General features: G+C 45.4%; 2 protein-coding genes across 2 annotated transcripts; both read right to left on the reverse strand.

Annotated features, from left to right (window-relative positions):
- Positions 1-20,711: 20,711 nt before the first annotated feature.
- On the reverse strand, positions 20,712-30,371 carry LOC129383179 (glutathione S-transferase 1-1-like). The gene is made up of 4 exons (XM_072286898.1): positions 30,231-30,371; positions 29,290-29,348; positions 26,408-26,549; positions 20,712-20,849 (listed from the first exon to the last, which is right to left on the reverse strand). Exons 1-4 carry the CDS (start codon positions 30,369-30,371, stop codon positions 20,712-20,714), a joined length of 480 nt encoding a protein of 159 aa, XP_072142999.1.
- Positions 30,372-34,866: 4,495 nt separating this feature from the next.
- Positions 34,867-49,935, reverse strand: LOC126525238 (glutathione S-transferase 1-1-like). Its single transcript, XM_050173272.3, has 5 exons — positions 49,578-49,935; positions 47,211-47,269; positions 45,151-45,292; positions 41,904-42,074; positions 34,867-35,216 (listed from the first exon to the last, which is right to left on the reverse strand). The coding sequence occupies exons 1-5, from the start codon at positions 49,908-49,910 to the stop codon at positions 35,079-35,081; spliced, it is 843 nt and encodes a 280-aa protein (XP_050029229.3). The 5' UTR covers positions 49,911-49,935; the 3' UTR covers positions 34,867-35,078.
- Between the last annotated feature and the right edge of the window lie 22,154 nt (positions 49,936-72,089).

The following is a 72,089-nucleotide window of genomic DNA, read 5'->3' on the forward strand; positions in this document are numbered from 1 at the left end:
ACCTGTCCCTTTCCTTTATATTTTTAAAGCTAAAGCTTCACTGGCCGCGAACTTGCGATTTCGCCTTGGCGGTGCTCCGAGGAGGCACATGACGTCACAACGCGCTCCTCGCCACGAATATTTCTCTCTCTCTCTCTCTGGCTCCCTAGTCATTACTGCGCTTGCGCCACTAGTAGCACAGAGCGACAGGTATTCCATCGATGCGCGGCGCCACGCCTTTCCGCCACCGCCGCCGTTTGGTATAACGTCACACCGCGTTCCTCGTCGTTGCACCTCCGCTCGCTTCGCCAGCTCCATTGCATGTCTGATAACATGTCGGAGGATTGAAAAGGGCAGCTCGCGTGCGCCGCAACCACAATGAAGGCGGCAGTATGGATGGCGACAATTCTGATAAGCAGGAGGAGGCCTGGAATCGACATCGGAACGAAATGAAGAGGAAACGAATCGCCCAGGAAACAGACAAACACGCGCCGAACGACTGGCTAAACGCAGCCAGATAGCTAGACAAGCAGACTAACCTGGATTTGCAATCAAGATTAACCAAGGCTAACCATGCTATGCCTTATCTTTCACTACGTATATCCAGGCATAGCCGAGCTAAGCCACTGCCAATTTTTAATATGTTAATATCTGCGTAAAAAAACAGAAAGCTACGCAATACTTCCAGACAATACCCAAGCGAACGCTACATGATTCTTTCAATGCGCTGCTCGCTTTTTTTTTTCAGTGTAGAGCTGCGTGAATGTTCTTCTTTTGTTTCCTAATTTTTGCGAACTCGAATGAACCGCTTGAGCAATCTCTCAACACGTGCAAGTCTTTTATATTTCGCTCCGGAACAGAACCCGTACAGAATCGAAAATCATGCTCCCGAACTTGTAGCCAACCCCCAAAAATTCGGTTCGACAGCCTCGCCCTAACCCGAGGCCGACACAGCAGCTCACAACTTCCCGTGAAAAAAAATGGCCAAATAAAGGTTTTTGGCGTTGCTAGTGCTTCCGACCAAGCGGTTTCTACTGCCCTTACCTGGTACTGACTTCATATCGTCCCAACCTACCCACAACTACGAGCCCCTCACGCCCCCGTCTCCATTCCACGAGCTGCAGGCCATATATGACACGCGGACAACGTACAATTCAAAAACCACAAGAAACAGAAACTAGCTGCAGACGCTGATTGGGCACACCCTACGAAAGGCTTTTCGAAGGCATTCAATGGGTTGGTTTTCATACAACTAATGCATACCGAAGTGTCGACATTACCGTGCACAGTGCTAATTCTTTGGATATCCAATTTGTCTTCTGTAGACCGGCTCCACACGGGCATATTCAGCCACAAACGTCTAGTAAAATAGCCAGTAGCACTCTTCCCCCCACACGATCGCTCACGTAGCTATCGAAACGAAAATATTTCGCCCCTGCACACATGTGTCGGGATTCACATGCGCTGTGCGAACTGTACCTCCCGCTCGACCTCACCCACAGCATTCAGGTTGGGTTAAATTAAATTAAATTATGGGGTTTTACGTGCCAAAACCACTTTCTGATTATGAGGCACGCCGTAGTGGAGGACTCCGGAAATTTCGACCACCTGGCGTTCTTTAACGTGCACCTAAATCTAAGTACACGGGTGTTTTCGCATTTCGCCCCCATCGAAATGCGGCCGGCGTGGCCGGGATTCGATCCCGCGACCTCGTGCTCAGCAGCCTAACACCATAGCCACTGAGCAACCACGGCGGGTTCAGGATGGGTTGAGCAGAATCCCAGGGGCACTGCCACTTGCTGGAACCTGTCGGTGCAGTCCGAGGCGTCGGTCAGCCTTCAGCTCATCCTTTCCGTCGTCACCCAGCTGCCCTCGCCAAGACATATTTATTTATTTATGTATTTATTTATTTATTTATTTATTTATTTATTTATTTATTTATTTATTTATTTATTTAATCGACCCCTTATATCGATTAGCTCGCTGGGCTTTGCGGTTGCAAGATTTCAACGTGCCCGTTGTCTACAGGTCTGGCTGCCGCCACACCGATGCCGACGTGCTTTCCCGTTCGCCCGTGTCAACCGACAGCGATGACTGCCTCTCTGGCGTTGACCAAGTACTTTCGTTCCCAGCAGGCTGCGACATGGTTTCGGAGCAACGCAAGGATGCCTGGATTAGTACTCTTATCCGCTTCCTTTCAGGCCCGTCGACTGTTCCTTCACCTTCTCGAGGTTTGCGCCGTCAAGCATCTCCCTTAGAAATTCGGGATGGACTTCTCTATCGCTGGAATTACGTGTCTGACGTCCACAAGCGGTTGCTGGGCATACCTCGACGTCTTCGTGGTGAAATATGTTCTGCCTTCCATACTGACCTACAGTGTGCAGATGCGGGTGTCTTCAAGATGTACACCCGGCTTCGTTCCAGGTTTTATTGGCCTGGCATGTACACCTTTGTGTGCAAGTACACTCGGTCGGGCCCTCAGTGCCAACACCGCAAGGTTCCTGCTCAGCATGTCTCTGATCCACTCCAACCAATCCCGTGTCCTGCCAGGCCTTTCGATCGCATTGGCATTGACCTGTATCGATCCCTTCCGAGCACGGCTTCCGGGAACCGCTGGATAGTTGTCACCATCGACCATTTGACTCGATACGCAGAAACAGCCGCTCTGCCTGCTGCCACCGCTCGAGATATAGCATCCTTCCTCCTGAAAAACTTTATTCGCCGTCACGGTGCACCTCGCGAACTTTTGAGTGACAGAGGACGTGTCTTTCTCTCCGAAGTTGTAAACGCGCTCCTTGCTGAATGTCGCATCGTTCATCGCACCACGACCGCCTACCATCCTCACACTAATGGTCTGACAGAAAGATTTAACCGCACCCTTGACGACATGCTCTCAAATACGTCGCCTCTGATCACACTGATTGGGACCTCATTTTGCCATTCATCACGTTCGCCTACAACACTGCACCACAGGCGACCACGAACTTCTCCCCATTCTTCCTCTTGTATGGCCGCGAAACTTCGACCACCCTCGACACCATTCTTCTGTACAAACCCGACTCATACGAATGTATGCCCGTCTCTGACGCTGCCCGCCACGCAGAGGAATGCCGTCAGCTCACCTGTTCCTTTACAGCCGTCGACCAATGGCAACAAAAGTATCGACGTGACGATGATCACCCGCACTGTCACTTTCTTCCGGACTCCCTTGTGTGGCTTTCGGTTTCCGCCGTTCCTGCTGGACTCTCATCCAAGCTTGTATCCAAATATCAAGCACTCTACCGTGTTGTAGCACAGCCATCGCCTCTGACCTATATTGTGGAGCCTGTCAAGCCAGCTACGGACCAACGCTGTCGTGGTCGTGAAACCGCCCACGCACAACGCCTGAAGCCGTATTACGACCCCATGATTCTGTGTTCAGCATGAGTCGCCAGGATGGCTCCTTTTCCTACGGGGGGCGATTGCTGTGAAGAGGAATTCCCAGCGCTGCAGACACATCACCAGTTGTCCGGGAGGCGCGAGCTCGAGATTGCCTGAGCTACTGTGGTTAAGACACGCTGCCTGCTGCTCTCTTGGACCGTATTCATATTAGAGTTTGTTTGTTTGTTATACATACTTTCAATACCTGAAGGCGCTACAGAAAGGAGTGGTAACAAAGCAAAATAATATGCAGACAATTATATAAAAAAGTAATGCTAGGCGATAGCGTGGTAGACTGTTGTTTTTTTATGAAGATTTGAATGATGGAAGGAAGTGCGTTGTTCCAGTCGACACTTGTGTGGGTTAAAAAATAATCATGGTACTTGTTCGTTCATAAGGATGGGACGGCCAACTGACAGCAGTGGTAAGATCGGAATGAAACGAAGAAAAGTTGATTGATAAGTTTACTCTTCATCACGTGGCTGGAGTGATAAACTTTGTGGAATTGGCAAAGGCGGGCCCATTTGTGGCGTGATAGAAGGTAAGGCGGATTCGTTGTCTTTTTCATGCATGTTTCACTGAAATGGCGGGAATAGTAAGATAAAATAAAGGGAGCCGGTTGATTTTGAATCGCTTCAAAGGTGAGGCTGAGTGATGCTTGATTCTTATACCGTATGGCAGGTGCGTATTCTAGTTTGAGCGAAGTAAGTTTTTATAGAGTGTCAGTTTTACAGAAGTAGGACGAGAGAGAAATTGCGGCGAAGACGCAATTTCTGACTCAAAAGACGCGATTAGCATTACCACTAATATAATGAGCATACATATCCTATGATAGATCATTACTTATATAAAGGCCAAGTTTTTATGAGTGTTAACTGGTGCAAGCAAAGTGTCGTTTAGTACATATCTACACTGATTTCCAGTGCTGACTACGTGTGAGATGCGCATCCACTTACACTCGCTAGTGTTAAGTTTAACAAAGCAATTTGTTAGGCCACAGTGTGATATTCTAGAGATTCCCTTGCAGCTTACATGACTCATCAGGGTTAGTGATCTCCAGGTATATTACACAATAATCTGCGATCAGGTATGAAGTTAGAGCGGAGTTGTGCCAGAAAGCGCTTACCAAAACCATTCAAGAGAATGAACAGACTGCAGATAACATACTATATACTAGGTGCCGATCTAACTAGGGCCCCAGTATGACTGTCGTTAGTAGCCTTGGGCATCCGGGCCGCATGTTCATTGTGTGTAATCAGCGCTGAAACTTCGTGAGGCAACAGGCGCGCCATCACGTAGAGCCTGGCGAGGAGAAAAAAGCAATTTTCCGTACACAAGCGCCTATTTTCCTCTGGCAAATTTAACGTTGATGTCGATACACAAATACTCAGCTTTTAACCTGACTTGGCACCAATGTGGTAGAATGCGGCAGCACATGGGCACCACGGCCTGCATATGTCCATGCATTGGGCCTGGTTGGCACTACTATTTCTAGTGTTATCGTGTAATATACTTGACGAATTTAGATTGACGCTTCCTTGTCCCGCCTTCCCGGAGCTCGGAGTTTCTTCGTTGTATGCGTATCCCAGCAAGGTAAGCGATTGCGTAGATTATGTTAGCATAAACGAGGACGATAAGGGAGACTTTGTAACAGAATGTGGTGATATTGCAGGATAATCCTCGTGCTAGCGCATGAAAGGTTTTATTGTAAAGGTTTATTCTGATTTATAATGTGGCACAATCCTGTAAGCTGTGCAATAAAATGTGTGTGTGGGCGAGTCTTCATAATACAGTCGCATTGCACCCACTCGGCCGTAGGTTAAGGGCGTACGTTCTTCGCCAGTTCTTGAGTTGGCGTCAGTGTCTTTTTCTAATTAGGAGTGGCGGCTATATATAGCCATGGTTCGGAGAAACAAAGCACGATTAATAGCTGCAACTTTAGTGTGGACAGGTTTCGATCGAAAGTATTTATTCCACAAGGGCACCGCTGCATACGTCGCAGATTTGAATTATTGAGCAACTCTCCCCAAAAGTGCTGAGCTATCTTTAGTCAGAAGAAGAAGACTACTGATAAAATATAACTCAGTGGTACGCGAATTTTCGTCAAAGAAGCCATCGCGCAACCAATCATCATACATATTCACAGAGCTTATTATCTTCCTTCAGATACAGTTCGTCAAAGCGTTGCATCCTGTACTCATGACGTTGACATCGTATCACTTCCGGGCCTTGTTTGGATGCTCCTTGACCTGAACACTGAAGCCCCAGCTGGTCCCGATGGCTTTCGAGACCGTTACTTCGTCGCTATGCTTAAATCCCTGCTCTATTCCATGCCTTCTTTTTTTCGAGCATCCACATTTGCAGATCTACCGACTGACGGGAGAGGTCCACGCGTTGTGCCTGTGCAATAGAAATGAGATACTCTAAACCATGCCCAATATTCCCTGATATCTCTTACCTCTTCTTGCTGTCAGGTAATTTAGAGTTTTGTTGCTAACTACGTAACCATTGTTTGTTCGGGGACAGATATGCTTTTTCCATTTTTCCGCATAATTTATGGAAAGGCTTTGCTGCTGTCACGCCACTAACCACCATGATGCCTAGTTTTCCAAGCGTTCTCGATAAATCGACAAACTTATGTAACCTCCTCGGATTTTAAAAAAGCTTCAGGTCTTGTTTGGCACTGTAAATTATTATGTAAACTAAAGTAGATTGGTTTGCCATTCTTTCATAACTAACTGTACTTCCGCGTATTCAGAAAACGGACTAGAATTAGCTTCCAATAATGCTGACTGCACGTGTAATGTGCCGGTTACTTTCAGGCTACGACATCGTAATGTGCTGAAACATTTCATGTTTTGCTTTACATTATTGATATCGTTATTTTATCGAAGGGATAGTAACAACCCGATTATTAGTGAATGACTAGCTTTTTGATCAAGTTGTGCGTCGATAGGATGTTAACCTTAGCTACGACTACTTGTGGTATAAGATGTAGGACACGAGGCCTAATAAAAAAATAAAAATAAGTTCCCATGCAGATTACCAAGAAATAAGCAGATTTTGTTTTGTCTCTCTACTCATCCTCTTTTCGAATACCTTAAAAATATGTATTTGGGCTAACAAATATGTATCTAGGTTAACAACCTAAGCTGGAACTCTCATACGAAGAACATATGCGATGCCAGATTTTGAAAGCTTTGTATTCTTCAACACAAACTAAATTGTGTTATTATGTGTGTACGTGCGTGGATATTGTCTAGGTGGAAATGTAAGTCTTGTCATCGTTACATCGGGACAGACCTATCAAGCAAATACTTGCGCTTAATAGGGAATTCATCCTGCGATACAATTTCCAACAAAGTGTACTGCAATAGCGTATAAGAAAAAAAAAGTACATGCATTCGCTGAAAGCGACGTTGCGTGCAAAGCAAGATAGCAAATTACATTTCTTGCCGCAAATGTGTTAACGTTTTCATATACGGGGGACTCATCTTAAACAGAACTTGACGACAAAGGAAGAAATGCTTGAATTGAAGGGCGCCAATTCTTTTTATTTCTGCGTTTGAAAAACTAGTACCGTATCCTGCTCCACTTTGAATATTGCATCGCCTCGTTTTAAAAGAGTACGTGTTCATGTGCGACAAGTTTCGTTAGAATTTTGTGCAGCGCTCACTTTACATTTATCGCTGCCAAATTTCAACGGCATGTCCTCCTGCTGTTCCGAAACAGTAAATCACACTGAAGCGGCAATTTACATGCACTGTCAGCAGCTTTATGGTCTTAAAAAGCGATGTCTGCAATAGTATTGTCGATACTCTTGTTTCAGGGTATCTGCTAAAATCTCGTATTTACGGGGCGTTTAGGAAGGAGTAGCGGCAATCTGACTGTAACGTTCTTCCTTCTCGATAGCGCTGTATTCCTTTTCAGTGGTACTTCTTGCCTAGCGAAGCCCTAATGGTGGCAACACTGTTGGAACTTCTACGCCTTCATTCACGTCTACTCGCATAAAACTACTTGGCGGATTAAGTTTTCTTGACTATTGAGCTTCACCATTCAAAATGGTTGAACTTCCCAAAAGGACGCTTTCCTTTGAACCGCACTTTGAAATGCGGTGCCTATGAGAGCCAAGCAAACCTGATGCCCTCATTCTGTATATCTGACAGTTTCGTTTAAGCGATATTTGCTTTCCCAGAGTGCTCTGTACTTCTTATAAGTTCGTGCTTTCTGGCATGCGAGAAATAAGTCCTAAGGATAAGCGTTAGGGAGCAACATGATTGTTTAAGCCGAAATTAACCACTTTTTTGCAAAAGATAACTGAAGGCTAAATTTTTCGTGTCAATGCTTTGCCTAAGCAGTTGTTCATAGTACGAGAGTAAGGAGCTTTTATTGGAAGATAGATAAATCTCTATGAATTATGCTTCCATACTACGCATTCTGACAGCGCAATCACGTTCCCCAACCCAAGATCGAACCTCTTCCCCCATCCCCCTGAATAAAATAGATTAAGTTTCATTTAACCTTGACCGTCATACACCACACATGGTGTTCGTATATTTCGTGGAAACCCTAAAGGACATTACCTGACGCCTCAATCGGGAACTACACTTGACTCTGCCTATGTAAGTTGTGCCGAAACATGAATAGAAGCCGGAGCATGAAGCGCTGATCGTCAAGCGTTACGCTTCGTACTTCTCAGTGCAAGCTGCTTCACATGAAATTCTACTTGAAGGGCGAGATCGACAGTGTCTCGGTATGGCCACTATGACCGCATTAGTAAAAAATTTACCGACTGTTACCATACTCCCTAATCCGAAATCTGAGCGCAGCTCAATACGCGTTTTCAGTTCGCGATATATTGGCTGGTTCAGATAATCTCCCTTGTGCGGCACGTTCCAAACGGAGCGAAGTGCGGCGCCTCTGCCTCGCTAATAGGGACATTACGAGAGGCACCGTGTGGGTGATGCGTGGGTGTGATTCACAACAGCTGCAGCAGACAGACCTCAGCTCATGTAGCGCTTTGTTTCTATATAGACGACGCTCGCTACTCTGACGTCATATCGCAGTCATCGTCGCCGCACAGCCCGCCTTTCGTGACACTAGGCTTTTCTTCTCCCACTTTTCTTCCACCAACGACGACAACGGCCCATCGTCGTGGAGAATTCATGCCACCAGTGTCAGAGCGCACCACACCCAAGAGAGCATCACATCAAGTCTTACTCGTAGCCGCTCGACATCGGCCGCTGAAGGAGCAGTTATCCCCGTGACACATGCTGGTACCGCGGACTGACCTCACCAGTTGACGCCGCGGTCAGGCGTAGACCTCCTCAGCTCAAGGGCCTATACAGCCCCCCTCTACCCCCCTTTACGAACCGCCGATGAGATCGCCCACGCTTCTGCGGATGCCTAGGCCGCCGCAAACTCTGCGCGTACGCACCGCCTCCCCTCCGCACTTTCTCCGCTTTCCGCCTGCTAGTTACACTGCAACCTCCTCCTGCGCTATTGCGTTTCTTTCATTTCCCGCTGCACTGCGCGTTCACTTTCATTCTTCGCCGCGCTCGTTCGCTCGGTTACGGCAACGCCATCGGACAACGCCGAGTTAGTGCTGCGCTCTAATGTCATCATGTCTACAGAATAACACAGTGTGTGGGATCCACAAATATTTTGTAAAGCACATAAGAGCAGATGCTGTTCCTCATGGCCACCGCTGCTACCTCATTGGCCCCACCTGCAAGATCGGTCTTCTAGTTTTTGACGGAATAGTTGCTCTACCTAAGGAGGATTTCACCGGTTCGCTTCAGAAAGCAGCAGGCCCTAAGGAGTAGCATTTCCTCAGTACCAGACAGCTCACACATTTTTCTCCATTATAGTTCATGTACTGGAGAATATGCATGATACGGTGTAGGCACTGCCATCACTTCGGTGCGAAACCCGACCTCAAACTGCTGATGGTCAGAGCTAGGACTTTGCATACAGAGCCACTTGCGAATCCTTGGGCGAGCTTTAATAAATGTATCTTTCATTTGGTGGAATTGCTTGAGTAACCTCGAAAACTAGAAATCTGAAGCCGGAGGCGGCCCACTGCTGCGACCAGGGATGAAGAAACCAGACAGAAAGCTATAATACAGCCTCCAACGTTCATCTTTCGTGATGTGTTGCGCTAGCGCCATTCTGTCGTCTTTAGCGACACCATTGATCATGACGTAGAGGCTTGGTTGTAGTACGAAATGGTAAGCCAACACAACAAGAGGGACAACGCCACCAAGTTGCACAACTTGCTATTCTACATAACCGGCGTCGAGAACCTCTATTTCCGAGACGTCAAACACAATTTTACAACATGGATTCGATTCAAGACCAGTTTTGCGGAAGTGTTCGGCCACCCTGCTGTGCGTAAGCTTCGCGCTGAGAAACGCTTACGTGGGCACGCGCAACATCACGGTGAAGTTTTCACAAGTTACATCGAAGATGTAATTGACCTGTGTACGCGCGTGAATCAGTCAATGGCATAACACCACAAGATAAAGCACATCATGAAAGGCATTGATGAGGACACCTCTGAAATCTTGTTAGCGAAGCGTCCGCGTGCCGTTGCCGAAGTTGTAAATTTTTTGCCAGAAGTTTTCACGAGCTACGAAAACAACGCATCGTAGCTCGGCGCCCACCACCCATGGAAGGTTCTCAAACAGGATTGGTTATTGGCGAAAGGAAGACAAGTCTGCTGACGCGGTTAAAAGGATATGTGCGCGAGGAGGTCGTGCGACAAATCTCCATTTCGCCCACCATGAAAAAGCCTTCTGACTATTTGGTTCCAATGATCCGACAGATCATTCAAGGGCAAGCAACCGAGGCGCTACCATTTCAGTGTCAGCCGGTTGCCGTGGCCGCACCTCTCGCATGTGCTGAATCCACTGTACGGGCGCCTCGTCCGCCGGTGTTCCCTGCTCCGCCTTTGCCTCGGTAGCTGGTAGCTTCATATTTCGGTGCAAAGCAGCAGGGTGCAAATCGTTGGGGCACTGCTGACAACCGCCCAATATGCTGCGCCTGCGGCACCGCGAAACATGTATCGTGAAATGAAAAACATGTATCATATTGTGAAATGAAAACACGTATAGAATTGTGCTCGAATTTCACACTAGGCGGTATCGTAATCGTCAGGGAAATATTTATTTGGTAAATGATACGTTAGGTTCTTTCCGCATGCACGTCATTTACCGTGCATTACTCTTTAGGGCTATTTTTTGTACGACCTCGCGTAACTGGCCTGCTGGCGCAATGGCCAACTACATGTTCGAAGCCGCGAAGGAAACGGAGGAGGAAATCGCTGGAGATGCAAGGAATCGCACGCCATGGAAAATACGAAGGGGCGCGATTAAAGTCCCTAGATATCTTTAGCGACTATGACGTTGTGCGCTGCATTTGACTGAGTGGGATGTAGCGAATTATTGAGACTGCGCATCGCCACGTTACACTAACTAAGCTTCAATTCGCCTCATTTTACCAAGCAAGATACTTCATTTGATAGAATTTTTCATCGTACTGTTAGCGTTAGTGAAATCGACGGGAAGATAGCACGAAGGCGGCGTGGTAACTTCTAAAGATGGCGTCTCCTGCGATGGAGTATTCGACAGCGCTGGCGCAGGGTTTGTGCGGCAGCGCTGTCACTGATTCTCACTAATTGTATTCACGATATGCAATTAGTGAGAAATCTGCTTTATAAGTGAATTTTAGGTTTGATGCTGCTTGCATATAGATTAGGTGAATGTGCAAAAGCAACATCCAAAAGCCACATCCGCCGGACTGTCGGGTAAAGCACTTAAGTACGTTTATTGCGCTTTTTTACAGTGCATTCCAGTCTCAACGTCTGCTCGCTAGCCCATAATAGAACAGCGCAATGAACTTACTTAAACGCATGGCTCCGCTCGATATCCCGGCGGATGTGGCTGTCGGGCTGTAGGGAGGATGCACTGCATGCCGCCAGTTCGCCCTTGGCAGATGTATGGGGCGAAAATGTCATTCGCCGCGTCAGGCCAACTGCTGCACACAAAAAGAAAGTGTGACGTGGTATCGAACAAGTCTACCCTAGCACACCTCACTGCTGGCGTTGTGGTAAAAAGAAACTTCGGTTTGCTTCATATCAGCTCGATTCGTTCAGTCGTACGTCCAAAGTACCTGTAGAAGCCACGCACAATTTTCTTAGATGAATGAGCACAAGTAGGCTGCAGAAAGATGTCACGGGAACAAAGATTGCAGTCTGAAAGGCCAAACACAAATTTTCCAACACAGAGAGAACGTTGACGGCATCAATGGTGTAATCTGTCATTGGAGCTCGTGAGTTGCGGCCAAGAAAAATTGCGGCAATTCCACAATCCAGTGTTGCTGCGTACTAGCGTAAGAAACGAATTACTAAAATAATGTCATCAGTTACGCCTGCAAGCACAGTAATTTCCCGCCTAAATTTCTGGCCCCGTACCTTAATTGGCGCAGAATAAACCACCAGTGGGCGTAACAATTTCCCGCAAACTCCGAGAAAGGTAGCGTTCCGATCCCAAGAAATCATTTTCGTCGAAGACGATTTTTCAATGAAAAGGTACTCACATTGTTCCCCGAAACAAACTTTGTTTTTCAACATTGCTGCACAAGATGGTATTGACAGAGAAGAATGTATTGTGTCCTCACCCCCGTTGGTCGCTCCAGCTGGTGTCCTAGCAGCGGTGTTGACAACGAGTTACAACGAGCTGACGGAGAGCACTGTTGTCGTGTCCTTGGTGTGAGGCTGTGGTGGGAGACAGGGCAGTCACGGAAGGTCCAGCGGAAGGCGGCTCGAGTGAAACCCAAGCGCTAGCTGCAACACTGAGACTTCAGCGGTCTTCAAGAGCCAAGCTGCTGTAATGATGCTTGCGCTCTGGCCCCCTGAAAGAAGAAAAGCTATCCTGGTTACCGATGGTAACAGTTCAATAATGGGATGATAATTTGGTTTGGACCGGTTGACGTGCACGGTCTTGCAACCACAAAGCTGAATGTCGTAAGGTGGCGTGAGAGACTCGACCATATAGTTTACCAGAGGCTTCGTCGTCAATTTGGTAGGGCCCTTGATATTGAGCCCCAAGCTTTGGAGATGTACCAGGAGCGTGATGTGTTCTCCACCGCCAAAGAAGGAAATCAGTATAGAGCGTTGCTTTGGCCAGACCATTGTCCTGTAGATTCTCTTCGTGAGTTTGGCCTTCCATTGCCGAAGTACAAGCAAGTTGGCACTGCTGCACGTACTCGGCTACACTCCTCATATTGTCTGGCATTCGGAGGCGTGTTGCTAGTATGGAAGCACTTAGTCCGACGTGCACGAGGGTTTTCTTCCTTATAAAAGACAGTATTTCGAGAAGCCGGTGGTCAACTGCGTTGCGGTGTTATACGCATGTTACTAAAGGAGGAACCATGTCGGAGTCGGAGTGGGCGGACACGGTGTATGTGCTGAGCATTTCGATAAGAGTCCTGCTGAAGCTCTCAGTTAATCGATTAGCTTAAGGACGTTAAGCAGTTGCTTTGTGCCAGATTACGTGACACTGGGTAAGGAGGGCCTAATTCAGCCACCAGGGCGGTAATCGCACGCCCTCTCTACGAGGCTCTGCACGAGCTACGAGGCTCTGCAGAGCTTCGTACGAGGTACGAAGCTCTGCAGAATGAAGAAAGCAACCTCACCACGCAGCTGCGGCGGTGACATCGCACACGAAGCGAAGTATGTATGAGCAGAGGCCGATGAGACTACGGATGGCCTTCAGTGGTGTCAGCCAGGATGCGGTGGTCGTGCAACGCAAACCCAACCAATAGAGTCTGAGCATCACTACTGCCGCTTGGTTCTTGAAGAGAAAAGAAGCTGAATGCTCGGCGGGGCAGCAGCGATACTCAGGATTTCTTCGCTAATAAAATATTTAGTACATTACGGCGGACGCCGCTCTTCAGCTTCCAGGCGTGGAACATTGGTATGACAACAATAGTATTGCTCTTAGCAAGAACCACATACATGTTTAATAGTTGAGGGGGGTGGATTGGAAAAATTAGAGATTGATATATCTGGAATTTGATGAGAAGTTGTTAGACAAAGTCATCTTTTATGAAATTATACTATTAGCTAGGCGCTTATCTGGAATACATCTAGTGGTAGTTGGACATCGGCAGAACGCGACAGCGAGCAGTTGCCGTTGTGCCTGCTAAGTTTGATGTTTATTGGCAAACCATGACATCAAACGTTCACTACTCGTATAGAACCGCTCTTCGAGCGGGTAATCTTGCTATATAAAAGCCAGGCCGCGTTGTGGTGTTCGAATAGAAATGTGGCCGTTTTCACAGCCCCGATGCACACTGTGAGAGTTAGACGGAAAAAAAGTTATTCAGATCCCACGCATTGTGAGAATCGACGTAAGGTAAAGGTAAATGAGAGGGTAAAGAAAAGTGCAGCAGCTTGGTTGACGGACCGCCATGTGTGAGGGGTGCTGCCATTGAGATACAAATGCCTACAAAGGTTCCGTTGTTCCAACTTCACGCGGTTTTACACTTAGTCTTGTAATTTCGATTAAACAAAGAAAATGCAAACTGCAGACGAAGGTTAAGCGACATGGTTAATCGCCGAAGGCGCGTGACAAACATAATTACCAGTCAGACGAGACAAACGTTCTCGATTACTAAAACTACAGCATGCGAACGAGCAATATTCGAATAAGTATCATAAACATTTCCATTGTTACAGACGTCTGACACGTAACGATCATCTCACGATTGTACTAACATGCATCCGTCAACGTGTAAGTAAGCAGCAGTTTAACATTTCGCCGCCCAAAAGTTTTGTGATTTTGATAAACGCACATGCACAACATTGTTTGGCACAAGGAATATAGGAGCCTAAAGAAACGCATGGGAGAATTCAGCTGCGTGGCCAGCCAACCATCACGTGCAGCGATTGCTCTGATCGTGATACAAATCCCTGCAAAACTTTAGTTATCCCACCATTACGCTGTTTTACGTTTCAATCGCGGTTACGCAAACAAAGCGTAAACGGCAGACGGCGCTTAAGCACCGCATGCGGCAGCACGGTTAATCAGTGATGGACGTCGCGTGACACAAGTATAACAGTCAACTGAGACAAACGTTCCCAACTACTAAGAAATACGACAACGTGCGAACAAGCAATAGTCCAAGTAGTGTAAATATTTCGATCATTATCGAAAGCTGAGACGTAAGCTTTATCTTAGCATCATAATAGCATGCATCCAACCACGTGCGAATAGGGTGCAACCTTGCAAATCGCCCAAAGGTTTCGTTATTCCTACACACTGAACGACGCTCTTTGGCAATAACAAATACCAGCCCATAAGACACGCGTGGTTATATTCAGCAGCGCGCCCAACCATCACGTGCTGCAAGTTCTCCGATCGCGAAACAAACGCCATCAAAAGCTCTGTGATTCCAAACGTGCACAGTTTTACGATTACTTTCGTAATTTGCGGTTACCCAAACAATACGCCAGCAGCACAGGCGCGAAGTTTAAGCGCACGGCTACTATTACGAGCGCGTGGCAAAAACAGTCAACTGGGAAAAACTCACTGTTAGGTACTGAAAAAATACGACCACGTACCAACGAGCAATTAAGTCAGCGCCAGCGTTTCCAATCGTCACGTACAGCTGAGGAGTAAACTTCACTTGATATGACCACCGTACTAGCACACGATAACGTGTAAGCAAGCAAATGTCTAACATGTTGCCCCAAAGTTTCTTTATTCCAAGAAATGAGCTCGACACTCTTTGGCAAGAGCAACATACAAGACCTGAAGACAGACGTGCTAACATTCAGCAGCGCAGCCGGCCATTATGTGCAGCAAGTGTTCCGACCATAATACAAATGCATACAGAAGTCCAGTTATTCCAAACTTACACAGCTGTAAAATTGCTATCGCCAACAGGCTTAAGCAAACAAAACGCAAAAGAAGCTCAAGCGAAGCTATACCGGAAAGTGCGTGTCGGGAATTATTATTATTATTTTATTATTATTCGCCACTGTTCATGAAATACACAGCGATAACCCTCGCGTACCCATCCTGTGGGCTACGTGGTAGTGAGCGGTTATAAAGTTACGAATTCAGAATTTTTTTTCGGCGAATCTCAGCGTTGTAGAGAAACAATATTGGACAGAGTAAGCTCCAAAGTTCGCAGAAAATCAGTATGATGCGACCAAATGCAGCATTGCTACAGCACAACGGATGGTCACTCACCGATTAATGTTACCATATCCCCAAACTATGAGGACGACCATCGCCCGGCATTCGATTCCGCGGATACACGACGACACGCTAGCTGAAAAGTTGCAGGGCTGCTGATAGAAAAACACTGACTCGAGGTGCTGTCACTTACCTCTTCGTAGCCATAAGACGTACATGCGCCGCGGATATGAGCCTCCAAAGCGCAAAGCAAAAACATTTCCAAGAACAGACAAACGTTCGCGCTGGAACTGATCAGCACATGACGCAACCACCACGTTCAGAGAACACGCCCGCACTGAAGGGTGACGATATCTAAAAAAAAACGGCACAGTTAAATCATCTGACAGACTACGTGTAAATCATCGCCAAGCGTTCATGCAACAAAGAACGGCGATTCGACTGGTTAATGGCAATCATTGCTCTCTTGTACGGCAGGCGTTGCAGCCGTTGGAGTATTAGGCTTTCGCGACATCCTCAGAAAGAGTAAGACACGATTGATTCGGTTACACCTTGCGGTATGTGGTAATACGCTGCTGTTCCGGTGCCCTGCCTAGCGTTTTGTGACGTTTCCTCCCAATATGCATGTGCAGTTTCAGCCGTTCATTGCAACTTCTCCATTCATCGTCTTCAATGCAAGCTTGATCCCGAGTGTGGCAGCTTCATGTTGCTGGCTGACATGTCTCTTCTGAAAAGCGTGCGCTGAAGGCAGCCGTGGCAGAAACTTCACATTCCGCGATATGATCACATATTATATTGTGTGTGTTGATGCCACATAGCCCAGTGTGGAACATTAATTGAAAACATCCTTCAGACATCAACTAGTATTAAAGGGTTGGAATTCGTTTAGATCCCAGAAGCTCAATCCTGTGGATATATGAAGGATGTCTTAATGAAGGCCTCCCGAAATTAATGTCCTCATGTTATCTACTGAACAGCCTAACTCCGACTTTCACGTTAAGATCCAATCCAAAGGATATTTGTGGTCCAATGCGCAGCAGCGCTTCAGCGTTCCACCTCCGTGGTGCGCGCGATTGTACCGAAGGCAACGTGTCAGAATTTTTCAGCACTCAACAAAATGGCAGATTGATGTTGCTTGACATTAGCTTTCACTTCCATTCTGCGCAGTGTATGCGCCGCAGCGCTATATCCGCACAGCTGCTCACCAGGAAAGCTAACGTGCGCATAACGCTCATGCCAGCTGCAGAAGCCAGAAAAATGCTAGTTAAGGTTCAACTGATTCAACGGAGCCTGACAGTGCGTGCACTCGGCTTTGCAGCTCTCGGTAGCGAAATCTCGCTGCACGCCTAAGGAGACCTCCTACTTCTTAAAGCGTGGGCCACGCACGCGTCTCAATACCATGACAGCCCGACGGCGATGGCGCTAATGTATCTCGAGCGTACCTACAATTGCTGCCGAAATAAACGTCGGCATCCCAATTTCTTTTCAGCATCAGCAGCAATATCAGTTAGTGTTCATGAATATCAGACCAAGCCCACATCGCCCGTCTATATAGTGTGCAGACCCACCTTTAAGTATTTCTGAGTTTGATGCCTGTGATTCACAATACTGACGTTCTATACTTTATCTCACTATTTTTTGCAACACCGCGGAAGCAACAGGACATTTTGTCCAATAGGATGGCCGAACCCCCCTCAATATGCGTTCATCCGCGTCGCGTCGCCAGCTCAGCGTCACTGTACCATCCTGCATGGTTTGGTATGTGGATTGATGCTACAAACAAGTCTTGGCGTTTTAATCATAAGCTGCGTTTGCTTCAACGTGACAGGAAGCCCCGCTTCATCTTTATACTTTGCAGTTCCTTGCAGCCTCCAGAGCCAATAGCAATAGCAAACGCGAGTACAAATGCCGTAGCGTATGCTTGCCGTCTATTTGGCTTTTGCTTGCCACCGTCATTCCGTCCCATACTAGAGTGGAGTAGTGAATTCATGATGCAGCGAACAAACAGGCCTTTTTAAAGGATCGCATCGTGAAAACATCACCATGACTAATGCTGTGGCGCCATCTGCTAACTGGAAATGGAACCACTTTTACTACTTGGCATCACTTCTAGAGCAATAGTAGCGCCAAAGCAAACATCTGACCTCAATGATAACGACAAACATACCTGATGATTCGTCCCCAGCGTACAATTACACAAAGCGATGACAGATTTTACTGTTTATTTTTGCTGTTGCGGTAGAGATGCAATAACAAGCGTAAGTTTCGATCAAAGCGAGGTCGGGGCTACATGGCGCTGCGACGTTGCTATGTTATCAGGGTTAGTGTGGCTATAGCGTTTCCCAGCGGTAAACAAAACAGGTATTTCACCGTATATGACGTGCATGCGCAAAGGCCTGAACATGTTGCGTAGCGCTGTAATGTACAGTCGACCAAAAAAGTTTACGGACCAAGAGATCTTACACAAATCTGAATATCGCCTGAGTCTCAAAACACAGCCTGGTATTCCCATTTCTAGCCTTTTGTGGCATATGCGAACAACATTCTGATGCACAATTTTACTGGCTGCTTTTAAAGGCTGCTCGTATATTTTGAATTTACTGAGATGCCGTGGTCCGTAAACTTTTTGGTCGACTGTACCTTGTCCCAACAAAAAATGAAGCTCTCTAATTGCGCCAATAGTGAGACATTTACGCCCGGGACTATATTACGCTGCGCAATGATATTGCATGTGTACACTTCGTACTATTGGTAGTACTGCAATACTTGGGCGATAGAAGATAAGTCTCCTACACTGTGAATCGCCCTATTCCGGACGATTTCACACGGTGGGTTACTTCATACGTAAGAAGAGTGTAAGCCGTCGTTGTAGTAAGGCGATCTACCGATGTTCTAAAGCTAAGGATGCACGTGCTAAGGTATCAAATGATGTCTGCTGTCGATCCCAGCGTCCTACAGAAGTGCGTAACTCAGCAGTACTTATGACAGTAGTGGGAGGCTGGGTTAGAGCGCTTCGCGAAGGCACCTCCCAAGTTCCTAGCGGGACTGGAAGCTGGAGTTGTCTATACGGTAATATTGCCTAATAGGCGCTTTTGGACTTTTGTTGCGGTATGGCGAGTATCATGAAATCCATCAAGAAGCTTAACGTTCAGAGATTCCCACTGTGTGCAGTGTGCGGAAAAATATTTCCGATGCACATAAAAGCAGCTGTAACGTCCCCTGAGTAGCGTTGATTTCTCCTCAGCCACTTCAGGAAAGGCTTATTTCTAGCTTTTGGCGACATAGTGGCTGTACCTAAGAGAACTTCGCCTGTTTCCTTCAGAACGGAATCGCCTATAAGCAAGAATTCATTGGGCTGCGTTTGCATGGTTCATTTTTTTCCTCTTTTTTGCGTATGTCCGACTTTTCCCAAAACCCTACTGCATCCGGCATGGGTTTCTCGCGTTTAGTGCAAAGGCCATGACCCTTGTGTGAAAGGCTAGGCGTCGCGGAAAGGCGGGGCAACGAAGTGCAGAAGGTGCTCCGTGTAAATGTAGGAAGTGTTCGGAAACGGCTCAGCCATGGTACAAGGAGCCCCACGGCTGTGTCTTAGTAGGCTTCCTTCTGTTTATTTATTTCTCGCCAAATAAACTCAGTTCTTCCGTACCAAACAAGTCACAAATTTTCCTTTCTTATTCCGCAGTAAAATTGTTTTCGGTGCGTTTTATGTTCCTCACCATAAATAATTACCTTTTGAAAACTGCATTATACAAGAACTGGAACTTTGTTCAAGTATTGTGTTCCTTTCTGTTGTATTATTTCTGATTATCAAGTATTCACTTTCATTCAACCAAGAATAGAAACCCCTTTATATTGATTTCTAGGTGATCTAGCACAGCTCTGTGATGCTTTTCATTTAGCATAAACGTGTCATTGGGCAGGCTAAAAGCGTGCAGGGGTGTGCGAATAGTGACCTTTGCGACCGAGTCAAACCGGAATAGAATGTTATCAGACTCGAATCGAATATCGAATAGTTCTGCAATAATGAAAACCCATTATCTGAATTATTAAAAAACGGCGTTCGCATTCCAGTATTAAAGTTTCCAAGTTTCTGTCATTAAATGGTACGTTATAAAGTGTTGTTTATATTAAACCACAAATGGGGCCATAGGAGCAAAGGCGAAGTTGCTTCACAAGCACGGGGTTCTTCAAAGTGGGCGAATGATCACTGCACAGCCTGTAAAGTATGGCTACCTAAGTGATGTCCCTTGCTTCATTACGCAAGTTGTCAGGTTTTATAGCTATACAATGCCCGCAGGAGCGAAACTTTACCGCACCATTGCTGCATTGTTGCGCCTAATTCGGCGAAGTAGATGCCACCACACGATAAATTAAACAGGAATGAGGCCGTAACTTTACGCTTGCTCCAGACACACGTGTACCCTAGCCCCGCCGTCCTACATCACTGCTACCAGGGCTTATATCCAACAGATGCCTGTAAAGCTTGCGGACAGAAAGCAACGCTGCGACGCATGCTTTGGTAATGTGCCGACAACCACGGTAATGAGATCACCTCCGTTCGCGACGCGTCCGTAATCGCGGCCGTTGCCACAGTACGGGAAGCCTCGAGCTCGTTTCTTCCCGACGCCGCCGCGGCTGCGGGGGCCGCCGGGGACCCTCTCTATCGGCGTCGCCACCGCTGGGAAGCGGCTCTCAAAAGTTCAGAGTTCGCAGACCAGCTCTCGGCCGTCCGGCAAGCCGAAGATGCCGCCCAAGTCCAAGGACTTCGAGCCGCCACCTGAGGCCACCTCGACAAAACTGCCGGACCATTCATTAATAAAGTTTCTTCTCTCACTACGAATAGTGATTATTCCATTCGAAGAGCCAATCCGAGAAGACGTTATTCGGTTCATTATTCGAAAGTTCCGTATATGCGAGCACCCCCACTAAATATACCATGATAGAAATAAAAAAAGCACAGAGAAAGACAGACACACACAGATAACACATTTACACCCGTAACAGATGTAGGGACCTCTGCGGATAACTTCGAAAACATATATCTGTTATGAACAATAAAGGTACACCTCGAATATTCGTCTAGACATTTTATTACCGCTTCTAAAGCTATTTTAGGCTATCGAACAGCTGTTCGATGCTGTAGATGACTGGCTTGTAAATTTCCTCAAAGTAAGGCTGCTTGCGTTTGACTCGGTCGTAGTAGCTTGCTAGCTTGGGAAACTTGGAAGGGTCAACGAACTTGTTCTGAAATGCACATGAATCGTAAGATGGTCAACTTCTATGTTTAATTATAGTGCAGATAAATGCTTCAATTTGATTTAAGCTGCTCGTAGGCATTGGCAGCAAGATCGACTTCATGAGAACCACTGAGAGACAAAGCAAAGGTAAAGAAAGTGCAACATGAACGAGATGAAGATAGAAAACACCAAGCTGTTTCGTTTATGCTAGGCATCGCACTTAATTCAGCTGTACCCCAATTGGCCTAACAGTATTATCTGCTGAACAAGGCGACGTAGTCGTTGCGCTGGTACCTGTCGCAAGGACAACAGCATGCGCCTACTACAAGCTAGGCATAGTATGATACCGTGAAGAAGTAGGCTTATGGAATGTTCAGAAAGCGAAGGCGGGCACAACAGAATAGCTGCACCCCTTACCACCCTTGAAGTGGAAAAGCATAGGCATCGACTACCTACATATCAGCCAAACACTCGCGTAATAAGCCTACTAATGTGTCCAATAAACTTAATTTACACTTCCCGTTGAAGACATCAACTTCCTTTATGCTCACAGAAGGTCCGTGAAACAAGTTTTAGAGGATAGCATATACATATTAACGCGGTAGCGTTAAAGCCCCGTGTCGCAGTAAATCTGTCGTTGCCCTCACGCGTCTAGCGTCGACCGAATTGCGCGGTAAAAATAATTGCGGACCACGCATACCCAACCACGGCCGACCTCCGTGTAGCGCCGGGATGGTACTGAAGTAATTGGAATCCTCAAAATAAAATGCGCCAGAAAACTCGGAAAGTATGACTTACGCACACTATACAGACATGATAGCGTAATTTGAATAAATGAGAAAACATAATTTCGTTACGCTGAAATCAAACACAGACCCCGGTTTCAGAGCGTTTCTACAATTCATAGAGCGGCACGCCGGTTCCTTACAACACCATCCAGATGGCGCTCGTCGTCACGCATTCGGGGCACAAGCAAGAGGCCTAGTTTATAGCAGAAAGCACGCCTTCGTGCATAGCGCTAGTTCCCAGCGTTTCCCTGTAAACATTACGATCACATAAGCTGCAGTTGACGGGAAGCATGAGAAGCAGTCAGGTAATTTTGAACGCTATCATGTTCAACTCTAACGGCGAAGCTTAAGCATCCTCCAAATTATTCATTCGGACAAACCGCCTGCACGCGTACTTTCGGGCTAGAAACCTGGGGCGCTAAAATGTAAAATGATTCCAAACTTTTTTATTCCAATTCTGCAATCAGCCCTCCGCGATTGGTAAAAACTTTTTGGGGGCCAGCCTCACGTCACCTGTCTGTCATGCGACGTTACGAAAACCGCGATAGCTCACCATCTGATATTACGTGTACGCAATGATTATGCATAATTCGACAGAATAAATGAAAAATAATTATTTCTGATTCGGCACCTTTTCGCCATTAGCCCTCGGCTACTGGTCAAAAGTTTCGGGCTGCATCCACTTCACTGCTTGTCACGCGACGTCAAAAAACCGCAAAATACTCCCCGCGTCAAACTGACATGTACGCGTTAAAGGTGCAATAATATGCCGAACAAAACTGAATTTTCTTCTGAATTCCGAAAGAATAAAAGATGGCTGCCGCCGATCGCTGATGCACTGGCTACTTGCACCTGTCGGAGAGCATGGGTTTATTTGCGTATAATAAACCTATTTGCGTGGCCGTGTAACGTTTTCGAGTACTTTCAGAACGTTTTCGACCGCGTTCTGCCAACTCTTTGCTGAGGATTCGCTTTAGTGTCATTTTTAAGCTTCCCTTACATGCCGCCGCGATTTCCGACCAGCCACCGCCATCTGAGTATGGGAACGCGGACCAATCGCAGACGCCGGCACCGTCCTCTTCATCCGGTTATCGAGATTCAGTGCAGTGACTCCACCCCATCAAATCCCTCTCCATTTAAGCGTGCTCCTCACCTTTCTAAGCCAGTTAGATAAGACAACCTACTCAGTGTAGGCAATGTTATTCGTTTTTCAAGAAAACAAAAGTGACCTCATATGACCAAGGAGAGCAGTTGGTTGGTCTGTTCAGACAAGCCTGCAGGTGACCACACTACGCTTGCGTCGCTGGTTACGCAATTTTCACGTCAGAAGATTGGAATAAAAAGATATTGGAATAGTTTTACGGTATAGGGCCCCTTACACAGTAACACAAGGCGCAAAACAAGATATAGTCGTTGATTTTCATGCTTGACTGATAATATAGTTAGTAAATTCCTGCCATATGAAACCACAGTATACTGGAACAGATTGCGAAAGGAGAAGAGAAAAGTTTTGAACATATGCTACCATGTTAAAAAGGAAGCAATTTAGTGACCAATGCTAAAAAATAAAATAAAATCACGTTTCGGCATCTCTACGGATCTCTCATTGACAATAGAGTGTCGCAATGAATTGGAACAAGGGATCCATAGAGATTCCAAAATGTCATCTTGTTGTGACTTCTTGGCCTTGGTCAGTGACATGCTTCTTTGTAAATAATGCTTTTACCTGACTAGACAGTTCTACGTGGAACTCTTGGCTAATACTACCGTACGTGACTCTAACTCCCTAGAAAAGTACAATACCACAAGGCGGTCTGCTGTTTATGTATTGTAGGCTTCAAGTTTGGGCTTCCGTACAAACATTTCGAGAACGCTTAAGCCTCGCCATTGAGAATGGAAAGTCATAGCATTCGACGATCCCTGACTGCTTCTCACGCTTACCGGCAGCTGCATCTTATGTAGCCATAATGTTCCCTGGGAAACGCTGGCGGCGAACGCCATGCACGAAGGGCAGCCTCTTGCGTGGGTCGCGATGCGGCTGAGGAGAACGCCATCTAGAGGTGTTGCAAGGAACAGAGCGCACCGCTTTATTACCTTTGAGATTTGCACCCGCCGGCGGGCGTAATTCGTGGCCTTTCTATGAATTGTAGAAACGCTGTAAAAGGGGTTTGTGGTTTGAGTTTCCGCGCAACAGAAATATGTTTTCTCTTGCATTAAAATTACCATCCGACGCTACCATACCTGTAGGTTGTGCTCAAGTCGCACTTTAAAAGTTTTCTGACGTGTTTTACCTTGGGAACTTCAATTAATTTAGTAACTTCCTTGCGCTACGTGGTTGGGTATGCGTGGTTCAATATGATTTCTGCAGCAAGGACGGTTGTCGTTGCTGTCGCGTTAAAGTTCCCCTCGTGGACAATTCCGGGTGCGAACATGCTCGAATTACTTGTACCGAGAATGATCTCCGCAGATTTTGTTGCCTGTTGATTTTAAAGATCTACACGGAAGGTGACACCGAACTGCAACCCAAATGTCGGCAGCAACCCTAGAAATGCAAACACTCCATATTCTCAATTTTTCTGCTCTTTCTGCTGTTTTAAAGCAAAGATTTGGCTTTGGTTGTTTTCTTTCCTCAGTTTTTGTACTCGATCTGGCACATGCGTCGACTACCGCCCACTAGCTCTTTGAGCCGCGCGCGCTTGCTGTAGCGTGAGAGCTTTGTGGGCTCTGAAGTGTCGACGATATTTTAACACGACAGGCGCTAACGACGTCGTGTCGCTAAAATCTAGTGTCCAGCGTCGACAGCCACTTCGCTAAAGGTCATTCCGAACCGCGCACACCCAATCACTCTTTTATCACCAAAGCTTTTCATACATTATCTTTGATCCTTTACGAGGTTATTCCTCGGAATGTCCAGAATGACAGCCAGCAAACAGTTGCCATGAAAAAAAAAAAAAACACTGACAGCCAATATTCTTTGTTTTAGATCTTCTAAGACTTGAATATTAAAAGTGCGAAACACTAACAGGAGTTCAGCCCACGCAAGAGGCCGCGTTTGTACCAGCTCACCTTCGTGTATAGCGTTTGCGCCAGCGTTTCCCGGTAAACATTATGGTTACAAAGCTGCAGCTCCCGGGGAGCATAAGAAGCAGTGATCTTTCATGGCAATCGCGTTCCACTATTAAGGGCGTAGCTTAAGCATCCTCAAAGTTTTGTTGCCCCTTGTCCATGTCGTAAAATGCTGTTCTTTCATATGTAATAGGCACTCCAATGCCTTGTGCTGGCACAGCTATTCGGGGCTACTTTTAGAGTTTCTATACCTCTCAGCGGCCGAACGTTTGCTAGTGACGTATTCTGGTCTAAGAATCAAATATTTTTTTCTGCATTTTTCCAAGCACAAAACGGTCGAGAACATTGTCCGCTTTCATTGTCAAGAAAAAAAAAAGAAGTTGGTGGCATAGGATATCTCAATTAGGTACGGTGGAAGAATTTGTTGCGGAGAGAAGGCGAAAACGTTAACTTCAAGTTCAATTTCCCCCTTCGATACATTTGGAAAGTAGACGTGCCCAGTAGACGTAACCCTGCATGTATTCATCCATGAACTTTGTTTCACGCGTGCATGGCAGAAACGCAGCTAGAGTGCATTCGTACTTTCATTCACTGCTGTCTTTGCCAATGTTATCGGACACCACGAGTACATTTCCACTTTGCTCCCAGCATTTGACTAGCAGCTCCGTAGTATGTAGTGCCTACAATATACTTAGATTGAAATAGAAGTCCATATTTAGAGACCCTATTAGGCCAACTTCACATTGATGCTTATAGTCGTTTTCAGCTGACATATTGATTCGTCCATTATGAAGCTAAATGAATGCAAATATTCAGTTAGGTCTAGGGATGCTTGCTTGCATGCACGTTTTTTGCCGTGACCCAAAATTGGTTGCGTGGCGTAAATTTATTTAGGCAGGGTACTTGGACATCCATATTCTCACAATGAGAAAAACTCATCGCTCTGAAAATTCGCCAACACATTTCAAAGTAGAATTCGTCAACTCTTGCAAATAACCGACATGCCCGCTATGGCGTATAACTTTAAGCTACCGGCCACATATAACTGACCGATGACATCGGACGATTGCGCGCTCAATTACAGAGCCCCATGTAACGCCCTAAATACAATGAAAAATGTACTTACTATTATTCACTTAGCCCGTAATCAACATCTACACCTTAAGGTTTTGCCCACATCGTTTCCCAATTCTTTCATATTTGAGCTATGTGCGCAATTTACTTCTCAAGGACACGGCTAAAGCGTGCCCATAACGTTTTCGAGTGCCACTGGTCCTACTAGGAGATAGCGAATCTGTGAAATCAGTGCTTGACGTAAGTTACTGCCTGACATATTCAAAATGTATGCGTCCCAGGCCTTTCATTCACAATATATTCGACCTATCTTAATATCCACAGGAGGCGATCACACCCAGCACATATTGTAACCATAGAATTATCAAGAGATTGTAGGTGAAAACTGGGTAATCCACCATGCTGCCGTTGCTGCTCTGGTGTTAGGCTGCAAAGCGAGAGGGTGTGGAATCAAATCCCTGCCGCGATGGCCGCATTTCGAGGAACACGAAATGTGAAAACGGTTTTACCGCGCACTGGGTGCACTTTAAGGAACCCCTGGTAGTCAAAATTAATCCGGAGTCGCGTATTAAGGCGTGCCTCGTAATCATATCGAGGTTTCTGAATACAAAGACGGAAAAAGAGATAGTGTACTCACGACGAACACTGCAGTTTGACTGTGGATTGTAGTGACAAGTGATGAAAGAATCTGGTCGATGTGGGTGCGAGTCTTGATGCAAGCCGGGTAGAGCTCCGAATCGGGGGCGTACTTGCGGAGCAAGTAGTAGGCAATGGCGTTGCTGTGAAGGTTGTATATACAGTGTGTATGTGCCTGTTTGCATTTCGCTATTGTAGATCGCAAATTCCGTGTAGGTATTGAAATTTAGAGCTTAGGGCACATGTTGTCATGATCAAGTGGAAGAATAACAGTATAGTGAGTAGTTTCTCGTGAAGGCATTGGTCGCGAAAATGTGCTAGAAATGCATTCTTGTCAGAGTTAAGATCATCCCTTACTCCTTGGCACTTACTTTTAGGCAGCTTTTCGCTAAGATACCAATGTATGTAATAGCACACTTTCAAGGTGGATATTTCTAAAACAGTGCAACTATTTGCATTACTGTTAAGCAGACTTAGCACCACTACTCCTTCGCATCAATTCTGAAAATTCAAAATGTGTTTTATAAAGAATAAAGAAATAATTTCGCCAGAAGATATCTCACAATGAATTTCGACTGTAATGCGATTAGCATTCAAGAAGTGGAGCGACACGCTGCATTTCTGCCACCAAAATGGATCAATTATGCGGCGTGTGTGTTGATGCTCCACTCTCTCGCATCCCTCTGGACACGCTGCGCCATCTAGTGACACTGCCGAGCATTCTATCCATTACGCATATGGAGATATATATCAATGAAACCTTTTGTCTATAAAAATGACGTGCGTTTATTATCTCCCCGCGCTGGAGAAATGTTTAAGATTTATTTTACCACAGCATAGCGGCTCTTACCCAGTGACACAACCTGGCGTGTTAACATGTTGAGGCTACCCAGTCACTCGATTTGGCGAGGTTCAATGAAAGCTACCCGAGGTGGACGTAAAAACGTACATGGATTCATATCGACAAGTGCGTAACGTTTCATAAGAACAATTGCTTTATTTTCCCACACGTACAATTTCATTAGTCACGGAAGGCTGTTACAGTTGTTTCATAAGCGCACCTGTGAGGGTTCAACCCCACAATTTCTCACAGGCGACTACATAAAATTCTGCTAGAAAGGAATAGGCTAATAAAGCAAACGAAAGGGGAAATCCGGCATATGGCTGAGAAAACCAACCAGACTATGGAAACCAAAAAGATTCCTAATGACTCCTTAATCTAACGCTGCCCCTGAGTTTAATCTGTGTTCGTGCTTTGGGATCAGCGATATACGTTCTTAAACAGCTTCTTTGCTGGTGAAGAGACCTTCGATACGTATCATGGCTGGTGGAAACAGAGATATGCATCAGCTGCATTTAAAATATTGTCCGGAGAATGTTTTCCACATCCTTTTTTAGCGCGATTAGGTCAATGGAGAGGAACACGGCCACGCGGCCCTTCCAGGCTTACAAGAGTAGTCGAGAAAAAATTGAAACTGCGAATAAGGCAATGGCATTGGGTTCGTGAAGAAAAATTTACGAAGAACGAATCCATTACTCTTTTTATGTTTCAGCTGATTGCTGCACACGGCTTTCCCTGAGCAAACACTGGCATGTGTCTGAACGTCTGAAAATTAAGACGCCATGCCTTCAGGCACAAGTCCTGCAGCATCACCTTCATGTGCGAGGCAAATTTAATATATCGCTTGCGTTTTTTTGGTCTATTTTATGTTGTTTTTTGCTTTATCCTTAAATATAAAGCATCTGCTTGCAAACGCCGCCTCTTTCTTGCTCTAAATACAACAGGGGGAATTGGAGCAGTATAACAATCTCATTGCTGACAAAGAGAATCAATGTCAACCCTGTGCTTGACTTTTTCTGCTATACGGTTCTTATAGTTGTCAGAAATGACGCTTCAAATTTTGGATTGTGCACAAATAACTGTGTCCTGTGTTTAATAGCATTAAAAAGCTTTTTGCACGCCTTTGCATTGTCCTCGTCGTTTCTGACTGGTTCACACGTAGCCACAAGTATTTGCAAGCAGCAATGGCCATGCTAAACACTCTGAAGCTGATTGGGTACATCATATCACGTTCTTGGCGTTCCTCAGTTTCTTAGTTGAACTTACGCGGAGCTTTAGTGATCTGCTTGTCAGGCTTGTGCTACCTATGCGTCTGCAGCCGTTACTATCGCGCATGGTACTCCTGTGAATATCGTCTCTTTCGTTCCGTTAGGATGCCCACAGTATATTCAGTCGTAAGGGAATTGATCTCCGGACAATCATAATAAATATGACATACTATACTGTTTGCTAAGCAAGCTTTCTGGCCAAAGGAAAGATTCTGCTGCTCATTTACCAGGTTGCTTGTTGTCTTTCTTACATAAATGACGATTTCGCTCTTCTCTATTGCATTTGCATTCTGGGAAATTTGTTATTTAAAAGAATGATCGTTTTCAGAACCAAGACGGAAATTCTATTAAACACCTTCATGAGAAAACCGATTGGTGCGAGGTAGTAATTTCTCCTCTCGCAAACTGCATTCTCAGCCATTGTAACAGGCCTTCCAACAAGTATAGAGAAATACACCTGTATTATTTGGTTCTATTTCGAGTCGGCGAAATGTGTGCGCTGCCGTCTGAGCGGAGACAACAATATGCCCCCATTGCAGCTTCGGCACATAAACAATCGGCTCTGTTACTGGGAAAGTCCGCGCTGAAAATAATTTAAGGAATGAAAGGTAATAACGCATATTGTTAATGTGAATTATGCCACGTTTCTGGAGAACGAGGACATAGACGCTCAAACATTTCATACATGTCTAATTCTATAGTTGTGTTACAGTTCTTTGGCCTCTGAATCAAGAACAATTTAGCGTTGCCTCAAAATATTGTCTGAAGGCTTACCTTTCGTAGAGAACGAAACCTTCATCGTCAATCGCAGGAGCTTTGAGGAATGGACTGATCTGGAATAGCGAGAAAATAGGTTTCGGTCAGCGAAATTGTGTCAACATTCGTCTCCAAAGGCATGGTTTAAAAGAAGCAAAATGCTTTAATTTAGGGTGCGTTTTCACTCAAATGGGAAATTTTCTTTAAAACCGCGCGTAACAATCAAACACCCTGTTGACAACGCGTTGTGCAGAAATCTACTAATAATACTGTAGCGCCAACAGTAACTTTTACAGCACTTCCAGATTGTCACGCTTTCTTGAACGAACCCCGGGCTTCGGGTCCCTGCTTTTTTTTTCTTAGGCCACGCGTAGAAGAAACTATCAATGAAGTTATTGAAACATTTCGTGAAACTTCAGTGGCACTAAAGTGTAGGAACGCCACAGCCCTAATAAAATACGTGCTCTATAAATATTGCTAGGAAAGCTACTACAAATTTATAGATTTACTACTACAATTTACAAATGCATAGGCTCCATCCTAACCACGCGCACACCGAAGGGTTCTCGGTACCTACTACTACGAAGGTTGCACAACCACTATGTAACAACACAGATAACGACAATAATATTAAAAACAACATTACCTAATGCGGTTGAATTATTTCAGAAGTTGCTTACCAAAAAAGGAAAAGGAAATCAGGTACTTCAAATCGAAAATATATGAGCTTAGGTTGTAGTTTATTCAAAGTAATTAAATCCGCTGCATCGTGAAAAAAGGGCGAAATGGAGAACGGGACAGGAGTTGGAAATTTTGTTTAGTTTAGGTTCGAATACAAACGAAAAGTTAAGATGTACCACTATAAGCAGTGAAAACACTGTTTGCAGAAACTGGCCTTATTAACATGACGCACAAATGGCTACTACCTGCCTACATATATTTATCTCGTTCCGGCATACCTTGAGGTATTCGTCGCTGAACTGCTCCTTGTGGGAATAGTCCAAGTTCTTGAGCTTCACATCAATATCCAAATGCTTGGCGAGTGTGCGTACGAAGTTGCAGGGCGGACTGCCATTTATATTGTACAGAGTGATCGTCATGACTCAGATCAAGTGTACGTGCGACCTTCCTTCCAACGCAGACCTACAGCGAATTATGCGAAAAAGTTTAGAGAAAGGATTTTAAAAACCACAATACCAGGGCTGCAGCGGGCGCAGCACCGGACGGGTCTTAGTAATAAAGGCCTTGAAATCAGCACACGTATGCGGTACAGCGCAAAAAATAGAAAAGCGGCCCTTTGCCGGTAACAGTGCTTGCAATATGTGCAGGTGCTTAGGATGCAAACGAGGCGCTCGCGAAATGTAAAAGTTCTGTTTATAGACATTACGTGAAACCGAACGTGGGCCTCTTAAAAGCAGAGGAAGCTCAAAGAGCTGAACTCGAGCCATACATGTTTTACCCAGTATCAATGTTTCAATTGAAATAAAATGAAACAGAAACAACTACAGCGCATAGATGTTTAGGATGGGAACATGGCAATCGCGAATTACAGAAGGTCGCACCATAGGCATTAAGTGAAACTAAACATTGGCCTTTGCACAAGGACAGGAAACGGAAACAGTGATACCGTTGAAAATATTGTGTCGCTTCACCTGACCGGTTTCATGATAGGCAATTTTCTACTTTCCTTGTGGGGAATCAAGGTGGCTGCGAAATTTTTATGTATATTTCGCCAGATGTTCACATATGCCTCCTGTACTCCTTGAATATGCAATGCCTCCCTGAGTGCTGGCATCTCTGAACGGAAAGCACTGTCCGGTGTTTAGCGGTAACGGTGCTTCAAAGAAAAATAAAATTAAACAAAATAACCAAAGTGTACAGCTGCATAGGACGAAACGATGGCATTCGTGCAGTATAACGGGTCTATTTAAAAGCATTAAACCAAAAAACATTAAGCATTTAAAATCATCAAAGTAAGACAAAAAACAAGCGAGATCTATGACTGCTGATTGTGCAGACATGACAATCGCCAAGCGTAAATTCTTCGTTTGTAGGCACACACTGAAACCAAGCATATGCATATGCTAGGGTCGGCTGTATTTCATTTTTTTTTTTTTTTTGCGAACGCCAGCCAGATGCGGTCGATCCAACTATTCACCACCTTCCCCTATCGCCCTTTCCTATTCTCCCATCGGGTAGGGTTCGCGCTTGCTTTACGGTCATGAATGAGAGTATTATGTAGATGGCGTCTTATAACAGAAGTCGGAGGAACACTGACAGACGCGAGATAACCTCACAGATGCAGGGATGGAGCGACTACCGCTTCCCTACCGGAACGGCAGCGTTGCACGCTCGGATGCACGGCAAAGCTGTCGGAAGTGCGGAGCGGTGATTCGCCAGTGTTTCCTTTGTGCGAAGCTGGGGAGTTTCTCTCTTCGTTGACGCTTGGCTTCTGCTCCACGTTGTCGAACCAACGAATCAGTCTTCCCTACGGCGTCGCTGTCTTTCATGAGCGAACGCCCGCCATGGCCACGTGTCCATGGCGGGATAGACCGGCTTTTCGTTCGCAGAGTCTATTCAGAGAGACCGTAGCGCCTTCTCTTGACTAATTTCGGTATTAGCCTGGCTGCTGTGGGGACTCTCTTGATTAGTTTTAGTATCCGCCTGGGTGCGTGACGCCCAACGACATTGGACGGGCGGCATCCCGGGCCCTTAAAGTGCTCCGCACTTGAGAGGAAGCTTTAGCTCGGGCCCAACTCCGACGCGGCCTATTCAAATGCATGTAAAACGCAAAAATGTCTTTCTTAAATAACCCCTGCACCAATTTCAATGAAATTTGTTGTACTTGAGAGAGATAGTTAAGTGAATGTTGAAAGCGGAATTTCGATTTATGGCTTCAATTTTGTTAAAAACATTTCCAAATATTCGACTGCTTGAAAAAATAAACGCACGAAGTTTACAAATTCAAAAGCTCTGCATCAAGAACAGATGTCGCGGTTCTGTAAACAGCATCCATTAGATCATTCAAAGCGGACAAATTCGATACGTCATTTTGCATCTTACGTAAATTAGTTACGTTGTTTACAAGGGTTCTGCAAAAGCTGTATATACATATTACTAAATTTTTTTTATGTTCATGTGTAACATATAAACTTTGTCCGCTTTAGATGTACTATTAGATGCAATTCACAGAACTGTCTTACCAGTTTTCGTAGTTGAGTTACTGAGTTGCAAACTTGGCAGTTTTGTTTTTTGAAAGGTTTTGATATTTTCCAATTTTTTATGAAAAATTTACAACCTAACTTAGAAATTCGAAACCAACAGTCACTAGATTTTAAGTTTTAAATGCAACAAACCTCGTCAAGTTTGGTGCAGTGGTTGCCCAGAAAAATGAATTCTCCTTTTACATGGATTTAGATAGGAGCACCCGAGCTAAAGCTTCCTCTAAAGAGCTGGCGTTTGTCGTCTGTAGCAACAAAATGGCACCAAAATTTGCTCTGCCATTGGCTACAACGCCACGTCATGAGCACGTCTCGGTGGAGTTTCTGTTGGCCCGACGCTGCGTCAAAAGCTCGCTTCGACGGAGCAGAGCTGGAGAAAGCGGACGCCTACTGCTGCGATAGCGCGCCGGGTGTTGCGTTAGGGGAGTGAGCATTGCCGTGACGCCACGGCATCCTCCCTCTTGCTCTCAGAAGCATGCGCGCGATCCGAGTCTCTCTCTCACCCCACTAGCTGCTGCGCAGCTGCCCGCCTTGGTGGCTGCTGCTGGTTCCTCGGTCTCTCGTCGCGCAAGACGTGGGTGGCATGCTGCGTTGGCAGAGCAGGCTGCTGCTGCTGGCTGGTACGGGCAGCACGTGCCGTTACCGTACCTTACTCGCAGCGCATAACCTGAAGGACAGCTGAGCGGCGTTCAACTGCAAAATAATTATTTGGCTTTCATTACATATGAGAACTGCTTAGGCGTCCTTAGATTTTCCTAAAGGAACTGACAGGCGTATGCCGTGTTGTAATTCATATTGAACGCGATAATATATAAGGCCGACTGTGGTGAAGTGGAAAGACAGCTTTTCTTCTACTCTGCCCTGCTCTTTTTACCAGTTGCTTCGTTTAGTTCGTTTCAGCTCGCAGCTGTATTATAGATAAGTTGCCAATCTGCGTTGGCTTCGTTTACGCTTAAGGTGTATAAGGAAGCTTAGACTAGAATGCCTGCCTGCCACGCTTTTTAATTGGCTTATATTCTACAATAGATCCGTTTCGGGTAATCAACCAGGTAAGCGAGAAATCTGCGGAGTGCAGTCAAGTTCCGCGTATGTCCTTTAAGATTACGAAAACACATTTGATTCTATAGAGATACCAGCAGTCATGGATGCATTCCCTAATCGAGCAGTACAGAAGGCATACGTGAATATCTCGGGAAATATCTACAAAGATTCTACAGCTATCTAGCTTTCCCATGAGGAGAGTAGAAAATTACTTATCAAGCAAGTGGTCCTGGCAACGAGACCCAATTTGTCCAATGCTGTTCACAACAGGCTGAGATTCCGGTTATCACACTCAAATATCAGGTTCTAGGAACCCGTTTGACAGAGCATAGCAGCCATAATCTGTATATATAAGACCATGTGCTCAGTGAACCAACTTCGCTTGGGTCGAGGAAACTGGCTGGAGATGGACATAGATACATAGAGCAATAGATACGGGGAAGTGCGTAAAATTCCTGAGAATAATATTATTTTAATTAAGCCACAGATATATTTTGTTTAGTCATGGAAGGTAATACCATTGTTTCGTAAATGCACTAATGTTTTATAAAAGAGGGAAGGAGGTGCTACGAGGCAATTGAAAAGAAGTCTGCAAGATGGCTAAGAAAACTATCGAGATTATGGAAGAAGTAAAATATTAATTTCTCCTTAGACTAACCATGCATCTAGGAGACTGGGTTCAATCGGCATTTTCTGTCATGAATTAATTATGTTCTTGACAGCTTCTCAGTTGGTTTGAAGACCTTAGGCATAATTTTGAGGCGGTAGAACTGTCGAAGTGCATCAGAGCCACCTACAACGATTTCCTGATTGTGTTTGCATCATAGCTTTCCCGCGTGGTTCACTCAAAAATGAGGAACATAGTCAGGCGGCCATGGCAGGTTTCAAAATACTCTAAATAAATGTTCTGAAATGCCTAATAATTAATGACACTACGTCGTCAAATGAAAATTAACGAGGAATGTAGCCATAATTTCACATATGTTTTCACTGACTGCTGCAAAAACATTTATATGAGCCCCCTGGTGGCATGTGGCTCTGCGCACTAGCCGTGCGTGTGTCGACCTAGCAGCATTGTAAAATAACTGAAAATTTGCCTTGTCCTCTGTGATCCCTTTGTGTTGTTGTTTACCTTGCATTTACATATAAAGCATCGACTTGCAAACGCCACCCCCTTATTATCCCCTGAAGAAACAGCACCCATTTGGCGCACGAAAAACTGAGAGATTAGAGAAATACAAACCTTGGGAATACAATGCTTGGCTTTTACTCCTGTTTGGCTTTGTAGTTGTCCGAAATCACGCTGTTAAATTGTTAATGATGAACAACTAACTGGGAGGTCTCATTTTTATTAAAATTAAGGCACCAATTCTCCTGCACGTGATGCACTTCGATGCTGCACAAGCAGCCACGACCAGGCTAGACCCTGAAGTAGGTTCTATGCAGCCTCCACGGTATCCACATGCTCCACGGTATTCATGGTATCCACGGTATCTCTCTTCTGGCTCAGTCGCAGCTTCTCTGGGGAAGAGGGACGAATAGTGGCTACTTCAGACGGTCCCAGAGTTGCTTGGCTTGAACAGTGAAAGGCCCGAAGATCTCTTGGTAGTAGGGGAGCGTATTCTTCACAAGTTCATAGTAGGCTGTAAGCTTGGGGTACTTCGCTTTGTCGACACAAGGAAACTGGAACGAAAAAAAAAAGCATCGACAGGCATTAGTTAAGCAAGAGGCCTTTGACTAGCACTGAACTTTGCATGAACAACTGAGCATATGTAATTGCATGGATTGGTGTCTCCCATAATTCTCATCGGCTCTAAATGTTTAGTCCCTTAACTTCCTTCTTCTATGGAACAATATCGATTTGTATATTTGCAATTATGAGGTGGACTTGATGTCTGCTGGTGTTGATTATGCATACCCGCTATCCTTGCGAGAACAATATCCCTGGCTTATCTCATCGTAAAGTATTATACCGTGTTCTCCTGTCAGATTTCTCCCAGACTAAACTGTGCAAAGTGCTGCTTCACCCGTATGACAACGCACGAAGCTACCATTTATTTTGCGCCGCGACATTTATTTCGGTTGTGTTGCTGGTCTGAAAAGTGCACAGTTATATCATCATTTTTGCTTAAGAGAAAGTCCTGTTTATCTCTGGCTCCGTGAATCTTGTTCGTGACAAGTCTGAATATTTTCTTTGCTGACTTCATGCATACCATGCTTTTTCTGCCTTTCTCATTCTATAATGCAGGCTATTTTTTCGTGTTCAGAAATGTGCATAATTGAGCCAGGCTATCCTAATTTCCGGGGCTCTATATTATCGTGCTCTCTTGGTTCATTATAGACTCCTGTGTTGCATTGGACAGCTTGCTTGTTTCCTTTCTTAGTGTTCTGCCCCTGACTTCCAATGCCGCCTCTAAAATTGTCATCTTTAAGGTCTCATACAATAACTCTACAATATGGCCATCCTTACGTTCGTTCGAGGAAGCTCGGAGGCACACATGGGAACGAAGAAATGGTTTTTCTCGGCAATCACTTCGCCGAACTAGTAGTAAGTCTAGTGACGGTTGGAAACAGATGTTCTTATTTAGACAATATACTTTTTATATAAATTACCGAAACTTGCAACATTATGACAAACTAATCTATCAAGTTTACAACTTTGTAATTCAACAATGAAAAGTGCTACCGCACTTCTATATACTGCGCCTAATATAACATCTAACGCAGACAAAATTGGCATATCACTACACGCTCAGGAAAATCCCGCTATTTGCGAGTAGGAATATTACATAATCCATGGGTACATTTAGCTATAAATTTATATATGAAATCTGTCCGCATTAAATGCACTAACATATGTACTTTACGGAACTGCGAATAATGTTTTTGATGGAGAATTACGAGTTTGTAAGCATCGTGCTTCTACTTTTTTTACCCTACCAACTTTAAACATTTGTGCAAGACATTTGAGGTTCTACGTGAGAACTTTATTCCTTACGATCAGTGCCAGTTACCCTTCTATCTCAAATGCAACAATATTCTTCAGAATCGGCCTAGCCAGGTGTGTTCTCGTGAAAGTGTTCCTTTTTTGCATATATTTCAATTGGTTGCATATTATTCGGACACGAGCTAAACTTTTTTTAGGGCTCATATTTTTTCGTGATCGACAGCCCACAAGCTCCGTGTGTTTCCATGTTGCTACCAGATGGACGGCTTTCTGACTGCTTTCCTCCCTTTTCTACTCAAGCGGAGAGAATCTCTAGGGAGTATTAACTTGTAGAAGGCGGTGCTCAAATTTACGCCACAGTGGTGGTGAACCAGAGGCAAATCTTCAAGCCTATGCTTTTTGCTGGTTGCATGCGGCGGAAACAATGCGCGTGCCAAAAAACGCGTCATAGACGTCATGGTTTTGGGCACCACCTTTAGCTATGCACATGCTAACGAATCAAGTGTTTCTATCTTTAAGAGGCTAAAAACATAAGTAGATTTCAGTATATCCTGCAGCACTCAACCCTTTCGCTGCGACAGCTAGGACGCATATACCTTCGTTCTCGTCGCGCACTGTACTACCTGTTGTATCCTTCGCCGGCTACATTATAGGTTGTGTTGATCACTTCGTGGACTTCACGTGTTTCCAGCTCTTGCAATGACTTCCTGCGCATACAGCCTGCCAAAGCATTGTATTTGCGATATCTTTCTGTTCCTCAGAGAAAGCGGTTATTTGGGGCTCGATTTGTACACCACTTACTGTCCGCCGTAGCATCCGAAATTAATTGACAGATGCCAGGACCACCTGATTCTGCGTGGTTCAAGAAACAACCCACAAATCGCAAAGCGTGGATATTGCGCGATAATCCCGCGGTTCACGCAGCCGCCTCCAAAGTTTACGCGGCTGCCTCAGAAGCAAGTTCGATGCCCAGTGTCGTTCGTGGCCCAAGTTTTATTTCTCGTCGCCATTTCTAGAAACTGAAGCCGACGCCGTGGGCTCGAGGCACATCATCATCAGCGTATTTTACGTCCACAGCAGGACGAAGGCCTCTCCCTGCGATGTCCAGTTGCCCCTGTCCTGCGTCAACCAATTCCAACTAGCGCCTGCGTATTTCTTTATGTCATCATCTCACCTAGTTTTCTGCTGTCCTCGACTGTGGCTCCCTTCTCTTGGCCCCCATTCTGTAACCCTAACGGTCCACTGGTTATCTAACTTACGCATTGCATAGCCTGCCCATCTCCATTTCTTTATCTTAATGTCAATTAGAATTTAGGCAATCCATCGTTGCTCTCTGATGCACGCCTTTCTCTTCCTGTCTCTCAACGTTACGCCTATCATTCTTCGTACCAGCGTTGTTTGCGCCGTCCTTAATTTGTTTTCGAACTTCGTTGTCAAACTGCAAGTTTTTGCCCCATGCGGTATACCGGCAGAATGCGTCGATTGTACACCGTTCTTTTCAATGATACTGGTAAGCTTCCATTCAGAATCTGACAATATCTGCTGCGTGCGCTCTAACCTATTTTTATTCTTCTGTAAATTTCCTTCTCATGATCAGCGTCCGCTGTGAGTAATCGACCTAGGTAAACGTACTGATTCACAGACTCTAGAGGCTGACTGGAGATCCTGAACTTTTGTTCCCTTGACCGGCTATTGATCATTATCTTTGCCTTCTGTATATTGATATTCAGCCTCATTCTTATTCTCTCTCTGTTAAGGTCCTCAATCATTTGTTGTAACTCACCCCCAGTGTTGCTGAACAGGACAATATGAGCTGCAAATCGAAGGCTGATGATATATTCGCCGTTGATTATTACTCTTCAGCCTCCCCAGTTTGACAGCTTGAATATTTCTTGCAAGCACGCAGTGAATAACATTGGAGAGATTCTGTATCTTTGTCAGATCCATTTCTTTACAGGAACCTTCCTACTTTTCTTGTGGAGAATTAACGTAGCTCTGTAACCTCTGTAGATAGTTACGAAGACATTTATGTAAGCGTCCTGTACTCCTTGATTGCGCAATGCCTCTATGACTGCTGGTAACTCTACTAAATCAAATACCCTTTTCCTAATCTATCAAAGCCACATAAAGAAGTTGATTGTACTCTGCAGATTTCCCGATTACCTGATTAATGAGATGGAGATGATCCATTGTTGAGTATCCCTTCCCGAAGGGAGCCTTTTGCCTTGATAGGCTAAAGTCCAGCATTGACCTTATTATATTGCAAATTATCTTGGTGAATATCTTATATAACACTAGGGGTAAGCTAATGGGCCTATAATTTTTCATTTCTTTAACGTATCCATTTTTGTGGTTTAGTGTAATGTTGGCATTCTACCAGTTTTCTGGGACCATTGAAGTCCATATACAGTTCGTATAAAGAAACGCTAGTTCTTGAAGCACTACGAGGTCTGTTAGAAAAGTATCCGACTTTTGGCCGAACAAAAGAAAACTGGCATAACTGGAGCGTTGGAAACCTAATCTCCCTCAAAGTAGTCTCTTTGGGTCTCCACACACTTCTCCCAGCGGTGCTGCCATTGTTGGAAGCATTCCAAGAAGGCCTCTTTGGCAATGGAGTTTACCTCAGCTCTCTTTGCAGCCATGAAGTCCACTCCTGTCTGAAATCGCGCTCCTTTCAATGACCTCTTTATTTTAGGAAACAGCCAGAAGTCGCAGGAGGCCATATCAGGAGAGTAAGGAGCCTGTTAAACTACAGGAGTCTGGTTTGTCACCAAAAAAGTCTGAATAAAGTGCGAGGAATGTGCAGGAGCATTGTCGTGATGCATTCGCCAATTTCCTGTTGACCACAACTCCGGTCTCTTGCGCCGCACAGCATCACGTAGGCGACGGAGGACATCCCTGTAGTACTCTTTGGTGATTGTTCGACCCTGTGGTTCGTACTCGTTGTGTACCTCACCGCGGGAGTCAAAGAAAGCAGTCAGCATCACTTTGACGTTGCTACGCACTTAGCGGTCTTTGGTCTTGGTGACGTGGAATGCTTCCACTGCAACGACTGGGATTTGGTTTCCGGCTCGTAAACATACACCCAAGACTTGTCACCAGTGATTATGGTGTTCATGAAGTTGGGTTCACTGTTTGTGGAATCCAGCATGTCTGTGAGACTTCAACACGAAGTTGCTTTTGCTCCACCGTGAGGAGCTTGGGAACGAATTTCGCCGCAACTCTCTTGATGGCCAAATCTTCGGTGATAATGGAATGAGGAGAAAATGTGCTGATGCCCACCTCTTCCGCAATTTCTCGGATAGTCACACGGCGGTCCCGCATCACCACTGTGTTCACTTCGGCCATGACCTCGTCATTTCGACACTTTGGTGGCCGACCGGAGCGTGGCTCGCTCTCCACCGATGTGCGGCCGTTTTTAAACCAGTTGTAACTGTCCTTAATTTGTGTGCTGCTCATAGCATCGTCACCTAAAGCCGTCTGAATCTTTCGAATGGTTGCCGCTTGGCTGTCGCCGAGTGTCTGGCAAAATTTTATGCAGTAGCTCTGCTCCAGTAGCTCCGCCATTTTCCTCGCAATAAAAAAAAAACCGACGAGAGCACTGCGCGCTACCTCACTCAAACGTTGCCTCCCAGCGACTGACGCTATCGGCAGGCGGGAAAAAATTCGCGCATGCGCACGAAGGTTCAAGGTCGGCTGATGCAACCGCGCTTGTTTCATATCCATCAGGTGTTCGCAAAAAATAAATAAGGTCGGATACTTTTGTAACAGACCTCGTATGTCTGCTCCATCTTTGATTAAATTGACTGGTAAACCATCTTCTCCTGCCGCGTTTCCCTGTTTCATTTCTTTCAAGGAACTTATAATTTCATCGCTAGCTATAGAAGGAGCCTCTGTAACCTGTTCATTACTACTTCTAACTGGAGGCATTTTTTAATGCGAGTGTAAATGTCTCAAGGCATACAGGAGCATGGGAACGGGGTGAATAGGAATGAATAAACAAATTAAAAATTTATTTGCGCATCCAGTGAAGTCCAAAAGGTTCAATAACGCGGTCCCTGCGTCTAAGCAGTGTAATCGCTAGTGTTATGTGGCGAAAGTCCCACTGTTGCGAGGTGCTGGAGCCTCGTCGGGTTCAATGCAGGGAAAACCAATCGTGGCTGCTGTGGGTACTCCACAATGACGGTGTAAAATATGCGCGCTCACAGTAAGCCTACATTTCCGATTTAATCATTATTTTCACCTAGTGTAGCCTCCAAGGCTGCGCCAGCAGCCGGGACCGTAATATACATTTGGATGGTTCAACAAAGATTGAAACTGGTGCTCTGAAATATTTATTTCTGGAAATGTATAATTCGACAATTTTTACGCTTCTTATATGCGTGGCAGTAAGTGAAGCCGCGCTTCCAACAGCTTCTACCACGCCTAGTTCACATCAATCAGTAAAACGATCTTTTGGCACGTACATAAAATTGCCTCCAGTGCTTGTCTACGCGTGCACCAATGTCCTGCTACATGTCAAAGTAACGTCGTTTTTTTTTTTTGTCATTCTGCGAAGCATCGTCACGATGCACTGACCTGCTTTACAGTTCAGGTGCAGCACTCTTGGACTTCTTCATGCGCGTCACCGTAAAAAGGTGCATTGCTTTGACATTAAACAAAGTATAGGGAAGACATTGGAGGCGATACAGAAGTAGGTGTAAAAGATGACTTCGCTCACGCTATCTTAGCTTGGTAGAAAAGACGCGACACGTGCTTTCAACATAATGAGAGCATATAGAAAAAGGTGAAACTACCGATTAACAATTTTTAGAAAATAATATTTCGGAGCATCAGTCTCAGTCGTCATTGAACAAACCGCGTAAATGGAAAATTTCCTTCAAACATTATAACGAGAATTCAGTAGGCGGTAAAGACCAGGTATGACCAGGTAAAGTGTTCTAGAATTCTACTTTTGATGTGAAAAACAGTTGACAAACATTTCAGTGTAGTTATTTATCAAAAGGACATATATTCAGTGCATGTATGGTCGTGTGTTGTGATTGCAGGTATAACAGGTGTGATGTAATTGCTGAGTAGAGGGAGTTGTGGAGAGTTAATCATGACATTCATAAAAAAACCTTAGAAACAACTACACGCGAAAACGAATTGTGAAAATTACGGGCTCCAGGTTAATAAAAATGGGACCTAGATCAGCTGTCCCAGCAACAATAAATGAAGCGTACGGCTTTTTTCTACTGATTCAATTTTGTCGATATCAGAATTTTGTCGATATCAGGTTCTAGACATCTCAGGCATACAGCTGATAACCAAACGAATGACTGTTTCATAGGTCAGGAACCCGGGTAATAAGGAGTCGGCGTAAAGGGCGTTGGACATTATTGCTGTCGTAAAACGAGGCGACAGCACATGCGTACGCATACCTCGAGACAGACGGTGACGTGCCCTATGAGGCAGAGGTCAGCAGCAGTGAGCTTGTCACCCACGGCGAACTTGCTGTCTCCGATGAGGTTCTCGAGGTTCTTGACTACGTTTTCTTCGAAGGCTTTCACCTCCTCTGCGCTTGGTTTGGTACTCTGAAAGTAGCGGGGACGCTGTGCAGAAGACGGAAAAGTACATTAGTACGATGTATTTACGTACTAATAGAACTTACCATGTCACTTTTACATTTCATTTAAATGTGTTACAGGCGCAGAATGGCATTGCGCATGAGGCGATGTACAGAAAATGACTGAATACAGGGAAACAAAAGATATACATAAACTAATGAGCGAAAACAAAAGTTGATAAAAACGCGGAAGAAAGCCCTACTCTGAACTACAAACCATTATCTCTAAAAAGCAGGCAAAGAAAATGAGTTAGTTCTTAATAGTTGTCTAACATTTTCTGTGAAAAGAACTGGTAAGAGTACAAAACTGACAAGGTTTGCAAGAGCCACACCTACTACAATAAAAACGGCGACACATTGAAGTATAAAAAAGATTTAATACCAGGCAGGAAACGTTGGTCAGTATACAAGGATACACACTTAAGGAGTCGATTGACACAAAATTTCATCTCTTAATGCAATTTCACGCGATCCTTAGGAAATTTGCATGTCCCGATGACACCGAAATTTATCATGGTCGGTCTTGGAACCGGCCTCGTCAGATTTTGTCGAATAAACCACCTGTAGACAGTCCGAGGAGAAATACAATCGGATGCAACGTGGCGCAAACTTCTTTTAGAATCTTGCCTTTGTGCGGTAAAATTAACGTAGAAGGAGGCTTTAGGCACATTTTCATGAATACCATTGACCAGCTTCATCAACTTATCAAGTCGACTGCAGAACACAGGCATTTCTCAGCGACTTTCCATTATCCCTGACTTCCATACTCTGTCGGTGCAGTGGAAAAACGATTCATACTAAGGTTTACACGTATAAATGCAGAAAGCAGAATGTTGTCTACGGCGTGTTTTACATACCTTGTGCCAAACATTAAAGAAAAGATGCGGACTATACGAACGCAACTTCGCTGATCTTCTTGTGAAATCAGAATATCTTTCGCAGTAAGCACCATTTCGTAACAGCAAAGAATTAACTAGCTGTGCCTTGCAAGCTATTGGCGTATACGCAAACTGTTCAATGCAATATTCGAGAGGTTGTTTGGAAACATCGTGACGGTTTGATTTAATGTAGATATTTCGTTGGTCTGTGACTTTTCCGGGCACCAAAGAACGCACACACAGCTCAGAAAACCGTATGTGACAGCTGTGTGCTAGCAGCGTCATCAGCACTTTTAAACGGGCTTGGAACGAACAGCCATGATCATGGCTTCTACTTTTATCACGTTCCCGTCTGAAGAAATCATAGTGCGAAATATTGATATAGAGAGTTATCTGTAATGTGCAATAGTTTTCATGTGGACAGAATCCGTAAAGGCTGATGAGATTTCGGTGGCCGATAGCAGTATGGCCTGAACTACGACAGCGCCATCGCTTCGTGACAATCGTTGTCGGTTACCGCCTATTCGTACGTCTCGCCGTCAGTGGAACCCCTTCTTCGTTGATAATTTCCGTAAGGGTACAAACCTACCACATGCTGCACTTTTATTAATGGAAGAAAAAGAACCGTATATTTTCCGAAGCTTATAACTTTCTGTTTTGCGTGCGTGCGATTACTTTGAAAATGCTTAAAACTTATTGTCGACTAATCACTGGTGCTCATCTATTACGGAGAGAGACAGAACCAACTTTATCTGACGAAGAGATTCAGGCACGTAGGTCCCAGGGACCCAGCACGAACCCACTGCACTACACATTTGTGAGTTCATAAAGTTCTATGACGTGGGCGGCCCGGTCAGTGGCGATCTTCTGCCTGACCGAGTCGGTCGAGCGCAGGAGGGTCTCCCATTCCTCCCAGCTGGTCAGGAGCTCCTGGCCCCGCGGAAGTGGGCCGCCGGGCATTCATAGATAATGTGGGTAAGGGCAGCATGGGGGTGGATGAATTGAGCACAAGTGGGGGTGTATGCTCTCGCGTGGATGCTGTAGAGAGAATAGGAGGAACTGAGGGTGTGGGCCTGAAAGCGGCGCCATTATATTTGGTGATAACTGCCAAGGGATTGGTGGGGTGGGAGTATAGCTGACGTTCACCGTGATAGGCCTGGGTCAGCTCGATGAACGAGTGCACGCACTCCCCGGAAGAGCCCGACTCCAGTATCCGCCGCTGCCTGGTTGATGAGACCGTGGGCGTGGTCATTGGTGACTTCGTTGCCGGGGTTCCCAGAGTGCGCCGTTCTACATGGCGGGACGGGTTGACGGACGACGAGCTGAGAATGCTGAAAGTGGTCTCATAGACTCGTTCCCGTGCAAAATTTAGGAGAGCGGTTTTTAAGTTTGTAAGGACGTGCCGGATGACAGTGTCTGCGAGAGCAAGCGTGGTGGCCGCTTCTTCAGTGATTCTGGGGTGGATGCACCAGGAAAATGGAGAGTTGCGATGGGTTGTAGTGTATTCTCAATGACTGTACCTGCCGCGTCTTCGCCCGTAAAGGCCTCGTCCACGCACACGGCGTGAGGTTTGGAACTGTAGTATTTGTGAGGAACTTTTGCACGGGCTTTGTGGTGGGCCGAATGATAGGTGGCGTGGGTGTTCCGAGAGAGTGGTTTTAATGTGAGCTGAGCGTGCATGAGGCGGGGGACTGGCAGGAGTGGGGAGTCGGCTGCTGGTATGCGAATTAGCAGAGTGTCTAATATGTAACGTCCTGTGAAAAATTGAGTTAAGCGAGTGTATTCTGCTTGTCTGTGCGCCTCTATGAGTTCATCTGTGGTGTGTAGCTTGACTAGCTCAAAAAGGGCATTGCGCAACCTTGAATTGGATGTATACAACCAGGTATATGGAATGAGTTGTATAGGTTGGGGGCAAGTTAGCTGAAACATTTTGTGTGTAAAGAACCTCCCGTGTGAGCCCGGTCCACGCGCACAGAACGATGCACACAAACACACACGCGCCGAGACACTAACGCGTGCGCAAAAAATGATTTCTACAGATATGCATCTGCACAGAGCCCTCAATAGATGGAGTTTATTTTATTACCCCAATTTACATCCTAAACATATGCTATATACCGAAATTCCAAGCAAAGTGTCAATAAATGGAGACTAATGCTGTATTGCAACAAAGTGAGCACTTACGAAAAAGGCGCCAAGCTGCGGGTGTATGTTGCTGCTGGCTGCTGCCAGCACCTGGTCGATGCGAGTGCGCGTCTCAATGCACGCGGGGTACAGCTCCGACTCAGGGGAATACTTCCGCAGCAGGTAGTAGGCGATGGCGTTGCTGCACAGATCGAGCGAACCAAACGAATCTGACGTAGGGCCACGTATCCTTCAACAGAGTGACCATTAGTTCTGTAAAATTGCCCCTGCTACAAGTCTCCATAGCCTGTTAATTCACTTTCGTTCCCGTTTACCCCCTGCCCCAGCTTTAAAGCGCATAAGGTCAGGCTGACCTGCTAGACTTTTTTTATACGTAAATCCCCTGCTCTTTCGCCGGCTACAATTAAAGATTTAGCAGCAATGGCGACTTGGGCAGCGACAAAAAGGCGCCCACAGCGCTTATGCGGGCCACGTGCGCTACGCTACGCTTCGGCCATGGGAAATTTTAGCCCTGTGCAAAGAAAACTAGCCCCGTTCCATGGCTTATGGACTACCATACTGTCTACCGTCATTTTCAAAGCAGTTAATAATGCCCAATGCGGCCCCCTTACCTGCTTACCCGTAAACCACTCTCCCCCCCCCCCCCCGTTCCTCCTTCCTTCATGCAACTTGCGTTTTTGGCGGCAGAGCACCGTCTTTACTGTTTTTACGTATACCTTGCATTCTCCAGTTCACAAATTAAAACTCGACAAACTTCTGCGCTGAACGCGACGGCAAATCGTTCTGGCACCGAATACATGGGTTTGCACAATACTTAGCCGCGTCATCTTACGTTGTGCCTCACGTTAAAATCATTATTACGACATGTTGCTATAGGTGGGCAGCGCAACCCGAAATAAGGGCGAGAGGAAGTACACAACACGGAGCGCAGACTAACAAATGGTTTATTATTTCAAGCAACGGACTATAATATACAGAAAATGTAAACACGTGTAAAGTGACGTTTACAAGGGTGTTAGCCTACCTTGCCATTCAAAAAATCAGTTTCTTTATCCTGCAGAGTGATAGAAGGCTGGCTGACGCATGCGCCTGAGTTCACCCAGTTCAACTCGCCCAGCTTGCCGTCCTAATTCATTATTACGAGCCTATAATTTGGTTGTGACTAATCTGCGGCGCCATAAGGCATAATAATCACATAGATCAACATTTCTGCAGGCTGCGCCTTTTAGGTCTTTGTCGCCCAAACATTACGCCCTGATATTTTCACATAAAGTATGCACACGGCATCCGGACAACGCCGCTTTTAGAATATAACCACCAAATCCGCAATCTGAGTTTTTCGATTGAAGCAGGTAGCGGCTATGTCCGACAGTGTGGAACTGGCGGTAACCTGCCGCCGTGTTTAGCGGCTATGATTTTGCGGTGCAAATCATCAGGTCACGGGATGAAATCCCGGCCGCGCCGCCGCATTTCGACGGAAGGCGGGGGGGGGGGGGGGGGGGGGGATGCAAAATAACACTACCATCTCGTGCATCGGGGGCAAGTTAAAAATGCCATGGTGGCCAAAATCAATCAGGAGTGCCCCACTACGGCATGCCTCACAATCAAACCGTGATGTTGGCACGTAAGACCCCAGGATTCAATTGAACTGGCGGGAAGCCGAGTGCAATTTCTAGCGACTGCATAAGCACGTGTGCCGCGCACCGTGCCTTCATGAAACCCACAGTGAAGCGCGTGACGGGAAATCCAGGACATCGAAATGGGTGGTAGATTTAGCGATACCTCGTAATACATTGTGGTTGTTGAATTGTGCCGGTATAGCACCAAGCCGTTACAGGCAAACGTACACGCGCTCTTCGGTTGAGACAAGCGCTCGTGTTTGTCGGTCATCGTCCAGGACGCACAGATCTAGACAGCTTGATGTTGAAAGGATCGCACAGTAGTATTCCTCTGACAATTAGCTTTTTCGCCGGCAAAAGTTCGAATTTAGATGGAGCCATATGATCGTCTCATTTCGAGCCTCTGGTGGATTCACCTGTCGGCGAGTGTGGTTAATGGAGGCGGAATCTATGGCAAGAAGAACGATCGATGGCTCATACCTCTCATAGACAATGAAGCCATCGTCGTCAATGGCAGGTACCTTGTGGAAGGGGTTGACCTGCAAAACAACAAATATTACGATGCCTTATCTCAAACAGAGCTAGGCAGTGGTGTGTGAGTCCAACAAAAGAAGAAAAGAAATGTGATGAAAGCTGCTTTCAGTAAAGAGAAATAATCACGAATCGGGTCATGCCACCTTAATCTTCAAAATTTCAGAAAACAATTTATTATACAATGATGTTTAGCTCAAGAACTTCCTGGCTTTCTCTTCAGGTCTGCATTAAATGTGCTTTAAAGAAACCTTGTCTAGCTTGTCTCGTATTTGAACCCCCTTAGCCGCTTAGTTTTATGAAGAAATGTCTTACCCAGCGTGGTAATTTTTTATTGCTGTTTGTTAATATTGTTCTTTAAAAAAAAAACAGATTTCCAGACAAAAAAGTATCGTCGACTCACAGAATAAATAAAAATAGGTTGCTGAAGTTTATAGCACGCCATAGTATAGGTGCACAAAAAACGTGCTGGTTATGACCAGAATGATGGAAGAAATTAGAAAATTGTTCTTTTATCTGTCCCTTTAGCGGAGCATGCTAAGAGTGCGTTATTTTACTAATAGAACTTTCACAAGTTGTGGTAAAGCTCAAAAAGAGGGATCACGTAGAGGCGGATCGAGTATAATCAAAACCAGCTCATCGCCTACAAAACAACACTCCATATATTATAACAATTCTGCTGGTGAGCTCAAAGTCCTCTTCTTACAAGTCTGAGAATCAAACTGACACCGTACATTCTTCGCCGTAAATCTGTTCACGCCAATTTCAGTCCGAGTACGCAATTTTACTCTGCGCTTTTCTCTTCGTCTTCTACGTCTGGGGAGCTGGCAATATCAGCCATCATAACGTTTTTGTTTGCCTCCTGAAACAATGTACACATGGAGTCTGAACAATGATCGTAGGACGAAGAAGAAAACAAAGAAATACTTTTTTTTTTTCAGGAAGATGGACCTGGGATAAACACGATGCCTCCTTGAGACGCCATTTTGAACATGACGGCTGCCACACCAAAAACGCGCTCCAGGTGTTGAAGAAAAAAAACAATATCACTGGGCATGTATTGCCATCTGCCGAATGAAACCTAAATTAAGCCGTGCCCGAATGTCTCTCGTCCAAAGCTCCCAAAGGGAAACACATCAAGGATGTGCTACACTCATCCTAAACGCTTTGGGGGCGAATGCATTCTCGATGCGAATTTTGGATATTAACACCTGAACCGTTTCAGACGAGCCCTGCTTGTCAAAGCCCTTTGGCCAAGCAGGGCTCCTGCAAAACGGTTAAGGGGCTAATTTATCGTTATTAAACACTGCGATATTTATGGGTTGGGTTGCGCATAGGCATTTCGTTTGAAAATGAATGTAAGCCTACGAGTGCATGCGTGCTCCAGCGAGCCTGGCTGGCTAGCACAATGTCATTAATCCGCCTGAAATCAGGGTGCAAGCGCCGCTTGCGACAACGGCTCAAGGTCGCGCCGCACTTTCCTCGTCTGCCGACTACAGCGCCGGGGGCTGATTCAGCGGAGGAACGTAGAAAAACCTCTCGAGAGATGCACACTGAAGCACTTGGCGGACGCGCAAACCGCCGGGAAACGCTCAAGTGGCCACGCTTACTCTGTCGCGAACACGAAGCCTTTGAAAAGGGACCGAGGACGTCGCGTCGCGGACGACGCTCCCGAGGCCTGGCGGTGCCGATTGCAAGCTTTCGGCGTGGAAGCGTACTCTGAACTGTCCTTACCTCCCGCTGCTGAATTGGGTATAGCTGCACTCGTTTCTAAACACGCGTCTCCTGGGGTTCCGTCACACACTGTGCTGCACATTAAATTGGAAATATCGTTTTATGCTGAATACGAGAATGTCAGCCGGTTGAAAAAATGAGCAGGGATGAATCACTGGCGGGGAAGAAATAGACAAAAAAATGCGCCAGATCATAGAAGAAGCAATGTCAGGTACAATGGTAATGCCAAACCTTGTTCCTGTCGTATTTAGACAAGTATTATATATATGGAGCAATACACGGTTAAGAAAATGAACAACGACTCCTTTAACTTCATGACAAAATATCACTCGTTCATTTCCTCATTCGACAACAAAGGCAATTCTATGTAGTTGACAAATGTCTGAACATTTCCACAGATGTGTTTGGGTGGAAGGTGGGCTTAGTTACCTTCGCGTCAAGAAAGAAAATATTTTCTGACGAAGACGATTGAGCGTGAGAGAAAGCATGTTCAATGTTTCTACAATGCGCTAAGGAAACATAGCGAGGCACAGTTTCTGCGTGTATACTCGAGGGTGCAGTAAAGAGACCATGTATACTAACCTTGAGGAACTGTTCGGTGCGGTGTTCTCCTTTGGTGAAATCGAGGTTGTTGAGGTTCAGCTCGACGCCGATGTGTTTCGCCAAGCAGCGGATGAAGCCACACGGCGGACTGCCGACTAGATTGTACAGCACGACAGGCATGGTTATCGCCGACGACGAAGCGGCACCTTTCTGGCGGCCGCTTACGGAGAACGAAAGAACGCGAGTGAGAGATTGCTGGTTTCGTGTCTGGCGAGTAGTAGTAGTGGCGAGGAGGGCGGAAGAAGGAGCGTCATTAAGGCCGTGGTTTCCGGCCCGTGCCGCAACGGCAGGTATACCGCCACCGCGTCGCATTAGCGGAGGTAGGTGCACCGCAGCAAGATAAAAGAACAGATGCGAATAGTAGGTCGCACAGTCTGCACTGAACCCGCAGCAGAAAGCTAGGGAGGCTTGGCGTACGCACCATACGCCGTGACAGTGACAACGTACAACGTCGTATATTTAGGTCGCCAGAGTGCTTTCGATTGCGCTTGTTTTGACTGAACATATTTTTGATTATTTATTTGTACGTTAGCCATGCGCATCAGAGTTCAAATAAATACTGCCGTTAGGTTTGAACGTGTGCGTATTTGCACGCTATGCCAAACCGGATAAGTGCTTTCGGTCCAGGGCCGAAGACTGTGTTATCAGCTGCCCATGTGCTTTGGGCACAATGAAAATTTGAGGAGCACGTTGTCGGTGTTAGCGCAATGCGTGTTTTAGCCCCTGTTATTGTATCGCCACAGCCTTATCTCCTTTGAGAGCATGCACAGTCACCGTAGCGGAATTAGTGAATGAAATAGGAAACCATGGAATCAGGAAAGTTCGAAGAAAGCGGTTTGAAGTTCTGTTGTCATTCTCACTGCACCAATAGTTGCGGAGCTACGAAAACTTTGCAACACCCTCTGGCTCGCATTTTGTTCCCAGCATTGACTTTTGACCGCCGTACTTGGAATCGTGTTATCAGAATGTTCTTGAAATTAGACTTTCTTCATTAAATCTGTTGCCCAAGGCCTGTCAGTGTTGCCGCAAATTTTAGTTGGTGCTGCAGTTTAGTTTGGCACACGGGAACTAAAAGCGGGCCTTAGCAGTATCTTGCTCCGGTGCTTACAATATGCGTTCACATATTTTGTTTCGTAGAGTAACGCAGTTTTACGGCAGAGCGTTTTCTTCCAGGAGTCCATGAACTTAGTGCAGAACCGTTCTGTTTCGTGCGTAAGGCCATAAATTTACTTCAAAACCTGCAACGCAACCATTGTATATACTACCAGACGAATAATGAAAAATACCAGGAAATAACGAGCAGTAAAACAGCGCTAAACAACAGGACGAGGAGAGGGACACAGACGACAGTGTCCCTCTCCTCGTCCTGTTGTTTAGCGCTGTTTTACTGCACGTAATCATGAACCGACCAGCCCAAATGCGTACTCAGAATTCTACCAGGAAACGCTGCTGCCAAGATGTTGCAAGTATCCGCCTGCAGCATGTAAAACGACATAAACTTAGTATTGCTTCCTGAAAACACAAGTCACCCAAATATGTAAGAAGCCACAGCTCGGACGCAGCCGAGTTGAATAGTTTTCTCGTTGGAAAGCCGCTAACCGGACCAAAACATCGCAATTTTTTTTTCAAGTATGATTCAGAACGCCAACGCATTCTTGCCTGATCTTTGAAATTAATATACCAAACTGATGCCGCTTTCGGGATTTCCCGCAAGTGAAGAAGTCTACATTACAAAATTAATTTTACGTTATCTTAAACATTCTTTTAAATCAAGGTTCGTGGACACTTAAACTTGCACCCAAGACGTCTAAAATCTGTCCCTTGTCATGGGTGCAAGTTTATTTGTCCGAGCATCTTGATTTCATCTCTTCTTCCGTCACAATTACAATCCTAAGAAAAATCGTGCCCCACTTGAGCTTTCTGTGAAATTCCTGCCAGAATACGCAATAAAATGTATGTCAACTGAATCTGGAAGGTGCTGTAGCAAGGCACGTAGCACTTATAGCAAGCTGTCCTCAAATTGCTTACAAAGCACGTGCTTGAATTGCAAGCCAATTCGCTTTTCGAAGAAAAAAACAATTGGGGTTATTTGCTTGCTTTTAAGGAATATATCCTAAAGATGTCTGATGTAGAAAAGCTTCTGTACACTCTGTTTTGTTGCTGCTTTTGTAAGATTAGGGTGGCGGGGTGAGCCAAGCTGCCGAAATGCACCTCTCTTTTCGTTCTCCTCATCTCTAGGGTGCGTTCCTGTGTGTAGTGCTTTGCTCAAGGAAACCAAATTAAAGCAAATTTAAGATCAATATGTCCAACCTCGGCGTCATGCTCATTAGGTTATGATGATGCTATGTAGTGTTTAATGGTGCAAGGGCGAGGTCGGCCGAAACAGCGTCTCACAAGCTCATTAGGTGAAGTATAAAATGTGGCACAGGTTCTATGTTTCAAGCTAACATTGTGCGTATTTTTTTTCATTGTGCATAGAAACAAGGCAGAAATACCAAACTCGTATAGAGCGGATGCTTTTGGCGACACCGTACACTTGATTTTTAGTCATGTGCATTCGATGAAAGTTACGAACAGACCACCCGTCTACCACGGAGAGATTAAATCTTTAATCTCGCACTTTTGTGCTGATTTGCGCTCAAAAACAAATTTCTGCAGTAGCGTGCGCCCTACAATTTTGACGAGGGCACTCCGTGATGCTTTTAACGCTGTTGATATTCCTCAGAGAAAAGCTTATGCAAGAACTCGGCAATAACACACACACACACACACGCACGCGCACACACACACACACACACAAACACGCACACACACACACACACACACACACACACACACACACACACACGCACACGCACACACACACACACACAAGGCTGCGGCAAAGGTACGTTCGGCGCTCCTTTCAACATTTGTTACAGGCACGTTAGCCGGATCCCGCAGCGTGTTTATGGGCGTACGTGCGACATAGCATAGCATATAGCATAGTTATAGTATAGTTCAGCATATGCACGCTGAACCGCTAAAGACATGCTTCCCTCGCATCAGTGTTCAATCTGTCTCTCTAATGGTGAGGCGTGCCTGAGTTGGCGCTGCCCACGTAGACCGGCTTGCTCAGACCTACTGGAACAACCATCGCGTCGGCTTCCGTAGTCCTGACGAGCGCTTTCATAAAAAAAAATACACACACAACAAAGCAATCCTTTCGGTGCCTGTTGACGTGATAACCTGGTCTTATCACCCAGGTGAAGGTGCATCTACGCTCCACTAGTGATCCACTTACAGTATTGGTGGAAAAGCGTACGTGGCGGACCATTTCTCAATTACGAAGGTGTCGAAGTCGAAAGTGCGACCCAAAATTAGTAGACACGTCAGCTAACCGAAGCAGAGAAGCGCGACTCTTCTCCAAACAGTCAACTCCACCGACCGCCTCTACCAGTGACCTTCAGTTCCCATTCGTGCGAACACACGCGGGTGACTCTTGTTGCACCGCTTGCTTTGTCGCTCGAAGCAATTCTTTCTTGACGATTCTTCTGGAAACTTCTTTATTTATACTGCTATGCAGACTAAATGTAAAACCAAAATATTTGTAGGGCGAGTTAGGAGTCGTATGAGACGTCGTAGTTTTTTTTGTACATATTTAAAAGCATTACCTGTGGTGCCCGTATAAACAGAATTGCATTTTGATGCTGTTTCGTCCACATAAAGTAACGAATGCTCTACAGATAAACGTAATGGAGAATAAACGATTAGTAGCTCACTTCGATGGTAACAAGTGTCAGTGTGGCTCAGGGCTTCGTCGTCTAACAAAATATGCAGTGGCTCTTTTTGCTCAATACATTATGGATAATAGATTAGAGTAGGACGTAAGTAAAGTGCACAAGAAATTGTTCCTAAAAACACACAAATCAGCAATAATCATGCGTTATATACCTCGACAGTTGGCAGTCACTCGTTAATATTACAAAAGCAGAAATGATCGGGGCGAAATCTTCGATTACTGCACTGAGTATCTGAGTTGCTTACAAATTGACTCATTTTCTTTCGTTTCTTTTTTTTCTGTAGCAGTTTGCCTCACGTGACGGAAACCATTTTCGACATTTACCTAATCTCCCAAGACAAGATGAAGGGAAGCAGTGCGTCCTCCTGAAACTGGCACAGCGCCACATAGAAAGGAAGAAAGAAGCCGAGCGGTGCTCTGTTCTGCCATCTGGCCGGCTCGGCTTGTTTCTTCCTTTCAATGTTGCGTTTTACCAATTTTAGAATGAAATATGGAATCGCTCAATCCTCATATACAGTGCGGCCTTACTTCTGCCGAACAGCTGCACGGATCGGACCGTTTAAATAATTTATTGCACCTTTCTCACATGCGCCACAGTGCTCATAAAAATGAACGGAATAAACACAGAGCGGAAACTGCGCAATAAACGTACTCATATGCACGCCCCGAAGGTGCATAGTACTGGGGCTCGATCTGAGATCGTCGTTCGAAACGCGCGTTCAGCTTGCGTTCACTTTTACCTCCCACGAATGTACACCAAGCCGACGCGCGCGGCTGTTGACGTCGGCGTGGTGTAGTCCAGTCGCGTGAGGCGAAACTGAACGCAAATTGGACGCGCGTTTCTAAAGACGATCTCCGATCGCAACCTATCGGGCCTTCAACTCGTTATCACTGCGTGGCAATCTCAGGTGCTACCGGTGCGGTGTAGGTGTTTGCCGTTCATTTTATTTACTTGTTATTCGAAGCTTCTCCACCTTTGCAGCGGTATTTTTGTTGATTTCCGAATTTCAAAGGCCCATTATTGTCCCGTTTGCGTAAATCATCCCGTTAACGTTTTCTCTACGACGTATCTAACGCCTAAAGGCACACTTCTAAACGCCTCTTTCTCTACAACAGCGAGCCCTCCGCTATGCTAGCACTGATTGCCGTCGAAGAGTGCGTGAGCTTAAGAAACCAGGGATTCTCACGCAACAAATAACTGGCTTGTGCAGGCCAGCTATTAAGTCGTGCTTAATGGCGGTACTAACTTGAACTTGGCGGCTTCGTTCGATTTTTTTATTTTCTTGAGTGTTTGTTCTGAGTGTGTCGTGCGCTTCACTTCAAATTTTGCGTGACCTGGCGCAAGGGCATTTATTGGCGAAGATGTGAGTGCCGACTTTTTGTTGTCGTGCAAGATTGCGCTGCGGTATCCGACGTGCTGTCTTATCATTGCGATAAATGCGGAGCACTCCGCAAAGAAACGTCGCGCTATGTTCGTTCACACTCCGTAGCACTGTCTCCGAGTGTCCTGGAGGCACCAAAATTACCAAGTCGAAAGCTTTGTAAATGATAACGTTGTGCCATGTTGTCTTGTCTGATAACTGTTGGGTATGACAACATCATGTATCATGGAATGGAGAATTATTCCGTGAAAAGCTTTCGCATATGGTGCTATACATTTCGACTCTGTGCTCGCCATAGCAACTTCAGTCAACGAAACATAATTTTTCTAAGGTCAAGTGTATTGGTTGAATTATTCTAGACGAAAAACAGTGAAGGTGTTTTTAGACCCCTGTGGCCCCGTCATTCATTTCTATTCTATTCGCTAACACTTCTGAGGAACCTGTTGGTGCGAATGCCGTGATTGGTAGCCTAATTATGCTTACATTAAGACATGCGCCATACCTTAGTTTACTGACATAGTGGCGCTGTAGCTCAGAGGAGTCGCAAGCTTGTCTCGCTTCAACCTCAAAACAACTATTACTGCCGGCGTAGTGGTAGAAATGCCAGATCTTAAATAAATTCAAACATTGGCGCTAAGCAGAATAAGATCTCGACGTCACTTTGATATGCTGGTGGGACCTCCTACCTTTTTCTTTACTTTTTTTTTTTTTGCAGAAGTTGTCCCCACGGCACACGGATGGCGAAGGCTGCCGCACGCCGACATTTCCTTCACATCTGGGTTCCTATACAAGCTTCGCTACCTAGTTACTTATACCTTGCTCTGCCATGCGAATTCAAGCGGGAGTGTTCGTAGAAGACGAAGCAAAGTTTTTCTGAACTTCCGTAAGCCTTTTGGAAACTCTTCTCTTAAGTTGTCAGTGCAACGCGGAATATTTAGTCTCGATGACGTCATCAAGATACGTCTTTGTGTTAACAAGTATTACTTAAGCTTGCAAGAGTCTTCCACAGTCGGGAGTGAAGACATATCGGGAGCAATAGAAGTCCCCTACAAAAGGCAGGTACAAACACACCCGCGAATGACCAGCCTTCTAAAATTCACAAGAGGGAAGCCGCATGCTTGAGCAAGGCTTCGAAAGAAAATATTTTTGTCGAAGCGTAGGCACCAGTTTTCGCCTTTGCTTGTTCGTCCACTGCTGATTAGAAGGTGATTATGGTAATGATGATGATGACGTCTTTCATTTTCAATAATAAACGATTTTAGAAACACCATTGAGACAACTTCGAGTGAACTTGTGCACTTTGCACATTCTGTTTCTTGGAGCCTCCTCGTGTGGAAAATGTTACAGGAATGCTTTCTCAGCCGTGGAGGCAGTTCTACTTCTTGCAAGGCAATTTTATTGATACTTAATTTTTGGGCGGTAGATTAAAGCGAAACTTCTTTTCCGTACATTTCCAGGATTGGCATGGCTGCTGGCTGGTGTCTGCTCCTTGGATGAATATGATTATGAGCCTGGTTACGCCCACTGCAGGGCAAAGGCCTCCCCTATACTTCTCCAACTACCCCGGTCATGTACTAATTGTGGCCATGTTGTCCCTGCAAACGTCTTAATGTCATCCGCCCGCCTATCTTTCTGTCGCCCCCTGCTACGCTTCCCTTCCCTTGGAATTCAGTCCCTAACCCTTAACTAACATCGGTTATCTTCCCTCCTCATTACATGTCCGACCCATGCCCATTTGTTTTTCTTGATTTCAACTAAGATGTCATTAAACCGCGTTTGTTCCCTCACCCAATCTGCTCTTTTCTTATCCATTAACGTTACACCCATCATTCTTTCCATAGCTCGTTGCGTCGTCCTCAATTTCAGCAGAACCCTTTTCGTAAGCATCCAGATTTCTGCCCCAGGTGTGAATACTGGTAAGACACAGCTGTTATACACTTTCCTCTTGAGGGATAGTGGGAACCTGCTGTTCATGATTTGAGAATGCCTGCCAAACGCTCCCCAGCCCATTGTTATTCGTCTGGTTATTTCAGTCTCGTGATCCGGATCCGTGGTCACTACTTGCCCTAAGTAGATGTATTCCCTTACCACTTCCAGTGCCTCGGTACCTATCGTAAACTGCTGTAGTTTTCTGCAGAATAATTTTCAGACCCACCCTTCTGCTTTGCCTGTCCAGGTCAGTGAGCATGCATTGCAATTGGTCTCCTGAGTTACTAAGCAGGGCAGTATCATCAGCGAATCGCAAGTTGCTAAGGTATTCTCCATTAACTTTTATCCCCAATTCTTCCCACTCCAGGTCTCTGAATACCTCCTGTAAACACGCTGTGAATAGCATTGGAGAGATCGTATCTCCCTGTCTCACGCCTTCCTTTATTAGAGATTTTGTTGCTTTCTTTATGGAGGACTACGGTGGCTGTGGAGCCGCTATAGATATCTTCCAGTATTTTTATATATGGCTCATCTACACCCTGATTCCGTAATGCCTCCATGACTGCAGAGGTTTCGACTGAAGCAAACGCTTTCTCGTAATCAATGAAAGCTACATATAATGGTTGGTCATATTCCGCACATTTCTCTATCACCTGATTGATAGTGTGAATATGGTCTATTGTTGAGTAGCCTTTACGGAATCCTGCCTGGTTTTTTGGTTGACAGAAGTCTAAGGTGTTTCTGATTCTATTTCCGATTACCTTAGTAAATACTTTGCAGGCACCGGACAGTAAGCTGATCGGTATATAATTTTTCAAGTCTTTGGCGTCCCCTTTCTTATGGATTAGGATTATGTTAGCGTTCTTCCAAGATTCCGGTAAGCTCGAGGTCATGAGACATTGTGTATATAGGGTGGCCAGTCTTTCTAGGACAATGTTCCCACCATCTTTAAGCAAATCTGCTGTTACCTGATCTTCCCCAGCTGCCTTCCCCCTTTGCATTCCTCCCAAGGCTTTCTTTACTTCTTCCGGCGTTACTTGTTAGATTTCAAGTTCCTCTAGACTATTCTCTCTCACATTATCGTCGTGGGGGCTACTGGTACTGTATCAATCTCTATAGAACTCCTCAGCCACTTGAACTATCTCATCCATATTAGTACCGATATTGCCGGCATTGTCTCTTAACGCATACATATGATTCTTGCCTATTCCTAGTTTCTTCTTCACTGCTTTTAGGCTTCCTCCGTTCCTGAGAGCATGTTCGATTCTATCCCTATTATAGTTCCTTATGTCAGCTGTCTTACGCTTGTTGATTAACTTAGAAAGTTCTGCCAGTTTTATTCTAGCTGTAGGGTTACAGGCTTTCACACATTGGCGTTTCTTGACCAGATCTTTGGTCTCCTGCGATAGCTTACTGGTATCCTGCCTAACGGAGTTACCACCGACTTCTATTGCGCACTCCTTAATGATGCCCATAAGATTGTCGTTCATTGCTTCAACACTAAGGTCCTTTTCCTGAGTTAAAGCCGAATATCTGTTCTGTAGCTTGATCCGGAATTCCTCTAGTTTCCCTCTTACCGCTAATTTATTGATTGGCTTCTTATGTACCAGTTTCTTCCGTTCCTTCCGCAAGTCTACGCTAATTCGAGTTCTTACCATTCTATGGTCACTGCAGCGCACCTTGCCGAGAACGTCTACATCTTGTATGATACCAGGGTTTGCGCAGAGTATGAAGTCGATTTCATTTCTAGTCTCACTATTTGGGCTCCTCTACGTCCACTTTCGGCTAACCCGCATGCGGAAAAAGGTATTAATTACCCGCATATTATTCTGTTCTGCAAGCTCTACTAATAACTCTCCCCTGGTATTCCTAGAGCCTATGCCATATTCCCCTACTGACTTGTCTCCAGCCTGCTTCTTGCCTATCCTGGCATTGAAGTCGCCCATCAGTATAGTGTATGTTGTTTTGACTTTAGCCATCGCCTATTCCACGTCTTCATAAAAGCTTTGGACTACCTGGTCATCATGACTGGATGTAGGGCCGTAGACCTGTACTACCTTCAATTTGTACCTCGTATTAAGTTTCACAAGAAGACCTGCCACCCTCTCGTTAATGCTATAGAATTCCTGTATTTTACCAGCTATACCCTTATTAATCAGGAATCCAACTCCTAGTTCTCGTCTCTCCGCTATGCCTCGGTTGCACAGTACGTGCCCGATTTTTAGCACTGTATAGGCTTGTTTTGTCCTCCTAACCTCACTGAGCCCTATTATACCCCATTCACTACCCTCTAATTCCTCCAATAACACTGTTAGACGCGCCTCACTAGATGACGTTCTAACGTTAAACGTTGCCAGGTTCAGATTCCAATGAATGTATAGTCCGATGGATATATATATATATATATATATATATATATATATATATATACGGCGTTAATATTCCCACTTCTTTAGTCGATTGTCGTCATGCTGTAGTCATCAAATCATCCTCGTCATGCAGTCATCGCAATCTCGTGGTCGTTGTAATGACGTAATCATTCGCGAATCGAGATGCCTGCCATTATTGTCATGCTATCGTTGGCATGCCGCCGTACTCGCCGGTCTACAGATACATAACTTGGAGGTTCGTTTGCTGAAGTTTGTATGAAGGCTAGGGGGAGAAACATAATTAGCAGCACCTTTAGTAACCTTCAAACTGCCTTAGTATACGATTGCACTACGAATATCATCTGGACACCCCGATGAGATTAGAACGTCCAAGTCCCGGTTAGTCCAGTGACATGAGGACATTACTTACGGGATGCCTATTTAAGACAGCCCTCGGATATCCACACAATTGAACTTCCGTGATCTAAATAAATCCCATATCTTTAATCCTATGGATGTGCGAAGGAGAATGAGAACGGATGCAAGATAGCTTCTGTGGAACGACGATGTAGTGACGATGATGGCATAACAATGGCGGCATAATCACAACTGAATGGTCACAGCATAATTACGATAGAAGTATGAGCAAGGAATGACGTCAGTCGATCCACGATGGTGGTATGACGACGATGGCATGACGACAATGGTATGACAATACTGAAGTGATGCCGCTGGTGCAACGACAGCGTGATGACGATGTCATGACGACAGCAAAGTGAAGACGACAGGACAGCGGCATAACAACCATGGGATGATGATGAATGTACGAGGACAATGGCGTGACGGTGGCGGTATGAGGAGAGTCGGATGAAGAAACTCGAGCGATGATCATGGCACGACTAGATGGCATTACAACGGTAGCATAACAATGGAGGCTTGATATCGACTGTATGAAGGTACGGCATGACAATGCTGGCGTAATCACTACTGAGTGACGACAGTGTGATTACAACGCAAAGCCGAGCTATGATTCACGTCAGTGAAGTGAATCAGGTCGTACGACGACGACGGCATCATGACAATGACATGACTTCGCTGAAGTGATGAAAATTATGAAACGACAGCGTGACGATGACTGCATAAGGATGAATATGCGACGACGACGGCGGGATGGTGATGCCATGGAGAGAGTCGGATGGCAAAGCTTGAATGACGACTATGCAACGACCGCGAAGGCATCACGACACCGAACACATACCTAGGGGCCCAAGGTATTGAACTACTTGGACCACTGGGTCGGTGAAGAAGGCGTGACGAGGACAGAATGACGAGACTAAAATCACGAAGCTGCAATGACGAAGATTTAACGACCACGATGGCAATACTACGACAGTGTGACAACAAAGGCATTACGTATGTATGGCGATCATGGGATGACGACGGCATGACTAGTGTCGGATGATAAATATACAGTGATAGTGACACAACGACTACGACGGCATCACTACCACAAGCCCATACCTAGTTGTCTATAAGCTATGAAACGAATTGGGCCACTGGGTCGGCGTAGAAGGTGCGACGACGACGGCATCACGAGAGTAAGATCACGAAGCTAGAATGACGACACTCGAACGACAACGACGACACCACGACTAGGAGCACATATTGGTCTAAGCACGTAGGGAACTTGCACTGGGTTGGCGTAAGGTTTGTGTGGATAGATAATTATACAGATTTATTGATAAACAGATAGTCTCAAAAGAACTGAAGCAGGCAAAGAATGATATAGGCAAGAAAGATGTACAACTTAATGCTATGGTTAAGCGACATAATGTTTTCTGAACTTTATATACAAACTACGGCTCTCATTTAGGAACGAGAAGAAAGGGGGTTAATCGGGTCTTTAATTGTTTGCGTCTCATGATGATCTGATTTAGAACATTTTCTGTATGTGACCATCACTACGTGTTAATGTGATGATCTTGTGGAGTGCTACAACGATATCGCGCTATCCATATTCGTTAACCACGCCTTTCATTCACAGGTTGAGTGATTGATCCTATCACGCATCCCATAGCATTATGGAATCCAGTCAAAAATAATCTATTCATCGGCGCTATAACGTAAAGCTATTCCACACTTTTCTATTCCAATTCTGCAATCAGCCCTGCGCGATGGGTCAAACACTTTTTTGGACCACCCCCACTTCGTCTGTCTGTCACGAGGCGTCACGAAAACAGCGATAGCTCCCCACCTGATATGACGTGTACACACTAATTATGCATGACTGGATCGAACAAAAGAAAAACAATTATTTCTGGTTCGATGCCTTTTCGCCATTAGCCCTCGGCTATCGGTCATAAGTTTTCGGCATGCATCCACTTCCTCTGTCTGTCACGCGACATCACAAAACCGCGAGAACTCACCGCATCAAAGTGACGTGTACGCGTTAAAGATGCATTAATATGCCGAACAAAACTGAATTTTCGTCTGAATAGCCGCAGGCTGCCCCGTTCTGAAAGGAATAAATGATGGCTGCTGCTGATCGCTCAGGCACTGGCTATTCGCACCTTCCGGAGAGCTTGAGTTTATTTGGGTGCAATAAAACGTTTTGCGTCGCAGTGTAAGGTTTCGAGCACTTTCGGCACGTTGACGACCTCGCTCTGCCAACTCTTCTTCGCTGAGCATCTGTTTCAGCGGCATTCTTAACTTTCCGTTGCATGCCGCCGCGATTTTCGACCAGCGAATGCAAGCTAAGTAAGGGATGCCGCCCTGATTTTCGACCAGCCACGGCAAGCTAAGTAAGGGGAAGCGGACCAATTGCAGACGCTGGCACTACCCTCTTCACCCGGTTATCAATTTTCAGTGCACTTGCTCGGCCCCATCGAATCCCTCTCCACTCGAGCGTGCTCCTCCCCTCTTGTCAGCCAATCAGATAAGACAAGCCGCTCAGTGAAGGCCATGTTATTCGTTTTAAAGCAAACAAAATTGACCGTTTATAAACGAGGAGAGCGTCTGATTGGTCTGTCCAGACAACCCTGCGAATCACCACCTATGCTTGTGTCGACGGTTATGCAGATTTGATGACAGGAGATTGAACAAAAAAAAACACATTGAAATAGTTCTACGTTATAGGGCCCCACATCTCATTTCTATTACCGTCTGTAAAGAGCGGTATGGTGCAGGGTATTAAGCAGTGCTGCGGGGCCACCGTGCCCTCGCTCAACCACAGCCGCAACTGCGCCTGCCATGCTCCTATGTGCGTCAAGGCGCTCCACTGGTAATTCTTAACCCCTACGCCCCTTTCACCCCGACATCACCAAAGGATGTTTATATCTGCTCAACGCTATTCCATTAGAAGCCTTGCCAAGAAAAATTTCGTCCACGGGCATCAGGATAGGCCTATGTACTAGCAGATTTTCGAAACGTATAGCTTGGAAGTGGCATCAGTCATATACCGCGTGTTTCAGCGAGGACTTTCAAAAATTGTTATAAATTGCTTGTGGCAAATAGCACAATTCTAGCTCATGAGCAGTTCTACTCGAAAAGGTAAACATTACTTGACACAAGAAATGACATACAGAATCGACTAATTTTAAAAAATCGCTACAAAAATTTGGAACTAGTTACCGTTTGCTACACATTGCTATGTGCACATTCTAGCCGGGGAGTTCATAAGACGGATCCATTTGGAATGAATTATCAGGATGACACCAGCTTTTAGATAATAATTCCCGGGCTTTGCGTAGAAATGCATTGGCGTTCCTGTTACTTTTGTGCTGCAATGCATAAACGACATTGTTTTGTTAAGCAAGTAAATGGAACGATACTCAATTTTACTGCAAATTTCATGGTGCATATCTAGTTCATCGTCTCATCCGCACACTTCACTTCAAGTGGATATGCATTGCAGTCTCACCTGCAAGAATTTCTAAACTGCAATATGTGCCATAAGGTAATTGGTACAGAACATATTTAGTTATTTTTTCTTAATTAGTCGATTATGCATTTCTATTATTTTTTGCTAGTCGTATCTACCTCTTCGAGTAGATCAGCTCACGGACTAGATTATTGCTATTTATAGCAATTTTTAAAGTATTCGCTGCTACACCTTGTTTACATCTTTGCTGTAGGTGTACGCAACTTCCTACGGTACGGCATCAATTTCAGCATTCTAACACATATCCTAAATGAAGACATAAACATTTATTATGATTTTCTTAATTAACTTCCGTTTATGCAGGTGCTGAACAGGCGAAATTGCCCTACATACACCATGTGAAGCCCTAAAAATTGGAGCACAACAGTGACACTCGGCTTAAAAAAAGAATAAGAAGGAATGGTTTCATACTCCATTTTTTTTTTTTTTTTTGCATTCAATGCTATGCCATCACTGCCATCTCTAGCACTGCCATCTGTGGTTTCCGGTTGCTTTGTCAGTCCAGTTTCTCTTGCTGCAGCATTTCCAGCATTGTCCCAGTGTACTAACATGTTTTTATTCTTGTGGCTGTTCACGCAGCGGCATTCGGGTGCTTTATTTTCATTGTTTCCTTGTACATGTGAGTTTTACATCTACTCGCATACCTCGATAATATAGCATTTTTCCTAGGAAACATAAATACCCAAGAAAGTGGATGGGGGAACGGCACCACTGTAGCTCAAATAGTAGAGCATCGCACGCGTAATGAGAAGGTTGGGGTATCGTTGCCCACCCGCGGCAGGTTCCTTTTCATACATTTGCATTTCCATTAATTTATCGTTTGTTTCTTTCGTTTGTTAAGCACAAGTAAATTCTCCTATGTTGTCCTTGGTGTCAATGTTTGTTGGCTTCTTATGATATGGCTAATAAATATCTGGCCCCTCCCTTAGTCTCCTTTTTTCTCGGCTTAATCAAGTGACCTGAATACCACAAGATAAACATTGTGGTTCCAAGCGAGTTTCGCTTGAATAATAACATGAAGAAAGCAACCATTTTCTATCATTGAAGAGGAAACAAACAGCGTTAGGGGAACAGCTATATAGAATGTCGTATACCTTTGAGAAATCGCAAGGTCATCATCGTCAATCATCGGCACCTTGTGAAATGGCTTGCGCTGCAAAAAAAAAAGAAGGAACGGCAGGTCAGGGGTCCTCCTACTAACACGAAGCCGCCATTGACGGATCAAAGGAACACAATGAAAATTAAGCGCTCGATGACAACTTCAGGAAGAAATATGAGACACTGCTTTGAGAAAACGTTGTGTTACGCCCCAAGTACACAAATAGTGGCGAGCAAATGGCGAGATGGTGCACAAGGAAAATACTCATGCCGCCGCGCTGTTCATGGAATCCTCCCGAGTCTTTTTTACTAAAAACTTCTGTTGCGCTTCCCCACTTTAGCGCCCGTCCTCTCTATTTGTATTTCTTGTCCTGCTCATTTAACACTACCAAGGCTATTAATATATTCAAGCTCCAATGCTCAGCGCCAGGTCTTTAGGAATACGCTGCAACCAAAATTATCATTTGTGGTACCTGTTGCTTCAGTGAGAGCTGTCTCGGAGTAATAAAAATAGGGGAATTAATAAATAGCAATAACTTTTAATGACGACTATCATGTAGCATTGGTTGACAGCAAAAGGTGTAGGTTAGTTGCCTACTAGCTTCCTATTCACGTGCACTGAGTAACATTGATTAATGAATATTACCGGACATAAACTACGGAATAGAAGATCGGCACTAGTCAGGACATAGTTTTATCAGGAATTCTGAACGTCACTGTCCGTTTGAAGACATGATTCTACTGCTATTCGCTGCATCTTTTAGTGCTCGGCAGCGCACTTCGACCAGCGTCCGATATGCATACATTAATAAGCACCTATCGCGCAACTGTAGAACAAACAGTCATGTAGGTCACATCATAGCAGCAATATGTTTTCTGTTTAAATGAGAGTCAGTGCCTTGACGAGTAAGGCATATATTCTCGAGGCATGCGAGTAGATGTAAAACTCACACGTACAATTCCCATGACCTGAGGTACACAAAGGAAAAAAATGAACATAATGCACGCAAATGCTGCTGCATGAATTACGACAAGAATAAAAGCATGTTAGTGCAGTGGGACAATGCTGGAAATGCGGCTGCAATAGAAACTGGACCGGCAAAAACAACCGGAAACCACATATGGCAGTGCTACATAGCACTGAATGCAACAACAAAATTTGGAGTCTGAAGCAATACGCTCTCATTATTTTTTATCTTGAAATCACGAAATGCACACCCCTCAGCAGCACAGTGCTATACTACATGCGATTGAGAGTACTTGAAATGTCAGAATGCATACCATAGGTCGTCACCGGCACTCATTTGCTTTGGCTGCTGGAAGCGAACCATGCTAATAATTTAGCCATCTCAAGTTGCTCTGTTTAGTATTTAGTGTAGGCACAATTACCGCACCAACTTAACGCTGTTAAAATTAAACTTCAGCTTCAACCTCTCTGTTTATTTCTGCTCCAATAAAGAAAACTGACCGCACCTTGTCCAAGCATTGTGATTCAATACTAATGTAAGGTCATACTTTAACAGCATTTTCACCAAATATACTTGGTTGTATCTGCACCACTTCTTTAACGTATATACGTAATTACAACGTGTTGCATGGCGACCTTGTTAAATAAGGTTAGGAAAGAAATATGAGCGTGAAAGAGCAGATGGCACGTAAGAGAGAGAAGAAAGTTGTCTTTTATATGTATATTTCATTCATTGCACCCAGCTCCCATTCATAAACGCCTAAGATTTTGCACTCCACTGTCGGCCCAAAGCTTGCAACACGTCAAATTCTGTTTGTTGTGTTCTGGTATTGGGGGCGAGCTCGACCACTGGAAAAGCTGGCGCCATCGTCGGCGTGACGTGACATGAGGGATCACGTGAACACAGCGGCCGCGTCGGCTGCTCCGGAAGCGCTGAAGCGAGCTGAAAACGAAAGTATAAAGTACCAGCTGCGCTGCGGTTCTGATTAAGTGGTGAGGCTTTACCGCCTTGGGTGTCTGCTTGACATTTGAATGTACTATAGTAGGTAGTGGCTGCCTTTGGAAGCGTGCACCATGGCAGGCTACTGCTCGCTGCCGCAGTGCCGGACGTAGCCGCAGGACAAGGAGCTGCGTGAAGCTTGGCTAGCGAAACTTAGAACCGACAGACAGCCATCGGCTATAACTCGGATATGCAGCAAGCACAGACGCGAGGAAGGTTTCTGCTACGGCGCCGGGACTGCGATGTTCGGTGAATAGCAGAAAACGCGCACTTAGACGCTCGCCCGCACCCGCTGCCCGGCTAATGAACTTGTTGATACTAGATTCTGGCGAGGGCAGTGGAATGGAAAGGGAGCGGTAAGAACCACATTAAGAAAAGGCATGGTATATGGTCATGTTTGTCTTATGAATTAATGCACTGGATTACGAAAAAGAAGCAGAGGGAAATTGCACGCTGAGAAGACCAATAAACAACCAGTGCGACACAACTTGAGAAATAATATTAAAATTTCCAAGAATTTAGAACACAAAAAAGATTGAATCATCGCGACGGCACATCACTGTCGCCGGAGCCAGGCGTGGAAGTCTCTATATAGAGAAATTATTTTTGAACAGTTGTGATAGCGTCCACGCAACAATGGTTGCTTGTGTACTGTCAAAAGCGCATATGCTGCTGCCTAATTAAAGCTCAAGGCACGGTGCAAAACGCGCTCACACCGAAAGCAAAACATTGTGCGCAGACATGCATGCAGACGCGCAGTCGGTCGCTGCGAATCCGTGCGATCGCTGCATTGAGGCTTCATTCTGTTGAGCTCCATTTGGTTACACGAACAACCCATTATGATAAGATAATTCACATAGTTTACTCTCAGCTTTTGCCTACGTATACCTTTCACGCAAGAAGCCAGTTCGGGAGACTCCATCGCGGCGATCGCGCGCAGTGGCGTTCACTGAACGTATTGGGTAAAGAAATGGCGTCTGTAAACGATTCTGTGCTTTCACTTTGCCCAAGATTATTATATCGACAGTCAAGAACTACTCTCGTTTTGAGAGTACTTAGGTAAATGCCCAGGAGGGCTGCCGCGTGGTGTTTTTATTGAGCGCCGTAAGCGAAACCTATGAGGAGCGCACCGCGTGATCCCTCATACTACGCAAGGGAGGAGCTTTCGACAGATGGCGACTCCGTAAGTCCTCGTCCCCAATACGTCTCGTGCACCGCCTATAGAGGCGCCACTGACAGCCACCTAGCGGGCGCTTCCAACAGTGTACGCGCAGGAGTAGTAGCAGACGACAAACCTTTGCAGCAAACATGGTTGAAGTTCGCGGCTGCGATTTCTCCTTTGTTCGGGTGCCAGGCTGCTGCTTCTGTGGTGACAGCTGTAGGGACGACGCTGACCTCTGTGGGGGCGGGTATGGACACGATGTTACCGGTGTTTGGGACAACATGGTCCACAGATGTGCCAGGTGCATCCCGCAGCCAAACACCATGAACCCCATTTACATGAAGTGGAGCTCATGTTCACTAGCCGATAAATTTTTTTGAGTAATGCGATCTCTCGATCATTTTATTTTAATTCTACCCTTGACGTAATGATGCTTCTGTACCTCAATTATCAGCACCCGTCATTAGCGCAGAGTTATGTCAAACAAATCCGCACGGTGCGATGTCTGCATATGCCGTTGGGACTTTTCTGCCGATGAATACATGTGACATCGCTGAACAAGTGCAGTCGAAGTCGCCTCAAGAAGAGTAATTGCGAATTTATTGATGGAAACGCGTACACTATTCAACATGTTGGGGCAGTGGTTGGGGCACTGAGTACGTGCCAGTGAGAGTGGGGCAAGCGAGGGAACAATTTTCAGCGTTCGCAAGCACCGACGCGCCGAGCTTCTCGTCTCGTAGGCCAGGCACCCACTTCTCGGCAGTGCCACCAGATTCCACAGCCAGTCAAAAAAAGAAAAGAAAAAAAAAAGACCGCGAAAGAGGAACACGGTTACCGCGTGGCGCGTTTTCCAGTGTTCGCCATGCACAAGCGCGCCATGCATTTCGTAGTCAACTCGCAGGCTTGGCTTGGTAGCCTGGCGCGCCTTAAAAATAACATGCCCCACCCCCATCCCCTTTCGTATTGCCGTTTTATTTTTTGTAAAGTTGGCAATTCTAAAGCCAGAACTGCTTGAGTTATTGCTCATGTCTGTCGGTGCTTCGAAGTAAAAAGGCGCGAAGATGGCTGAAAGGCTCCTCTAACCAAATATTCTCACGTGTGTATTCAGAACGTCAAGGTACAAAGCGCACGAACGTAAACACAGACAACCGAAGGGAAACACATGAACTCAATGCGATGTCATAAGGAAATGCGAGCGTTTAGACTTGCAAAGCTCTCACGGCCACAGGCACTTGAGTTCTGAGGTAATATAAAGATTCGATGAGTTACATGTGGTGGATAGAAACCGGCCATTCTTGCTGGGATACCCGGTCGCAGACTTTGTAGGAACAAGCATTGCTGAATGGGCTAGTTGGTGCACGGTATTATCGTCTTGGTTTAGCGCAACTTAGTTTTAGTGTGAAAGAAAAAGGACAGGTGACAGGAACGTAAACAGGGTTTTTCAGCGAACACTTTCAAAAATTCCTAAATGTTGCCTGTGGCAGATAGCACACTTATAGTTCATGGGCTGGTCTACTCGAAGAGGCGCACTTTACTTGCGCACAAAATTGAAATATATACTGGGCTTATCATTAAATATTATTCAATCAATTAAAATTATTGTTATTATTATTATATTTAAATTTATTAATTAACTTTTAGGTAGTTAACTTCTTGCCCATATTGCAATTTACAAATTCTAAACGTGGAATTCGCAAGGCGGATCCGCTTGCAACGAATTCTCTAGATGACACCAGTTTCGAGATAATAATTCTCGAACTTTGCGGAGGAATTCATTGCCGTTCCAATTACTCCTGTGCTTGAATGCATAAAACGACGTTTTGCTAAGAAAGTAACTGGACCGCCAATGCATTTCTCCGCAAAGATCGGGAATTAACATCTGAAACTGTTATCATCCTGATAATTCTTTCTGAGCGGATTCGCCTTGCTAACTTCGCGGCTAGAACTTATAAATTGCAATGTGGGCCATAAGGTAATTGGTTAAGAGCTGTATTAGTAAACGTTTGTTAAATAGTTGATTATGCGTTTCAATTTTTTGCGAGTAATGTCCGCCTTTTCCAGTAGGCCAGCCCATGAACTAGAATTGTGCTATCTCGCACAAGCAACATTTCAAAGTTTTTGAAAGTGTTCGCAAAAACACTCGGTAATTTCATCTATCGTAATGAAATAACCTTTCGTAAAGAAAGGTACGCACTGTTATTTTTAACCATTACGTCTTTGCTTGAGTGGACAAGTTGGTAGCGGCGACAGAGGAATGTTTCACAGCTGCTTATTCTTCGGGAAACTCCTAGCCCATGCTACCCCTCTTGGCCACCGGGACAACACCCTGTTCGTTGTCGACAACAAATCTCGATCCACGCCAAATAAATTAAGGTAAGCAAATTGAGTTGCCCCGGCACCACCGGACTATCATACCGCTTTCACTGCCGGAGCTGCTGCTACCTTTAACAGGCACTCAGAACTGCATGGATGACCCTGGCTTCAGCAGTTGTTAATCATTGACGTGATCAGAGAAGTAAACAAGAGCGCATCTCTTGGCCTTATTGGTCACCGGGAAAGACGACACCAGTGAAAGAAGATTTATAACCATTCGCTATACTTTGTGCAGTTTAATGACAATATTTCTGCACTACAAAATTGTCCCACCATACTATTCTAGAGAACAGCTCTTTGTCGTCCGTTCCAGCGTTGAGCATCGGCGGCGGCGTAACCGGCATAACGAACGAGCCAAGGGAAGGATGACAAAGGACCGCGAACGCTGATCGCAGCGGTTGATAAAGGACGGCGAAAGCGAAGAAAGCGCGAGAAGGAAAGCGGAGGAGGAGGAGGGAGCGAGCGCACAGCGCAGCGGAGGATGAAAGAAAGATGTTGACGGAGAATGAAAGGCGCAAGAGACGCGCTCCACGCCGATGACGTCATTACTAAGGCAGTCATAGAGTTATTGCACTAACTCTAGAGGAAAAGCTGGGCAAAGAAAGTGGGAACCGCAACGGCGCCGCCATGTTGCTACTGCTCATTCTTGTAATGCTAAAGACATTGGAAATGTTATGCAAGAACATGAATTTACACGTAGTACCTACGTATGGACAACGTGTAAAGTGCATTCCATAGATTTGCCACAATCATCGGATAGCTAGTCATAAAATTTTGATGAATAATTTACAGTGCATGAAATGTTGCGTTTGCATGCGCCTGAGCTAGATGGCGCCACCATACCGAGAGAGGCTTCGAATCACTATGCTTGCGCGTGACATGCGAATCGCATCTTGCCGTCTGCGCCTGCATGCCTGCACTGCGTAGCAACATGACGAAGCCCTTGCGGTAGGCGATTTGAGTGCTCGGGAGCTATGTGGAGCTTTTCCACTAGACTAGGTTATATTAAATCTATGAAGGCATGCGGCTAGCGCGTTCACCGATGTCATATATCGAAACAGCGCTAGTGTGGGCTTCGCACGCACTGCGCATGCGCTACTACCCCTACACTGCCGACGTTAGAGAATGCGTTCCGCGGAGCCACGGTTACTCGTGTTCACACTTCCATTCCTAACAATGAGCGACGCAACCGGTATAAATGCTTCGTCTGCCGCTGCTGCTAAGCGAGCTGTCCGGACAGAGGCTCCGTAGGGTGCCTGCATGTCCTCCTAGCCCACGGGTCCATACTGAGCGGCAGGCGAAAAGGTCTTCGAGGCACCCTGAGGCTCAGCGCAGCCGGCGCGAGGACCCTGCGGTTCAGATTCAAATTATTTGCTCGCTATATCACGAATTCAAAACAGATAAACAGTTGCGCTCAAATTTCCCTTGAGCGTGTATCGTAGTCGTCTGCGAATTTTTGGTGACAATGAACTAAGACCCATGCAAAATTGAGCATGGTACCCGGATCTTGAGCCGGAGCCATCGGAGTGCCATATAACACTCTCTGCTGGAATTCACGCATCGTTATCGGCGCTAACCTGGTTGACCGCACTAGCACTAACCGCCGCTGTTTATCATTAACGCCATCAGAAAAGGATAAAAGCGCGCAGCCCTTAGCATTGGCTATCACTGGGTGAGACGGCAGCAGTCAAAAAACGATGTGTTTTACAGCGAAGGCTGTTAGCCTCTAGTTAGTCGGCATGTATTGCTGGGTCATCCTCACGGAAAAAGAAACTTCAGCGATTCTAGCAAAAATTGCATACATCCTTGTGCATCGCTCATGTAACATACATCACAGCATTCGTTTTAATGAAGAACAACGTTTAATGGAGAACAACTTTAATAAAGTACAAAGAGCATACGTTTCCCGTTAATGATTACTGTTTCGCATGCTGCCGCGGCTAGGGAAGCTTTTGACGTGGGAAGTGATGTCATAACCGTTTCATATGCAAAAAAAAACAGCCTCAAAACTCTTTTCGCTGTTGTTGCAGCAACGCTATGGGTACGCAACGCGTACTTAGGACTATCGCTCAACAGACCACATGGCACAGATTGGCACATGGCACAAGGCACAGATTTAAGGCTCGCACTGTTCGCACATCTGAGCTTTTCTTCCGTCTCCGTGCCTGGCGTGCAGTCGAGGATGCACGGAAAGCTATTTTTATACCTGTGGACATGGTAATCTTCAGTCTAAAGGGTCTTCTCCAGCTGAAGAAGTTGCCGCTTCACAAAAAAAGAAAAAAAAAGAAGCACGAGGACAGTAAGAGGAAATAATTCTGAGTATGCCCTGTATGGTTGAAGTGACAGGCAACAGGGCGATTTTGACACAGTAATAAGTCGTCGTATCAATCGCATTTCTTTGTGGCTTCCTTTTCGCCAGCGCTGAGCGCTTTATGTTTGAAGCCACCCACTTCCTCTGGTACATGGTAGAATCATGACCAGATTTATGTA

The sequence above is a fragment of the Dermacentor andersoni genome, chromosome 3 (genome assembly GCF_023375885.2).
Source record: "Dermacentor andersoni chromosome 3, qqDerAnde1_hic_scaffold, whole genome shotgun sequence".
NCBI classification, from domain to species: Eukaryota; Metazoa; Arthropoda; class Arachnida; order Ixodida; family Ixodidae; genus Dermacentor; species Dermacentor andersoni.

What these genes read in the sequence shown, in the direction of transcription:
- LOC129383179 (XM_072286898.1), bottom strand. Translation starts at nt 30,371, where the DNA reads ATGACGATCACTCTGTACAATATAAATGGCAGTCCGCCCTGCAACTTC. An exon ending in TCAGCGACGAATACCTCAAG is followed by an intron (nt 29,349 to 30,230) that starts GTATGCCGGAAC and finishes TCGCTATTCCAG; the next exon opens with ATCAGTCCATTCCTCAAAGC. An exon ending in GTCAAACTGCAGTGTTCGTC is followed by an intron (nt 20,850 to 26,407) that starts GTGAGTACACTA and finishes TGTGCATTTCAG; the next exon opens with AACAAGTTCGTTGACCCTTC.
- LOC126525238 (XM_050173272.3), bottom strand. Translation starts at nt 49,910, where the DNA reads ATGCGACGCGGTGGCGGTATACCTGCCGTTGCGGCACGGGCCGGAAAC. An exon ending in GCACCGAACAGTTCCTCAAG is followed by an intron (nt 47,270 to 49,577) that starts GTTAGTATACAT and finishes GTTGTTTTGCAG; the next exon opens with GTCAACCCCTTCCACAAGGT. An exon ending in ACGTCACCGTCTGTCTCGAG is followed by an intron (nt 35,217 to 41,903) that starts GTATGCGTACGC and finishes TTTTCGTTCCAG; the next exon opens with TTTCCTTGTGTCGACAAAGC.